Source organism: Vipera berus, assembly GCF_964194415.1.
Source record: "Vipera berus genome assembly, contig: HAP1_SCAFFOLD_164, whole genome shotgun sequence".
Taxonomy (NCBI): domain Eukaryota; kingdom Metazoa; phylum Chordata; class Lepidosauria; order Squamata; family Viperidae; genus Vipera; species Vipera berus.
Window position 1 is genome coordinate 1 of NW_027673554.1, and position 71,729 is coordinate 71,729.

The window sequence follows — 71,729 nt, forward strand, 5'->3', positions numbered from 1 at the left end:
GTGCGCTGTGTGTGTGTGTGCATATACACCTGTGAGTGCACCATAAGCATAGGAAACTCACCAACACCAAAAAAAAAAAAAACAACTCTTCGCCCATCACTCACTTAAAAGAACCAAGAATATTTGGTTCCTTTTAAGTGAGTGATGGTCACTGAAAGTCCCAGGAGTTGTTTTTTTGATTTGTTTTGTTTTGGCTTCTATAGAAATTTATCCAAAGGGAAAAAAAATGTAAAAGAATGAAACCAAAATTAAAAAAAAAATAGACAGACAAGATATTGTGAGCACGCAGCTCCACAGACCCGCTCTCATGCCCCTTATCTTCCCTTTGTGGGAGGGGAGATCCTCGTGTGGTTAATTTTCCCCCTTCCAAAGTTGATTTGTCGGTCACCTCTGCTCTTTAATTTCCACTGCTCCTTCAACCTCTTGGTTCTGGGATCTCCCGTGTGGAACGCACTGGGTTCGCTGACTTCTCCAAAGGCAATTTCAGTAAATTCTGAGCGCAACCTCGGTGTCTTGACGTTTATTTTCTACACACAACCCCAAACCCTACTCATCGTAAGGGAGGTTGGGAGTGACTCAGAGCTACGTGTGCTTTCTGGTGGGGTGGGTGGGTGGGGCATTTCAGGAGTGGGAACCCTACCCCCCACCACCACCACCATAGCCGGAGAGCATTACCCGCCCAACGTTCCTGACCCACAGGTTTCTTTGACCTCCCAACGCTGCTGAGCACATCCTCCAGAGCTTGATGGAACGGGGGTCCAGCACAAAGCTGTCTCAGGAGCTTCTGGAGGGAGGCCAGAGGTCCAGAAAACATGGAGGACAACCTGGAGGAGAGAGCTCTTCTTGAAAAGTAGACAGTTTCGCGATCTCTTCTCCCCAAAGCACGACTCTGCTCTTTTTTCTTGTAGTGCCCGACAGGCACCGTGGATCCATCCACCCAGAGGGTGAAATTTGGGTGATGGAGAGCGAGGGGCAGAAGGAGGAAAAGACCAGGCAGGATGAGTACCTTGTTCTCATATAAGGAGGTTGGCACAAAAAAAGGGAGCCCTCTCTCCCCTGTATTTTGGAACGAGTAGGTGGGTTTCTTTCTCCGGGACACTTGAAAGGAGAGCTGCAAACTTCCGCAGCCCCCAAGGGCAAAGGTCCCTGTGTGGGGCTGGGTGGGTCCTCCCAGTTTTGGGTCCCTCGTTCAGGGCATACGCATAGCGTACATCTCTAACTGGAGGCACCTCCGCTGATGAGCGAAGGCAAGGTCAACCAGGAGGGGGCCAAAAAGCAAGGGCAGGGCAGCAGTCACTCCTGCTCGTTGAGTTCGCGGGGGACTCCCCTCCGTGGAGTGCCTTCTTCAGGCGGCGGGGGCCCCCGGGGTGGCGGGGGAGCTCCCCGAAGAGTCTGGATGCGCCGGCACTCGTGGCAAATGCGGACGTGGGTACAAGGCCTGGGGGGCTCTTCCAGCAGGCGTTGAGGGCCTGGTTCTGTCACTAAAGTCCCCGAATAGAGTTTGCCGTTGCTGAGGCGCATCTCCCGGACGGATCGCAGTGAAAGACCCCCGCGGATGGGGTAGTGGCGCCGTCGCCGTCGGGAGCGAGTCGGCTTGCGGCAAGAAACCGCGTGACGTAGCTCCCTCAGCATCTCTTGACAAACCGAGATCTGCAGGAGGGAAAAGGAAAACAGTCAAGATAACAGAGGATAGCAGACTCGGAAGGGACCTTGGAGGTCATATAGTCCAAACCCCTGTTCCAGCAGGAGATCCTATATACCATTCAGTCAGATGGAATGTGCACGGGCTGGGAATTCTGGGCTACCATTCAAACTTCACAAGAGTGCTGAGAGAGTAGTAGTTACAATCATTCCGTGGAGTATTGGCTGTTGCAGCATCCCCACAGTGATTGTGATGTGGGCCCTCTGTGCCCAGTTCATGATTATGCTGCAGCAAACCACGGTCACGTGATCACAATTTCCTTACCAGCTTCCCATAAGCAAAGTCAATGGGGAAGCCGTCAGGAAATCGGAAGCCCTGGAGACAGTTGCTTAATGACCTGTAAAGTTCTTGTTTAATAAAAGCAATTTGTCGCTGAGCCGTATAGTTATGTAGTGTCACATAATGAGGGCAATTCGGGTCCCAATTGCCATTGTAAACTGAGCATCAGCTGTGCAACAAAATACAGGTGCTCCTCACTTAACACCCACTCATTCAGTGACTGTTCAAACTTAACAACAGTGCTGAACAAGTGATACTTACGTACAACTGGGTCCTCATACCTATATCGTTTGCAGCATCCCCATGGTCACATAATCATCATTTATGACCTTCTTGGTCAGCTTCCTACAAGCAAAGTCAATAGGGAAGCTGGCAGGTCACAAACGGAGACTATGTGACATCCTCACTTAACAATCGTTCAGGATTTGCTTAATGATGGCAACTGGAAGTGCCAGAACTTCCATCACTAACAATAAAAATTCCAGTCCCTATTATTGTTCTTAAGATTGCCTGTACTCAAACTAGTGCCATTCTGGAAGTATCAGTAATGTTGCACCCATGGCAGAGATTGTGATCCCATTGTCACAAATTGTTGGAACAATCCCCCCCAAAACGGGTTCAACAAAATCACAGGTCTATATTATGCAGGGCTGTCTGTCTGTCCCAAAGCTGCTTTTTCAATAGGCAACTGGACTTTCTTTTTTTTTTCTTTGAGGACGTTTCGCTTCTCATCCAAGAAGCTTCTTCAAGTTCTGACTGAACGACTCTCAGGAAGAGTCCTAACGACCAGATGACCACGAGGAATATAAATCCTTCCAGTCTCCACCACTCAGTCAGGACTGAAGAAGCTTCCTTTGAGGAGAAGCAAAACGTCCTCAAGTCGAGTTGCCTTCTGAAAAAAGCACTTTTGGGTTACTAAATCCAGCCTCTCGTTTCCAGCTGTTTCCTTCTTTGTCGTGGATACACATCATCTCCTTTGACGCTTCTGCTTGTGGCTTGGCAAGAACCTGTGGCTTAGCTCCTTCTCTGCTTAAGGCTGATTGTAAAGAAACGTGCAAGGCTTCCTTCATTTTCCTAGCCTCGGCTTTCCTCCCTTCTCTCCCCTCTCCCTGTGCCCGTCCCCCAGCCTCACTCACCTCTTCGTGCTCCGCTGAGCGCCGTGTGGCCCACACAAATTCCATGACAGCCACAAAGACGGCAATGATGAGTCCACAGATCAGCACCACAAATATTCCTCCAATGTTCTCCATGCCCAGCCCTGGAGTAAAGAATGAAGTGTGAAGGATACGAGCTGTTAGGAGACACGTGGCAATGGATGCTTATGTCCCCCCCGGTACAGAGGAGAAGTAGCCCTCGACTTACAGCCATTTGTTGAGTGACCATTCAAAGTTGCAATGGCACCGAGCAAAGGGACTTACGAGCAGTCCTCATTTCTTCTTTTTTTTTTAGTTTTTGTTGACTTGTTTATAATACAAAATACAAAAATATGCAAAAGAAAATAGGAGGAAATAAGGGAGGAAAAAGCGTGGGTCAAAGGGAAAAAAGAAAAAACAACAACGATGTCCTTTGGTGCAGTAGAATAATAACATCAAACCTCAACTTTTTACTTTTACATAATAATATAAACTAGCCATTTCTATAACAACAAACCTACTAATTTGGGTAAAACCCAAAATCAACATGTCGGGTTTTTTTTCCCACCTCAAGCACAAAGTCCAGAAGGGGTTTCCAAGTAGAAACAAAAGGAATTGTGTTTTTTTTTCTTTGATCAAAGCAGTCAATTTGGCTATGTCTAGTAAGTCCTAACACTCACAACTATGGCAGCTTCCTCACGGTCATGTGATTAAAATTTGGGTGCTTGGCAAGTGTTCTTGACAGTTCCTTGAGCAGTCCCTTGGGGAAATACCAACCCAGACAAACAATCGAACAGTAAATAACAGTAAGTAAGGAGACTTGGTGGAGCAGTGGGCTAATGCCTCCTTAAGTAACACCAGCTGCCTGCAATTAGTGCAGGTTCGCATCCCACCAGGCTCAAGGTTGACTCAGCCTTCCATCCTTCTGAGGTAGGTAAAATGAGGACCCAGATTGTTGGGGGCAATAAGCTGACTTTGTAATAATGCCACTTGGGGTGTGTGTGAAAGCCCTAATAAGCAGGCATATACATAGAATGAAGGCTATTGCTAAGCACATTGATTTGTGCTTCTTAGATTGTAAGCCGTCCTGAGTCTTTGGAGAAGGGCGGGATATAAATGGGATTAAAATAAAATAAATAAAATAAATAAATAAATAACAAGTCTACTCAAGGAACCGTCAAAACCACTCCCAGGTATTGGAGTGACAGGGCAAGACCTAGCATTGATGATGTTACCTAGTTGGGTAACGAAACGTCTGCAAGAAAACAACCAAGCTCAGAGAGCACCAAAGGCCCCACAGTTTTGGATCAGTTTGATGAATAGATCTTCCTCCAAAAGATGCTGTTGTTTACATTCTAGGAAACCAAGCCCTTTCCGTCACAGAACTACATTTACCAGGGTTCTCTGCAGAGAAGGAGCAACTACCGTATTAAACTTCACCTTAGGTTTTTGATATAAGAGATCTCTTGGCAGTTCACGTTTTTCCCCCGCCTGCAATCTACTGTATGGCCACAAGAGGGCACTTCCCCCAAAACCTAAATCTAAAATGGCCACTAACTTTTCAGGCACCAGTTCCATAGAGAGGTTTTTCCTGGGACTGGAGGGACCGTGATTTTGCATGTTCCCTGCGTCCCCCGGATGGGGCTTAGCTTGTTTGCGTGGGACCGGTTCCTGGCATGCTGCGGACCGGTGCTGGTCCATAGCCCAGGGGTTGGAGACCCCTGCCCTAGAAACCTACCATGTAAGTCCAAGCAGTCCTTGGATCAAGAAGGGCCAAATTATGGACAAGTGTTTTCACGAACCGCTGAAAACTGGCTGTATATTTTTTAAAAAAAGGTTCACCAGACTCTTGCAGGGCTTCAGCAATTTGTCAGCTCAAGGAAGAACACGGTCCGCCATTTTTTAGGGAATAAGGGGCCCAATTCATACGCTACAGACAAATTCAAGTTAAAGACACGTTTAGGAACAGGGCTTGTTCTTAATTTAGGGACTGCTCGTAACCCTCGGAGGGGTTCCGCTTAGCTTACAAGCCTAGGTCAGGTTGACTAAACGTGGCCACCCACTGAGGTTCTGAGATGAAGGCCATCCCTTTGAAAAGATGAATCATCTATCGATGGGTCGTTTTGGTACTTAAGAGACCCCCCCTCCCCCAGTTCCTAACATCCAACCCTTCCGATTTTCTACTGGTTGACCTTTGGCCCGATGGTCTTCCTCTTTGGGGCATCTGCTTCCTTCCCACCATTTGCGTTTCAGGATTTCCAATCGGTTGTTTTCCTGAAGCTGCAAAATGGCCAAGGTGATCTCATCCCGGAATGGAGAACCTACGGGAGGATAAGGAGGCAACCTTCAGACACCAATGCACTTTTTTCTATCTTCTCCTCGTCCTCCTTCTCTTTCTCCTCCTCTTCCTTCTGCTCCTCCCCCTCCCCTCTTCCTCCTCCTCTTCCTCCTCCCCTCTCTCCTTCTCTTCCCCCTCTTCCTACTCTTCCTTCCTTCTCCTCGTCCACTTCCCTCTTTCTCTTCATCCTCCTCTTCCCTTTCTCCTCGTCTTCTTCATCTTCTTCACTTTCTCCTCCTCTTCCTCCTCTTCTTCACTTCCTCCTCCTCCTTGTCTTCCTCCCCCTTCCCCTCCTCTTCTTCCTCCTCCTCCTCCTCCTCCTCCTCCTCCAAGCCAAGCCAGTTACTGTTGCTCACCCAGGGGCATCCCGATGCCATAGCCCTTGGTATCTAGTAGCCCCCCAATCTGGGTAAGGTTACAGTTGAGCCTCCGGTGATATTCGTTCATCGTGCTCTCCAAAAGAAAGGCATATTTCGAATTCAGCACCCGAGCAATCCCCTCTTCCGTGCTCTTTACGAAGACACTCGGTTGCTTCGAATGCATGTAATTCCACATGCGCTGGTAAGTTTGATATCGAGAATTCTGGTTGGGACGAGAGAGGAGCAAAGCATAAGGAGCTTTAATGTGACAGATGGACCGTTTCCAGGCACAGTGTAGTAGAAAGATTTGTGCCTTTGTCGTTTGTTGACTTAACTGCTATTGCAAACTTTTCCCAAGGAATTTATAAGAGAGGCATATATTTCTTCTCCTGTCTCTACTTTATCTCCCCAGCAAATAGGCATCTCTCAAAAGGATGGGCAAATTGGTCTTTTTGCTTTGGCGTATCATTAAAATTATGAAGCCTTTTGTTGTAGCAGAGCCAGGGAAGTAAGGCAGCTTTTAAGAAGCTCTTTTTTTTAAACCAAATTATACAAGCCAAGCTTTTCAAACACGGCAAGGCCAAGCCAGTCTCCTTGTTAAAAATAACTGTGGCCTTGCAGACTGCAGCAAGCTGGGCTTTTTTAGATAGGATATAAAAAAAAACAATTTTCAGAGATCTGTGCAAAGCAGATGTAGGTTTTCCTTTTCTGTCATCAAGGCCTGTCACCTTGTCTGATGATTGATTTCCCTTCGTTAATGTCTCTCGGAGTAGAGACAGCTGCTGTTACTATGGATACAGGTTGCGGAAGGAAGGAAGGAAGGAAGGAAGGAAGGAAGGAAGGAAGGAAGGAAGGAAGGAAGGAAGGAAGGAAGGAAGGAAGGAGATCAAGGGGTGGGGTGGGGAGGAGAGAGGAGAGGAGGGGAGGGAAGAGGAGAGGAGAGGAGAGGAGAGATCCTAGTAGACTGATCAATAGACAGACTCAATCATTATTTCAACTGGGAAAGTGTGAGATTCCTAGACCAAGCAAAATCACAAAACCACTAGGGAATTCCTGGAAATTTGTCATTCAGACAAATCAGCCATTAACAGACACATAGAGATACACCACATTTGCACACCATTCGAAAGAGACCATCAAAAAGGCAAAGAAAGAAACAACAAAAAAAGAATAGAACACCCTCTCTCTCGAGCAGCCTACACCCAGATAAGAAGGAATCAATATCAGACAAACAATCAAACAGAAAACAATGCCCTCATCAAAACACCACAGGGGTGTACAATGGTGGCCTTCAGAACTAACATGTGCAGGCAATGGAGAATTTCTTCGTCTGGGGAAACGACAAAAACTCCACCATGCTCAACCACCCGGTAGCCTCCCTCGCCTAAAATCGCAGGGGGTTTGGAGAAGAGGGCCCTCCCTCAGCAGCCCAGCTCTGCAAGGAAAAGAGAAAACGACGCTCACCTGAAAAAAGGTCATGGTGGAACCGGCATGGATGGTGCCGTACTCGATGTTGGTTTGGTCAGCCAAGTCATCCGCCGATTCTATAGGCACCTCCATGCGCTGCACGGTGAGAAAGGCAGCAAGGTTGGCCGTGTAGGAAGAGATGATGATCAGGGTGAAGGCCCACCTTCGCAACAGCAACAAGGAAGCCCAGTTTGATTTTTGTTTTTAGAGAGACAAGGAAAAATCTCCGCATTTCACATTCAACGTTTACTTAACGGGAGCAAGTCTTGGCAAGACAACTCTTTAGATGTGTCTCTTAAGACAGTGGTCCGGAAAGCTTTCCGGCTTTGGAGACTGGTGGCGGCGGTAAAGGGGGAGGAGAGGGGACAGTTCTGCACAAGTAGCGGGCGAAAGTGCTCACATGCACAGCTCCATTTGCGCCAATGGTGGGTGTGCATGCCTGCTGCTCGCACAAGCGGAACTGTGCACACTAGCGTGCTTGTCTATCACTCGTCCGGACCGGTTTTGAATGGGCCACGGCCCAGGGGTTGGGGACCCCTGTCCTAAGGCTTCCTGGGACAGTGAAAAAGGCACTTCTATACAGCTGCCTTTCTCAGCCTTAGCAACTTTAAGATATGTGGACTTCAACTCCCAGAATTCCCCAGCCAGCATGTGACCAAGTGATCCGCTTAATGGCTACATGGTTTGCTTAACAACCAGCGACTAGCTTTATGACCCTTGTCAAAACAGTAATTAAATCAAGCCAGGTCACGTGTGACCTGATTAATGACCACAATGACTCACAGTGGAAATTCTGGGGTCAGCTGTGGTCATTAAGTGAGGACCACCTGCATTAAAAAGAGCTAGAGATATAAAACAGTAATAAATTCACAGTGAAGCCGACACTTCTTTCAAGATTTCTTCATCAGTACAGATAATCCTTGACTTACAACAGTTCATTTATTGACCGTCTGAAGTTACAACGGCACTGAAAAAAGTCACTCATGACCATTTTTCACACTAACGACAAAATTCAGATGCTTGGCGACTGACTCTCATTTATGACGGTCGCAGTGTCCCGGGGTCATGTGATCCCCTTTTGCAAACTTCTGACAATCAAAGTCCAATGGGGGAAGGCAGTTTCATTTAACAATTGTGTCCCTAACTTAACTGCAACAACTCACTTAACAACGGTGGCAAGAAAGGTCGTAAAACGGGGCAAAACTCACTTAATGAATGTCTCGCTCAGCAACGGAAAGTTTGGATTCCATCGCGGTCGTAAGCCAAGGACTACCTGTAACCTGCTCTTAACTGGCAACTCAAAGTCGGACGCCGTTAAAACTGAATTATAAGTCAATAAATAAGTCACTAAGATTTTTGAAAGAAAGACGTGGCAAGCTGGCACGCCAATAAACAGAATTCATCATTTGAAAAAAAAAATTAGCGCCTATTGCATCAACATGTCAAAACCAATATGCCCTTAATGTACAATCCCACAGATGAAGTGTTGTTCTCAGCAATTAAAAATGCTCCCCACTGATTAATCACCTAAAGCTTTAGTGCCAATTAAGCTACCAATTAAGGGTTGCAAACCTCATTAGTATTCCTTTAAAAACGCTGAAATCTGTAGGTGCTGGCATCATGTGTTTAAGAGGAAAAAACAGCCACCCCCATCCCCTAGGCCAGGGGTGGGGAACCTTGGCTCTTTTATGACTTGTGGACTTCAACTCCCAGAATTCCTGAGCCAGCATGGCTCAACTTTGGAAACCTCTCCCTTTCCCCTCAGCATGGCTGGCTCAGGAATTCTGGGAGTTGAAGTCCACAAGTCACAGAGCAGCCTAGGCCTAGGCCAGGGGTGGGGAACCATGGCTCTTTTATGACTTGTGGACTTCAACTCCCCAAAAGGCTGGCTCAGGAATTCTGGGAGTTGAAGTCCACAAGTCATAAAAGAGCCAAGGTTCCCCATTCCTGCCCTACACATTAAATCGTTCAAGGAAGGTGGGAGATAAAACAATGGTGATTTTCCCAAACCTGTGGCCAATTTGATACAGCTAGTCCTCCACTTACACCGGTTTGTTTAGTGACCGTTCAAAATTACAACGGCACTGTGAAAAATGTGACTTAGAACCGTTGTTTCACACTTACGACCGTTGCAGTGCCCCCTATGGTCATGTGATCAAAATTTTGGACGCTTGGCAACTGATTCTTATTTATGACGCTCGCAGCGACCCTGGGGTCATGTGATCCCCTTTGGCGACCGTCTGACAAGCAAAGTCCGGGGGGGAGGGGGAAGCCAGCTCCGTTTAACAACCGCGCGACCAACTTAACAACTGCAGCGATTCGCTTAGCCACCGTGGCAAAAAAAAAAGTTGTGAAACAGAGCCAAACAAACGTCTCACTTAGCAACAGAAAAGTCGGGCTCAATTGTGGTCGTGAGTCAAGGACGACCTGTACCCCATCCTGTCTTTTTGGGCAGATTGTGTTGTGCGAGCGTGTCTTTCCTCTGCACAATTTCTCTCTTTCAGCCGGCTCGGATGTTAAGTCGCACAGCTGCTTACCAGACCCCGCTGACGCAACGGGTGGAAAGAGCTCGCGGCATGATTTCGGATCCTTGTTGCATGAAGCCCCCGACTGGGAACCAGAGGCTGTTGCCCAGTGTGTACTGGTTTTCCAGGATGTTGTGACGCTCCCGGAGACAAGGATGAGGGTTGTACCATTCGTAAGGGCTCAGCCTGCGGGAGGAAGAAACATGGCAGACTTTTTTTCCTTATTTATTTGTTAAATTTGTACACCACCCTCCCTCCTTCTGCAAAATGGCTCTTCTAGCCTTGTTACTTTCAGGGGTCAGGCCTGAAAGATCAGGTCCTCCCGAGAAGGACGACTGACACTGATTGACAGGGCAGTCCTCGTCTTACAACCGTTCGTTCAGTGACCGTTCGAAGTTACAACGGCACTGAAAAACGTGACTTATGACCCTTTGGCAACTGGAATGCATTTAGGATGGCTGCAGTGTCCCGGGATTCTTTTACGACCTTCTGATAAACAAAGTCAATGGGGAAGCCAGATTTGCTTAACAAGCTTGTCACTCACTTAACAACTGCAGCGATTCCCTTAATGTCCGGGGCAAGAAACGGTCTTGCTTAGCGATGGAAATTTGGCATTGAATTGTGGCTGTAAGTCAAGGACCACACCTCTGTTGCTAATGCCTGTGCACAGGAATATTCTCAACTAACAGTTAACCCCAGCTAGGAGCTAGAAAAGGATGCACGGAATTCCAGTGGGGTTGGACTTTGATGGCTATGTAGAGATTCTAGACTGATCCCTCTTTTAACTCCACCTCCAGGATCTACCTCTCCTTCGATAAGATGATAAGATAAGATGATAAGATGATAAGATGATAAGATGATAAGATAAGATAAGATAAGATAAGATAAGATAAGATAAGATAAGATAAGATAAGATAAGATAAGATAAGATAATCTTTATTGTCATTTTTTACTGTGGGCACAATGGCACACATCAAAAATGAAATTTAGTTGCCCGCTCTCAAAGTGAAACACATACATGACACACACCTAAAACATACTATACACAACATATGTATAGACCCACACCCCTATATATACATCATATAACAATAAAATATTAAATACTGTCCATCCTGAATATATAACACTCCACTCCACTGCTCTACACTAGCCTTTTGAAAAGGAGAGCTTTTCTGAGTAAATGACAGCGGTCTAGAAAACATTAAAGAGTTCTAAATTGTACATTTTTTAAAAATGAAATGGTAAAACACTAGGTGTAATGGGATGCGGGAAGGAGCATGGAAAGAGCCACAGACAGGGGAACGGTCAGGTGAGCACACAGAAGACTGGGGATGTGGCCAACCTCTCAGAACAGATCCTACTTCCCTTGGGCTGTAAAGTCAACAGGGGAGAAACGTGCTTGCAAACTTATAAGACCGATATTAGTCTTGCAAGGTAGCCCAGACAGAAAGCACACCCAGATGAACTACTTCTATTTTATTGTCGGGTTATCATAACAGAATCGTGCAGGTCTGTAAGTAACTTCCCCCCGCCCCCCGCTCACCTATACAGTTCCAGAGACTAGGTAGGGTCCCTTCTGAGACCTTTGCAACACCCCTTTTTCTTCTGTGGGGCAATAATAACAATCCCTCTAATAAAGACAAGGGACAAAAGGAGCTTGTATAAAATTTTAGATCCCTGGATGTGAGCTTAATTTTCCTTGCTTCAGAATTACCTCCAGGTAGAATGCAATGACTTGGTTAGAATTTTATTAAACTCTACTCCCACCTACTGACAACGGATCACAGAACAAAACAGCATTCCAAGAAGAAGTATCTAAGGCAGGGGTAGGCAACCTTCGCTCTTTCATGACTCGTGGACTTCAACTCCCAGAATTCCTGAGCCGGCATGGCTCAGCTTGGAAACCTCTCCCTTTCCCTTCAGCACGGCTGGCTCAGGAATTCTGGGAGTTGAAGTCCACGAGTCATAAAAGAGCGAAGGTTGCCTACTCCTGAATTCTAAGGCCATGTGTCTCAAGCTTGGAAACGTGAAGATGTGTCGACTTCAACTCCCAGAATTCCTCAGCCAACATAGCCACCTTGGGGAATTCCTAGGTTGGGAAACACTGATCTAAGGAAGCCACACTTGCTTGAGATGACACATAAGGCAGCATGGAAGACAGTCTAGGAATGAATCTCTCATAGGGAATACTTACCGAGCAGCTAGAAAGAGGACACAGCTGACTGCCAGATAGGCAAGAAGCATGAAAAGCCAAACAGCTGGGGAGAAGGGGTCAAGGAAGGAGAAATACCCCGGTTTGCGTCCCTATTAAAAAAGAAAGAAAGAAAGATTAGAAGTTCACGGAAGTATTTCTGAATTTTCTAATAACAAGTCTAGTTCCAAAGAGTGAATTGCATTAAATTAGTTTTTCCCAAACTTATCAACTTCTAGATGTGTGGATATCTCTTGCTCTCTGTGTCTGTGTATATATACCTCCAATCTTTCTTGACTCCTGTCAACTAAATAGACAAGTCCTGGCGCCGTTTTGAGATTTTTTGGGGGGAAATGATTTGCAATGGCCTTCTTCCGCTGGTCCAAAGTCACCCAGTTAAATTGGTGTCCAAGGCAGGACTAGAACTCCCGCTGCTTTGGTTTCTAGTCCAGCGTCCTTAGTCACTGCACCAAACTGGCTCTCTACGGGTGGACTTAAAGTTTCCGAATTCCAGGCTGACTGGGGAATTCTAGGAGCTGAGGTCCATACAATCGGAAGTTTCCGAGCGGAGGGACTTCCTGCCTTAAATATAGCCTTATGTTTAGGTAAAGGTTCCCGCGCACATGAGTGCTAGTCGTTTCCGACTCTAGGGGCCGGTGCTCATCTCCGTTTCAAAGCCAAAGAGCCAGCGCTTGTCCGAGGACGTCTCCGTGGTCATGTGGCCGGCATGACTAGACGCCAAAGGCGCACGGAACGCTGTTACCTTCCCACCGTAGTGGTCCCTATTTTTCTACTTGCATTTTGACGTGCTTTCGAACTGCTAGGTGGGCAGAAGCTGGGACGAGTAACAGACGCTCACTCTGCTACGCGGCACTCGGGATTCGACCCGCCAAACTGCCGACCTTCTGATCGACAAGCTCAGCGTCCTAACCCACTGAGCCACTGCGTCCCTAGCCTTATGTTTAATAAGGTGCAATTTTGTCACCACGTTTTGACTCAACGGAACCGACGTAAAGCACAGAGTAGGTAATCTCCCCAGATAATCCCCCACTCTTCTTCCCTCCACTTGAAGGCAGAGTTGTACCTACCAGGTGTACACGGTACAAGATGCTTATCCCCAGGGTCATGAAAGGCTTGGAGAAGTCAATGACCTTCTCTCGTTCTGCTGTGATGGTGAAGGCCGCCACTGCCAGATCGGCTTTCTGAAGGGCAAAGCACAGGAAACGTTAATTGTCTCACACACAAGAGACTGTCGCCTGCTGCAGCGTTTTCATTGGCTGGCTGGAACCCAAGCAAAGACTAAAGGCAGTCCTCGACTTACGACGGTTCATCTAGTGACCGTCCAAAGTTCCAACAGCCCTGAAAAAAACTGACTTACAGCTTAAGTTTTTCAGACTAACAACCATCACATCCTCCCCAGGGTCACGTGATCCAAATTCAGAGGCTTGGCAACTGACTCATAGTTATGACGGCTGCAGTGTCCCGAGGGGGTCACGTGATTTCCCCTTTTGTGACCTCCCTGACTAGCAAAATCAATGGGGAAGCCGGACTTACTTAACAACCTCGTTACTAACCTAACAATTGCAGTGATTCACTTAACAACGGCGGCAAGAAAGGTCGTGAAATGGAACTAAAACTCACTTAACCACTGCTTCGCTTAGCAACAGAAATGTTGAGTTCAACTATGGTCGTAAATCGAGGACTGCCTGTATCCTTCAAAGGGGACGGGGTCAATCGTGATTGACGATGTTTTTGCTGGAATCCACCATTCTGCTGTCAATGGGCATTTATGTCTGGCAAAAAAACACCCCCTAGTGTACAATGGGCGCTTAACAACTGAGGCATTCACTTTACGATGCCATGTCTGCTTAATGACCATTGCAAAAAAAAGGTCCTAAAATCAGACATGTGATGACCTGCTTAACAACCATGACTTAGAACTGGAATTGCAGTCGTAAGTCAAGAACTGCCCATATCAATTAATACAGGTAGCCCTCAAATTGTGACCACAGTTGAACCAAAAATTTCTGTCGCTAAGCAAGACACTGGGTTAAGCAGATTTTGCCCCTTTTTACGACCTTTCTTGCCACAGTTCTTAAGTGAAACACTGCCGTTGTTAAGTTCGTAACCTGGCTGTAAAGTGAATCTGGCTTCCCCACTGACTTTCCCTGTCAGAAGGCTGAGAAAGAGGATCATTGACCTCAGGACACTGCGACTGTCATAAATATGAATCAGTTGCCAAGCCTCTTGAATTTCGATCACGTGATTGTGGGGATGCTGCAACAATTGTAAGTGTGATAAACAGTCGTAAGTCGATTTTTACAGTCACCCAACGAATAGTTGTAAGTTGAGGCTTATCTGTAATTTGATTATTTTAACTGCATTGATCTGAACCATCAGATCTCGCCTGCAGAAATCTCAAAAAGCACTAGAAAAGTGACAGAGAGATGCAGAAAAAAATATATATCCCTTTGCTGCTTTCTTATAGTTATCCAAACGAGTCCAGATCTGGTTCGCCTACTACTGAGTAATAGTGAGTCATTTTATAGACAGCCTTTCTTTGCAGGCTAAGTGCACCCACAAACAAATGTTCAACCCATTCAGAAGCAGAGATGTCATTTTTCTTACTCTCTTTTCTCTTGGGATAAGAGAGAAAGCAAAAACAAGCCAGCATCAGCTCCACCAGAAGAAGCATCACGGAGAAAATATCCTAGCCATGCCTGTTAGCAAATAGCTTTCTAGTTGCAGGGAGCTGGTATCAGATCTGTCTCCTTATTTATCATTTTGCTGCTGCTGCACGAAGCTGACTTTCGTGAGGGATGGGGGGGGGGAGAAAGCACCATTAAGACCACAGTTTTCTGAAAAGACCAGAATTGAATAGCCATGCAGAACAGCCAGGTCCAGTTAGCTGCTGATGCACCAAACTGGGATGCATTGATCTGCAACCTTCAGCTTTGGGTTAGATTCTGGCTCCTAAAAGCAACTTGCTTTCCACATACAATTTTACAGTTAAGAACTGTCTGGTTAGTGGAAATTTTTGTAGGGAAAAAAAACACGAGGCGGGGTGGGGGTGGGTGGGTAGGCTTTTCCAAACAGCCTTACCCTATTGATGAGTTCTCCCACCATGCCAGTCCAAGATCCATTAGGTTCAGGAGCCCCATAAAGTCCGTCTTCCACCAGTTTGATCTGGAAACGGAACTTAAGGATGTCGGCAAGCTCGTGAAGCATGTCCACGCAGAAGCCTTCATACTGCGCGGCACCAGACAGCTCCTGGAAGTTTGCCCGGCGCATCACGTACGGGTTCTCCTGTAAGAGTGAAAGCCAGGATATAATACGAGGTAGTGGGCACTGGCTGGGGAATTCTGGGAGTTGAAGTCCACAAGTCTTAAAGATGCCAGGCTTGGAGGCCTTTGAGCTAGTAGATGACAGACAACTGTCCTCAAGATCTTACCTGTTTTTGACAGGAGAACCCCAAACCCAACTCAACTTCCAGCTCAAGTATCCAAATAAAAGCCCAGGATCATTTCATTTCTGAAAAGCTTACTGTTTGTTGAATACATAGTGTGGTTAAAGGTAAAGGTTCCCCTGCACATGCGTGCTAGTCTTTTCCATCTCTAGGGGCCGGTGCTCATCTCCGTTTCAAAGCCAAAGAGCCAGCACTTGTCCGAGGACGTCTCCGTGGTCATGTGGCCGGCATGACTAGACGCCAAAGGCGCACGGAACGCTGTTACCTTCCCACCGTAGCGGTCCCTATTTTTGTACTTGCATTTTTTACGTGCTTTCGAACTGCTAGGTTGGCAGAAGCTGGGACGCGTAACAGGCGCTCACTCTGTTAACGCGGCACTCGGGATTCGACCCACCAAACTGCCGGCCTTCTGATCGACAAGCTCAGCATCCTAACCCACTGAGCCACGGCAAGGTAAAACGTAACTCTAAAGTCCCGAGGCATCAGAAGCCAAAGTAATCTAATAAGAGTTGCAGCAAAGAGTGGAAAGGGTTGCTATTCTTTTTTCCCAGCCTTCCCCTCTTTCTCTTCCTCTATTTCTCTCTTTCCCTTCCCATTCATCAGCCTAATAGAGGAAGGAGCCATGTTTCCCCCCCACCCCCAATAAATCTATCCTGACCATTTACAGAGCACTTCTGAAATTTGTTCAAGAGCCCCTGATCTCTGCCTCTATTCTGTCCCCAATATTCTGATGAATGTTTTAGAGGAATCGGCCACACACACACACACATCATAACAACCCAACAATCTGCGCCTTTTGTTTCTCTGTACCCACTCCCTATGCAGAACGACCGACATCTCTTTTGTGCATGAAAATCACAGTCGCAATCACGGCTCTTCACTAATTTGCCTAATTCTTTTTTTTTCCCTCCTCAACTGAAGCATGCTTGTCATCAGTCCATTGTAGGGAAGCGCCTGCCAGACATTAATTACTGTTTGCCCATCACAACCACCACCCCATTTTTAACCTAAGATGAGCCGGAAGAGTTTGACCATTTTCAAGCAGCCGTTCTCAACTGTTTCTCTGGAAGTGAAGAACTACTCCAAGCTATTCGGAGGAAGTCTTCACTATGTAAAATGAAGTCTGCCACTATGTAAAGAAGACGTTGAGACTCTGGGAAGAGCGCAGAGAAGAGCAACGAAGACGACTAGGGGACTGGAGGCTAAAACATAGGAAGAACGGTTGCAGGAATTGGGTCTGTCTAGTTTAATGAAAAGAAGGACCAGGGGTGACAGGATAGCAGCATTCCAATATCTCAGGGGTTGCCATAAAGAAGCACCTGAAAGCAGGAGAGGAAGCAACGGATGGACACTAACCAAGGAGAGAACTAAAGGGAAAAGACAGTATTTTCGCTGTGGGAGCCTCACTTTCCCACATGAAGAGTTAAACAAGCTAAAACTCCCTTGTGTTCACATCTCCAGGGGCCCAGTTATCCTTCGCATCCTTGGTTGACTTTCACCAAGTCATCTACACCAGGGGTCCCCAACCCCCTAGTCTGTGGACCGGGACTAGGCTGCAGGATGCCAGCAACCAGGCCGCACAAACAAGCAAAGCCCCATCCGTGGGATGAAGGCAGCACGCAAAACCAGGCACCCTCCGGTCCACGGAAAAACCTCTCTCCAAGGAATCGGTCCCTGGTGCCCAAACGTTTGGGGGCCTCTGCTCTACACAGCTATTGAAACCCTGTTTTAAAAAAGATGGAGAAGTATCGCTAAGAGTAAGGCAAGGAAGGCACTTACCAAGATGGTGGTGACCACCAAGGTTTTGTTGACAAGGCTTTCGGAGGCGTTGATATCCAGCGTTGTGGCATTCATTGCAAGCGTCTTGTTCGAGTACCACACCCCAATCTGTTGAGATAGAAGCCAGGGTGAGAGGTTCTTGCTAGATTTATCCTGTATACAGAGAGAGTTCGACTTGTGACCACAATGAAACCCAGCATTGACTCTGACCCCATTTTACGACCTCTCTTGCCATAGCTGTGGCCAGAAAGTGAATCGCTGCCATTGTTAAGTGAGTAACACAGTTGTTAAGTGAATCTGCCTTCCCCATTGACTTGGCTTGCCAGAAAGTCGCAAAGGGGGGAATCACGTGACCCCGGGACGCTGCAAGAGTCATAAATCTGAGCCAGTTGCCAAGCATCCGAATTTTGATCACCTGACCCCGGGAATGCTGCAACGGTTGTGTGAAAAATGGGGATCGCTGTCAGATCCCCAAATCCTTATTATCTCCCTTTTTTGCTTTGGGGCCTGCCATTTAACTGGGGGGGAGGGGGGATATGTGCTTTCGCTTGGGGTGACTTTCGCTTTCTGCTTTTCTTCTTCCACCTCTATCCACCTGAGAAAGGAATGTGTCTCCCTTATCGGATACAGAGAAACGAAAGCTGGAGAAGACCTTCAGATGCACGCCAACTGTGCCAGTTATCTGCTCATTGTGCCACCTGTGGATTGGCTGGATTTCAAATGGACATTACGACTTTGGTGGGGGGAGGAATATTGCTTGCTTAACTATACGGTTTTCCCCAGATCTCGCCTTGCCTTCCTTACTGTCACCGACCCCTAATAAAAGCTTCCTTTTGAGACAACGCCTGTTTCAAGAGTTCTGCTTTCTTGGATGATTAGCTGAGGTGGGTCCTTCCTTACAATCGCTTTTTCCAGTGCCGTTGTGACTTTGAGCAGTTGCAAAACAAATGGTTGTTACGTCGAGGGCCTCCTGTAAATCACCTTCGCAAAAACTGAGCGTCCTAAACTCCGTCTCTAGTCATCTGGTCTGATGGGGTTGGGGTTTGGATTTGGTTTTAACATTGTTTTTAATCATTGTTTTATATTGGGCATAATTATTTAATTCTTTTTAACTTTTGTATGTATATTTTGATATTTATTGCCCTGTACACCGCCCCGAGTCCTTCGGGAGAAGGGCAGTATAAAAATTTAATAAATATAATATAATATAAATATAATATATCTTACCTCCCGGTGTCCGTGTCTCCCTTTTTCCAGAATTCTCAGGGTATAATTAGTTCTTTGACCCTTGCTGTTGAATTCCACGTGTCCCGTCAGCCCGTCATACTCTACCTAGCCAGGGATGGAGAGACAGAGGAATGGGGTGCAAATCAAAGAAGACAGAGAGAAGAACACGGGAGAATGAGAGTGAGGCAGGGCCCAAACTGGTTCACAAGTGATAATTAGCTTGGGAAGGAAGAACGCTGGATCTTTTCATCTCCCAAATAAGGAAAGGGACTATCCCATGTCCTAGGTCAGTGTTCGCCAAACATGGGCACTTTTAACTCCCACTTTTAACATGGGCACTTCAACTCCCAGAATTCCTCAGCCAGTCCACAAGTCTTAAAGTGCCCATGTTCGGGGACCACTGACCTAGGACAGGGGTAGGCAACCTCGGCTCTTTTATGACTCATGGACTTCAACTCCCAGAATTCCTGAGTCAGCTAGGACATGGGATAGTCTGGCTGGCTGAGGAATTCTGGGAGTTGAAGTCTACAAGTCTTAAAGTGGCCATGTCCTAGCCAGTGACCTAGGAAATTTGACCTAGGGAATTCACTGAGGAATGGATGGCTGAGGAATTCTGGGAGCTGAAGTCCACAAGTCTTAATGTGGTAGTAAAATAGCCTTAGAGGGTTGTTGTTTTTTTCCTTGCAAAATTTTGAAAAGGGAAGGGAGGATTCTGAAAGGTTCTCCCTTCCATTTTGGTCGCGTTTGGACAAAACAGTTAACACAATCGGCAGCTAGATTCACCCAAAATGCTAAATTCTGATAAGTTTTATCTCTGGTGACTGAATTGTGCTCATCCACTTCGTTGAATAAATTTTGCCATTCATTGTTGCAAGAGCAGAAAAGTCAGTGGCCACATTTCTCTCAGGGGACCTGCAAGCAATTGGCGTATTTGCTCCAGCTGAGAACATCTGACCTTTGTTTGGGCAAATCGAACAAGACAGACATCAACGCTTACACAATCATGTCACATATTTCCATGTTTTTGTTTTGCTTTTTCAAAAAGGGAGGAGGGAACTGTCGTTCTAGGAGCAGCAGGGTCTCACCATGCGCAGATAGTTCATCAGACTGGTTCCATGTTGCCAGATGTACGCAGATGTGCAAGCCAGGGGCTTAACCCCAATCTCCTGGCTACGGTTCAGTTCCCGCACGGCATTCACAACCACATGTACTGCGTCAAACATGAGGGCTGCTGATAGCTGGAGGGGAACAAAATAATTTGGCTGCTGCTAATTATGGCATTTGGCGGGGGAGGGGCACAGACGGGGCACCTCCTTGCTACCCTGTTCTTCCAAAGCTATTCTTGCTTTGGCTACCACACTAACACATCTGTGCAGCTGCAGAGGTGGGTTGAGTGAGTCAGATAGTAAGCGTGGATGTACTCCACCAGGATGAAGTCAACCCAATCTTGAACAATTTCTAGAAGTCAACAGTGGAGGAGTGTTTATCCTGAAGCTCAGCTGAACAGAAATAATTTTAATTAGAAGCAGTTAAGAATCTATGTCTTCCTGGTTGACTTCAGCTGTGTTCTTCAAACCAACATCCTTTATTCCTCAACCCAACATCATTGTTCCTCAACTCAATAATCTATCTTTTCTCAACCCAATCTCTTTTGTTTCTCAACCCAACATCCTTCCTTCAGATGTTCTCTTGAGGACAGCTGAAGTCCATCAAAAAGACATAGATTCCTAACAACATAGATTCCTAACTTCACCTGTCTCCAACCCAACATTCTTCAGATGTTAAAACGGCCAGACAATTTCCAATTCAGAATTTCAGCCTGGCTGGGGAATTCTGGGAGTTGAAGTCCACAAGTCTTAAAGTGGCCAAGTTTGAGGACCCCTGGTGTAGAGGAACCCAAAAAGGTTATTATGACTCTGTGGTTGCTATTCTGTAGCTCCCTTTGTAAGAAGAGATGCACCATCTTTTCAAATCCCGGAGTCCTTATTTAGCTATAAAATCCTTCCCACCCATGCATCCGTATTGTCCTCTCTCCTTCCCCCTGCTGGATTGTCACACTTACCGCCGGCCCTGGGTAAGGATTGAGTTCACAGTTCTCCCGCCATGACATGTTGAGGCTACGGACAAATTCCAGGTAGAAAGGGTGGCTGGTGTTGAACATGGAGAAGCCCAAGATGTTGGAGTGTTCATCCACAATTCCATCCAAGTGCAAGATTGGGAAGTCCTGGAAAGATTGTCAACATATTAGTGGACCCTTCCTCTTTAACATACATTCGGAAAGTCAACGGAGAGCAGCCTGGGAAAATGCTGCAGAAGAGACAGTCTTCCAAGGAATAGGAAGGAGAAACATGGAAGACAACCTAGCGATCAGGGCTAGGATGCCATTACATGTAATCCTCGACTCTTTGTTTAGAGACCACTCAAAAAAAGTGAACACTGAAAAATGTGGATTATGACTAGTCCTCACACTTACGACTGTTGCAGCACCTCCACCATTCCGTGATCAAAATTTGGGTGCTTGGCAACTGTCATGTATGCACAACAATTGCAGCATCCCAGGCTCACGGGATTGCCATTGGTGACCATCCCAGCTGGCTTCCGACAAGCAAAGTCAATGCGGAAAGCCAGATTTGCTTAACGCCCGCATGATTCACTTAACAACTATGGCAAAGAAGGTTGTAAAAATCGGCCTGCCTCACTTAACAACCGCCTTGTTTAAAGAACAGAAATTCCGATCCTAACATGGCTGTATGTTTATTTCACAATCCCTGATTCGTTGGGATCACTCCAGGAAGTATGGAAGGATCACAAAGGCAAAATGATTGTGAAACAATACAACCCATAAAGCATCTGGCATGCCTCCAGGATGAGAGGGAGATACAATGGCCTAAAATAAAGATAAATCAGTGTCCTCCTCACCTGAGAAACATGTCCGTCAGTGGCTAAGAAATCTGGTGAAGATGTAATCAGAACAAATGGAAGACTCTGATTTCACATTACCTCAATGGTATCCAGTCTTGATATCAAATTTAACTCATCTACAATTTATCACCTGGCAAGCGGAAGTGCCTCAGACCGACACATCCTGACCATATAGGCCAGGGGTCAGCAACCTGAAACAGTGAAAGAGCCACTCTGAACCGGTTCCCTCACAAAAGGAAAAACTGGGAGCCGCAAAAAATGTGTGCACATGTGCGTACATGTGTGCATGCGCAGAACAGGGTTTGACTGAAGAGTGGAGCCAAGGCGAGATATGCACCTACCCTGCATATTTGAATTGATTGGTTGAACTTTTTTAGTCCCACTTTTTTTTTTTTGGACTGCACATGGCAGAGGACTGGGAGCCGCAGGAGATGGCTGAAATATTTGAGCAACTTTGTAAAGTTGAACTGCTTTTTTTTTAATGGGACCTAAGGAAAAATGACATGCTTTCTCCAGACTTAAGGAGATATAAAACCCAAGATCCATTCCTTAAGTGTGGGAGTAATTAAAATAGCTATATTTAATTTAACTGCAATTGGATTTGAATATAAGCCTAAGTTAAATCAGGCATGATTTGTGTCACCGTCCCACACATTTCTTCAACCTGCCCACCCGCCTTTCTGGAGGGTGGATCCCCCATCAGAGTAATAATCACTGTTGAACTGCCACAATGGGTCATATTTGCTCCCTGTTAATTTAATCCAGGCAAGGATGATGTCATAATAAAGCATTTTGGGGGATTAAAGCCTGACATTTCGGTTGCATCATTCTTAGCTTTGGCCCTGTCTGCATCTCAAACAGAAGCAGAGGATCCAATCAGCTATAAAGACACTGCGAGGAAGGGATAGCCTGATTTATTAACCACTCATCAAAAAGTGTCAACTGTCTTTCTGAACATAAAATTAATCCATTGTTTCTCCACCTTGGCACCTTGGAAGATGCATGGACTTCAACTCCCAGAATTCCCCAGACAGCAGATTTCTGGGAGTTGAAATCCACACATCTTCAAGTTGTCACGGTTGAGAAACACTGCTAGACACATAGAGATAGATAGATAGATAGATAGATAGATAGATAGATAGATAGATAGATAGATAGATAGATAGATAGATAGATAGATAGATAGATACAACTGTATAAAGTTATAAATGTAATTGAATTCTATTAACAAACTATTGCTATCTTTCAATGCAGATTTAAAAAGCCAGTCCCTACTCATGAAATGTAACACGTATAAGATAAATCTAAAAGATTACATGGTCGTATTTTGGTTTTCAGGGTTTTTTTTAATCTATCTAGATATAGATAGATAGATAAGATATATAGAGAGATAGACATAGAGATACATAGATACAGACACAGATAGATATAGAGATATACAGATATAGATAGATAGATATAAATAGATATATAAATGGAATTTACATTTCTCTGCTTTGCTGATAAGATTGGAAATCAGGTTTTATTTATTTAAGCAGTACAGTATCCCTCCTACACTGCACCAGGCACCTGTGTTTTGACCACACGTCATAATTCAGGCTGGTTGTTTCAGTCTGCTTAACAGCCTTGGCTGCAAGCCGCCCGGAGCTTATACATTCTCCTCTGACACAAAGCCCTGAAGCAATGAGTCTTGGAAACCTTTTAGAGTTGTCACTTTGCAATGCTAAGTGGAGCTGCACAGCCCTTCAGATGCAATTCCCAAAGGTGCTTAGGAACACACAGGGCAGGACCAGAGCATCCGTCTGCAACTCCTTAAATCAGCTATGTCTTTTCCTGGGAAGGGTCTAGAAAAAGAGGCAGCTGCTTTAAGGAGTTGCTAGGAGGTACAACCTATATACTCTTGAAATTTAATACGGGCAATGCACTCTCTTAATATTCAGGAAGCAGTGAAAAATAAGCATCAATCAAAAAAAAGTTTTAAGAGACCCTATCGCACAGAAAGCAGTCTGATATTGAACTCTGAAGAGGCAAGATATCCTGCTGTAGCTACCTAGCTTTTTTTTTACATTAAGCCAGTGTTAGTGTAAACCTTGGTAGCTTTAAGTTGTGCAGACTTCAGCTCCCAGAACTCCCCAGCCAGCATGCAGAATTCTGGTAGTTGAGGTCCTGATACCTTAAAGTTGCCGTGATTGAGAAACTCTGCTCCAGATGGATTGGGCTAACAATTCCCAGCATTCTGGTTTGTTCATTGTACTGGCCAGGAATTGTGGGAGCTGTCACCTAAGTCAGTGTTTCTCAACCTTTAGCCTCTTAAAGTTGCAGGCTGGCTGGGGAATTCTGGGAGTTGAAGTCCACATGTCTTAAAGCTGCCAGGGCTGAGAAGCTCTGAGCTAAGCTTTGCTAAACGATGGCGATTCTTAGCCACAGAATGAAAAAGGGCTGCTGTGGAACCTGGCATCAGGGCTAGTCTTAGCCAAATGTCAGAATAGTTTACTTAACAATGAGACCAGACCAGCCAGGACTCTCCTGCGTAGAAACCACGAATCTGAACTCTTTTGAGGAGTCAAAAATGGGATCGACATAGGATTGTATACCCACAAACAGAGATTCTGTTCAGAAGCTCAGCGCAGTCAAGATACTAACCATGGTTGTCAGGATGTACTTGTAGAAGGCAGATGTCATCCCCAACTCTGAAGCCTGGGAAAAAAAGGCAATGCGCCAGAATTAACTACGAGAACATCTCGATTGCTTGACAACATGCTATGCTTGCTGAGGACACCAGAAAATGTGCTGAGAAATTTGATACGGACGATTGGTGGGTTCTAAAACCGGCCAGGTCACAACTTGCTGGACTGGTTTGGTCTGACTTACGCTCATTTCCAGCTGTTTTAAACGTAGCCAGGTGAGTAAGATTTTTACGCACTTCAGATGAATCTCAAATAGATATAAAAATGTTTATACTTTGGTCCTACTAAGGTTTAAACCAAGGGTGTCCAACTTGCTGCCCACAGGCTTCACGCAGTCCTGAAGAACTAATAATATAATAAAAATATTTAAAAATTTAGGAAGTTTGTTATCTATATACGTTAACTATATTATATATATTCTATATGCAGCCCAAGACAGTCCCTTTTCACTCAGTGCGACCCAGGCAAGGCTGTAGACTTCAACTCCCAGAAATCTTGAGCCAGCTTGGCTGGCTCAGGGATTCTGGGAATTGAAGACCATCGGTCGTAATAGGGCCATAATTGCCCACCCCTGGTCTAGTAGTTAAAGCACTAGGCTAGAAACCAGGTGACTGTGACTTCTAGTGCTGCCTTAAGCATGAAAAACAAAAAACCCAGATGGGTGATTTGGGGCCAGTCCCTCCATCTCTCTCAGCCCAACACACCTTGCAGGATTGTTGTGGGGAAAACAGGAGGAGAAAAAGAGAATTAGGCAAGTTTGACACCTTGAGTTAGTTATGAGGTAATGAATGCAGGATTGCAATCAACTAAATACAATATTCCAAGGGGGCTTCACAATCGCCCAATAGCTTGGGGAGGAACAAGGAGAGACCTTCACCCATTCCTAATCAAGGTATGCAATTAGCCTTTGGGTTCATTATGACATCCCAAATGTACACAAAGCATTGTCAGAAGAGCGTCCTCATAACACCAGGCATGTAATGCTGAGAGACTAAAGATCCATCGAACAGAACAGGGGCAGGCAACCTTGGCTCTTTTATGACTCGTGGACTTCAACCCCAAAACTTTATGTTCCTGGCCCAGTTGGGCCCAGCCATCCTCTCTCACCTTCTTCAGGATGAGGTAAGAGATGGAAGCATTGGCATCGATAATAACAGTGGAGATTTTGTCATCTCGGATCTCCTTGAGCAGCGGCGTGGGATCGTTGGTGTCATCCAACATCCGGATCGAAAGGGTTTCCTTGGAGATGAGGAACTGTCGCACTAATTCCTCCAGTCTCAACAGGCCTGGCGGGCAGAACAAGGAAACAGGAGGTTACGCCAACCTTGTCTACAAGCTAGACTTCAGCCTTGTGGTCTGGGGCTTCAAGGCTTGCCCGCTTGACCCTGGACACATTCAGTCAGAACATTAAAGCTTCTGCACCAAAATAAACCTTATTGAATATCTCTGAGTCTGCTCACTGAATCAAAAGCTCTTTGACTTCTGCTTTTCAGAAGACCAAGGAGATCAAAACACAATGATGGCTTGATTTCCACAAGAGGGCTTCCTGGTGGCCCGCCTGCCAAGCGTCAACATTGAGGCAACGTTGCTGTTTGAAGCCACTCACCCCAGACGAGAGACGACCAGACGTAATACTAAATTGATTTTTTCCATTTAACATGTCTGCTTTTTTTTTCTTCCCCCCCAAATCCAAATTACACTACAGGGAGGTGTTGATAATTATCAGCAGCCCAGCAGGCTGATCGGAGGGATGCAATTTTCACTACTGCAGTCCTGAATAAAATTGCTCCAATTTTATCTGAAGGACTGGTATTATCAACACCATTCTCTGACTCTCCTGCCTGCTATAATTTTAATAGACATAATCTCTGCTCACCTCTACATCAGCAGCCATTGCTATCTGCATATTCCTAACAGGTGGCTTGTTAATTTAGCTGCTTGGATTCTGAACACAGATTTAACTACCTGTGTCTCAGCCTTCTCTTCCTTCAGACTACAATTCCCATCAATCCCTGAGGCCAAACTGGCTGGGGGGTGCTAGCAACCACGGCTGACTATCTCCGAAAGCAGTCTTCCCTGTCTTATCTCAAGCCTAAACCCAAAAGGAAAAAGAGGATCTCCTAGAGTTAGTTTTCTGGGAACATACGAGCACTCCCCTACTTAAAATCACGCAGCACGAAAAGTCCCAAATCTGCACGCTTGTCTCAAATGCACTGTCTGCTTTCTTCCTCTGCCCTCCCTGCAATTTCTTCCTCTACTGCCAGTACTGACTATATCCAGTCGGCAGCAGAATCAGATTTTGTGCTAGCTTTGGGAAATAAGAGTACCCTTGTACTTGGATCAGGCGTTTTGTTTTCGGACCTGACGGGCTAGCCGAGATTATTCCGTCCACACCACGTTAAAGTAGGAGCTTCCTCTACCCACCGTGCAACACAGCCACTCACTGGAGTCCTCGGCAAGGGCATGATCTTCAGGCAGATGTAAATCCTGGGTCCCACAAACCAAAGGTACATGGAGAACACCTCCCACCCCATGCCAAGCATCCCAAAATCCTGTTCCTTGCCAAACAGCACAACTGTCTTCCTTACATTCAGCCTTGGCACAAATGAGGCTCGCCGAGGGGTAGTTGAAGGACTTCAGAATACAAGACACCGCCAGGCTGACATCCTCGTTGCTGGGGTAGAGGCTGACCGAAGCAAAGCGCAGGTATTGCAATTTTGGTGTTTCCTCGGGACCCACCTTAACATGGGGTATCTAGAGGAGAGAAGGACATTGTTGGCTTTCTTGACAATAAGACTGCTCTCCTTGGGCGACTACAAAACCAGGGTAGACAAGAAGGCTTCAGCGGGTCAAAATTCTACAGAACTAAACCTGCCATGCTCACGATATGCAGTCCTCAACTGACCATGATTCTCTTTAGCGACCAAAGCTGCAAGAGGACCAAAAAAAGGGACTTGCGACAGGTCATGTGATCCAAATTCGAGCCCTTGGCAACTAGCATATATATTTACAACGAATGCAGCTTTGCCCACGGTCATTTGATGGCCATTTTGTGACCTTCCAAGCTGGATTCCGACATGCAAAGTCGACGGGGAGAAGGCAGATTCGCTTAATAACCGCACGAGTCACTTAACAACTGCAGTGATTCGCTTAGCCCAGGGGTAGGCAACCTTGGCTCTTTTATGACTCGTGGACTTCAACTCCCAGAATTCCTGAGCCAGCCAAGCTGAGGGGAAAGGGAGAGGTTTCCAAGCTGAGCCATGCTGGCTCAGGAATTCTGGGAGTTGAAGTCCACGAGTCATAAAAGAGCCAAGGTTGCCTACCCCTGGCTTAGCCACTGTGGCAAAAAAGGTGGTAAAATTGAGCGTGAATCATTTTAACAACTATTTTGTTTAACAACAGACATTTGGTCCCAATTGTGGCCAAAAGTTGCAGATTACCTGTACTGTGTTTACAAAACTCTTCCTAGTCCTGCAGCGGTTTTTAAAGCTGTGAGCAAAATTACGCAATCATGAAGTCTAGAAACATCCGTGTCATTTTCAAAAGAAAGGGGGATGGGGAAATAGCATACTGGAGTTCTAAAAGCAGGAATTGGATGATTCAAGCCATTCCACTGCCTAAATCTTTGCCTCTGGAGAGAAGCCAAACCTCACCTTTTAAGCAAACGCAAGTCTGGCCCTTTTGAGACTCCATACAGAAAGTCCTCAACTTATAACTATTCGTTTAGTGACTGTCCAAAGTTACAATGAGTTATGACCGTTATGACCTTTTTTCACACTTGCGACCTTTGCAGCATCCCCATGGACATGGGACCATAATTCAGATCCTTGGCAACCGATTCGTATTTTTGATGGTCGCAGCGTCCCGGGGTCACATGATATCCCCCTTTGGACACCTTCTGACAAGCAAAGTCAATGAGGAAGCCAGATTCACTTAACATCCCTGTCACTAACTTACCAACTGCAGCAGATTCACTTAACAACCGTGGCAAGAAAGGTCGTAAAACGGGGCAAAACTCACTTAACAAGGGTCTCGATTAGCAAGAGAAATTGTGGGCTCAAAAATTGGGTCGTAACCGGAGGAGCGCCTGTTACGTACTTTTCTGAAACAAGGTGAGAATCCAGTCCCATCTCTCTCTTTTTTTTTGGTAGAAAAGGGAGGAGGGGTGCTGTCATCAGAAGGTGCCAAAAATGTCAGGAATGGGGATGAGTTTGGGGTTCGCTCACCTCTTTTTCTCCACATATGTGGCTGACGATGGACGCAGAGGCCGGGCTGGATGCTGGCCCCAGAACCGAGACCACACCTTTAGGCAAGATTTGACACACTGCATGAAACAGAGAGGGTGGGAAGAAGGTCAGGCAGGAAAAAAAAAACCCTTTTCTTTGCACAGTCCAAGCTTGCTGTACGGAGCAGAATTACAACCTTTGTAAGCTTCTATTGTAAGGCTTCTCTTTTTTTACTATCTGCCAATCATTCCATCAGCACAAAAGAGTGAGTTCGCAAGCTGGTCTAAAAGAACTTAGTGGGTGAAAAAGTCCTTATTCTAGTCTCACTTACCCTGGCAGACTCCAAAAAAAAAACCCCAAGAAAGACAGAGTTACTTCTAAGCAATTTCCTTTATTGTTCCTCACCTGCAGGCCAGAATCTTGCCCGACTAAAGGAAGCTACTCGCAGCATTGAAGATAGGCTGACTTTGCAGGAGCTGCTGCCTTGACTCGCTTCCTCTCAACCAAACTATCTAAATCAGGGGTGTACGAACCTGGCATCTTTAAGACTTGTGGACTTCAACTCCCAGAATTCCCCAGCCAGCTGGGAATTGAAGTCCACAAGTCTTAAAGATGCTGAGGTTGAAGACCCCCGTTTTAAAATACTGAAAGAAGTATCCAAAATGCTGGCTGGGGAATTCTGGGAATTGAAGTTTTCAAGCTTCGACACCCGTGTCTAAACTTCACTGTCTCTTGGTCCTCTGGAACAGTGGCCCTCAACCTGTTGAGCACCAGGGACCGGTTCCGTGGAAGACAATTTTTCCACAGACTCAGGGTGGGGAGCAGAGGGTAACCTAGATCCCACGCGTGTATAGTTTTATAATAGGGTTTGCTCGCACACCGCTCACTTGCAGCTTTGCAGCCAGGTTACCAACAGGCCATGGAACTGGTACACAGGCCGGGATTGGGGAAGCCTGCTCTTGAATAAAGCCCTCTCTTCTGGGACCACATGCTACCACACTAGCTCTGACCTTGCTCAAATGGCCTATACCAGGGGTCTTCAAACCTGGCCCTTTTATGACTTGTAGACTTCAACTCCCAGAATTCCTCAGCTTGGAAACCTCTCCCTTTCCCCTCAGCATGGCTGGCTGAGGAATTCTGGGAGTTGAAGTCCACGAGTCATAAAAGGGCCAAGTTTGAAGACCCCTGGCCTATACTGACCGTCCAAGGCTTGAAACCTTGACCTCAACTTTCAGAGGCTCTTTTAGGAAAACTCCCTCAGGGCCACACCTCCCCAGGATCCATAAGCTCTGCGGCAGGGGTGGGGAAACCTTGCTTTTGACACAGCTCCTTCTCAGGACAAAAAATTGCTTGTAGGCCTTGTCGTGCAAATGGAGAACCCAGAAGTTCATCCCACACAAACCCCAGGGATAAGGATGCCGTTCTTACAAGCAAGACTTTCCAACTGACTGACAGTCTCAACCCAACATGTAGTTGCATCCTGAGGTGGGTTTTGTAGAGTTAAGCCCATTTTGAGGGATGGATAGAGCCAGCTCAACATATTATACCAGATCGCTCCTTACAGTGGTCCTCCCTTAACTTCAAGAAGCTCCACCTTCTCGGCTTCCTGGTTTCAGGGGTTGAGAAGATTGTCCATGCCCTGCTGGAGGGCACCCAACGTACTGGTGTCAGTGGTCTCGTACTGGCTGTCCCGCTGCAATTCGAAGATCTCCACCTCCACCCGGGCCTTGGCGGGCACTTCAATGATGCTGTTGATGTGTTCACGGGCCAAAGCTAAGGCGAGTCGCTCCCCACGGCCACACACTGTCTGGTCATCCAAGATGGCAGCTGGTCGTGAAAGAGGAACCAATGATGGGAAGGAAGGAAGGAAGGAAGGAAGGAAGGAAGGAAGGAAGGAAGGAAGGAAGGAAGGAAGGAAGGAAGGAAGGAAGGAAGGAAGGAAGGAAGTTACTTTTGATCACTGTCAAAAAAACTTTCTTCTGAACTACTCCGAGTGTAGACATTGTCTTTCTCAACCATCTTCACAAGATGACTGTCAACCTCTCCCAATGTACAGAGGTGACATCTCCCAGAATTCCTGGCCTGCACAATGAACAAGCAGGAATGGTGGGAATTTTGCCCCAATCCATTGGAAGCAGTGTTCCTCAAACATGGCAACTTTAAGATGACTGGACTTCAACTCCCAGAATTCCCCAGCCGTTGAAATCCAGACATCTTAAAATTGCTAAAGTTGAAAAACACTGCTCTGGAGGACGTCAGAAGACGTACGCTCTGACCTTCCTCTTTCTTGTTTAATTCTCTTCTTCTAAATCCCGGCAGATTCCGGGATCCTTGTTCTTTGTCTCTACACCATGATCTAACCTCAGCCCTGGTCAAACACAGATGCCCTCTAGCTTGGAAAGCAAAGCAGCTTCAACCTCTGCAGTTGCTTCCAAGGACCAAATTGGTACAAAACTCTGCCTTTTTTCCTGGAGGCATCTGGCTGCAAAGATAACAAGGGCTTATTGAACCACAACTGACAGCCCTTCTCCAGCCACTGTCACGCCCAAGGTCAATCTCTAACGGAGACTCTGGCTTTCTGCCCCAAGCTTCAACTACCCTCAACGTTCTTTCAGTTCTCTTAGAACAACAGAATAACAGATGTCTATGGAGATTCTCAGTCTCCAGGTCACGGCTGTCCCCAAAGGGCCTTTTTCAGCAGGCAACTGAACTTTCTTGTTTTATAATAATAATAATAATAATAATAATAATAATAATAATAATAATAATAATAATAATAATAATAATAATAATAATAATAATAATAATAATAATAATAATAATAATAATAATAATAATACCGGTAATAATAATAATAATACCGGTAATAATAATAATAATAATAATAATAATAATAATAATAATAATAATAAGAAGAAGAAGAAGAAGAAGAAGAAGAAGAAGAAGAAGAAGAAGAAGAAGAAGAAGAAGAAGAAGAAGAAGAAGAAGAAGAAGAAGAAGAAGTAGTAGTTGGAAGGGACCTTGGAGGTCATCTAATCCAACCCCCTGCTCAGGCAGGAAACCCTATACCATTTCAGACAAATGGCTGTCCAGTCTCTTCTTCAAAACTTCCAGTATTGGAGCATTCACCACTTCTGGAGGCAGGTTGTTCCACTGGTTAATTGTTCTAACTGTCAGGAAGTTTCTCCTTAGTTCTAGGTTGCTTCTCTCCTTGACTAGTTTCCATCCATTTTCTTTAAAGAAAAGCTTCTGCAGCTCTGATTAGATGGTGGGGAAGGGAAAGATTTGTGTTCCTTGCAGACAGCTGGTCATTTGCATTCTTTTGGAGAGTTGTTCGGACCGCTTAGAGGTGTATGTGTGTCTGCTGGTTTGAAAGAGGGGTCAAAGAGTCCACCTATGTCAACACTGAACAGTCCTCTCTCAACAGAAGGGGTGGGATACGACATCATCTATCTCCCATCTACAACATGGTCCTTTCGGCAGTTCCATTTGCACCACTCAGGGGACCTTGAGGACACAGACGAACCTCCAAGTGGCCTCAACGACTCTCACAAAAGAATGCAAATGACCAGCTGTCTGCAAGGAATATAAATCCTTCCATTCCCCACCATCTGGTTGGAGCTGAAGAAGCTTCTTGGATGAAGTGAAACGTCTTCAAAGGAAAACAAGGAAGTCCAGTTGCCTCTTGAAAAAGCACCTTTGAGACAATAGAATTACAGAGTTGGAAGGGACCTTGGAGGTCTTCTAGTCCAACCCCCTGCTCAAGGAGAAGACCCTACCTAAACCATTTCAGACCTACAGTGATGGAGCACCCACAACTTCTGAAGGCAAGCCGTTCCACTGATTCGCCGTCCCGCAACAAAAGTCTTCTACTCACCCATGCGCAGAGAGGACAACAGCTCCAGGCTCTGGTGGGCAAAGCCGAGTATCAGCAGCAGCAGCAGCGCGGGCAAAGCCGGCATCTTCTACCCCTCCTCATGGAGAAAGTTCGGCCGTGGCCTCTGCGCTGCCACCTGCAGGTAGGACAGAAAGATGCCCCCTTTCCATGAGTCCCTGGAACAGATCTCAGCAGATGAGTCTCTAGCCAACGTCGCCCAGCTTTGGAAGCTAAGCAAGGTTAAGCTGATACTGCGACGAAGGTCCATCAGAAGGTCCCAAAACTCTAGGCTGGATTGCATCAAAAAAAAAACCCACCCCCACCCCCACTTCTCTACAGGTAGCATAGGAGATGAGCAGGCTGAGCTCGAGTGAGGGGGGGGTCAAATGCGTCATAAGTCTCGAGTCCCTTCATGCTCACAAAAGTCCAGCCCACCTTGAATTCTATTGACTCTTATCCACTTGCTTTGACCCTTAGTGGTTCAGGTTCCTGTAGACAACTTAAGCTTGCAAAAAAACTAGATAACTTCCTGACAGTGAGGACAATCACCCAGTGGAACAGCTTGCCACCAGAAATCATGGGTGCTCCATCACTGGAAATTTTTAAGAAGAGACTGGACAATCACCTTTCTGAGATGGTATAGGTTCTCCTGCTTGAGCAGGGGGCTGGACTAGAAGACCTCCAAGGTCCCTTCCAGCTCTGCTCTATTCTATTCTATTCTATTCTATTCTATTCTATTCTATTCTATTCTATTCTATTCTATTCTTTGGAACTGCTCAAATGACTCCTGATTTCTCATGCTCATGTAGTCCTCAAGATACAACCATTCATTTAGCAACTGTTCGAAGTTACAAAAAAGCGATTTATAGCTGATCCTCACACTTATGACTGTTGCTACATTCCCCACAGTCACAGGATCAAAATTTAGGGGCCTGGCAACCAGTGTGTCTTCACAACGATTATAGCCTCATGTGATCGCCAATGCTTTTCTGGCAGAGACACAATACACAACTTAATTTACACCACAATGTTCTGTTAGTCGGGTCACTGATCTCTCAGCATTGCTTGCCTAGTGTTGCCAGAATGGTTTATATTCTCTTTTCTGGAAACGCTGATGTGCCATGGATCCAGACGCTTCTTTGTGTACCGATAAGTCCTCGCCTTATGGTCATTCATTCAAGGACTGTTAAAAGTTACAATGGCACTGAAAAAGTGATTTATGAACAGTCCTTGCACTTATGACCGCTGCAGCGTCCCCAGGGTCAGGTGAGCAAAACTTGGGCGCTTGGCCACCACCAGTGGCCTGAAGTCAACAGGAGAAGCTGAATTTGCTTAACAACTTAAAAACTGCAGTGATTCGCTTAACAACACATGGCAAGAAAGGTCGTAAAATGGGCCACGACTTACTTAGCAAACCTTTTGCGTAGCAAATGAAAATTCTGGTCCCTATGGAGATGGTAAATTGAAGAATACCTGTATTTGGGGAGTCATCATAAACTTTAGATCAGGGGTCTTCAAACTTGGCCCTAGTATGACTTGTGAACTTCAACTCCCAGAATTGCTCAGCCAGGCATGCGTGCCTGGCTGAGGAATTCTGGGAGTTGAAGTCCACAAGTCATACAAGGGCCAAGCTTGAAGACCCCAGCTTTAGATGATTTGTATACCTTGATTAGGGATGGAGGAAGGTCTCTCTCTAGGGCAATTGTGACTAACTCCTTGGCAAAATGTCTTTGACGTTTTCTTGGAAATAAGGCTCACGGCCGGGGAACGGGGCCATCCCAGCCCTCCACTCTTTGCAGAGTTGGCTACAGAAGAATTGTGGGTGGTGTTTCCCCTCCCACCAGCATTTCCCCCCCCCAAATAACCCTCTTTCAAAGTGTTAAGAGAACAAATAGATCAGGGAGGATCATATATAGATAAAAGTGGAAGAAAAGAAAGCCTTTGGCGTTCAGATTTTTAAGAAAGGATGCTTTATTTGAAGTTGAACGGGGACTAAGTCATCCGCCCATAGTGATAAACCTGATCTAGAGGTGACCTATAGTAAATATTTCGCTTGATCCTTCCTGCAGGGTCTTCTGCCAAGTGCTGCCCCCCCCCACCCACCCACTGATTTCTGCCAATATCACAAAGCATCCCCTGCCTGCCATTATTCTCTCGGCTACCTATTTGACCCTCCCTGCCCTTCACTTCAGCGCATTGCTCCTTTAGCTGCAAATCCTTATTGGTCTCCAGCAAAAATAAATAGATCAGTCAAAGTGGTCCCACAGCCAAGGGTCAACTTTCCCAAGAATGGCGCCTCCTAGTGGCCACTCACTCCAGCATTTCCCCCCCCCCCCCCCGTCAGCCTTACGCACCTTTCCAACGGCTGATGCTGCAAAGGACCAGCAAACAGCCCTCCTCCCCCCCGTGGCACATGACACCCGTCCTTCTTTGCGCTGAGTCAGCAACACTCCTTTGTCCTAGCACTGTGTGTTCACCTTGAGCATTAATTTTTGTTTTCCATCCATCACCGGCAAACAGAAGGGAAGCGGGGGGGGGGGGGAGTTTTCCAGATGAGGCAGGGAAAAAGGACCAAAAGCTAAAAAAAAATTAAATAAAATAAAACAGGTCCCGCACTCTGAAACCTCACCTGGGAGGAGAAAAAAAAATCCCGGAGAGAAGTAGTTAGCTCAGCCACGAAAAGGACGAAAACCTCAGCTAAACCACGTAGGGCCTTCATGATGCACGCTTCGAGGCGTTGTTTTTCTGAATACAGGTGGTCCTTGACTTACAACCATTCAGTGACCATTCGGAGTCACAACGGCACTGAAAGTGACTTATTACCGTTTTTCACACGACCGTTGCAGCAATCCCCACGATCACACGATCAAAATTCAGCCGCTTGGCAATTGACTCATATTTATGATGGTTTATGCCAAGGGGGGGTCTTCAAACGTGACCCTTTTATGACTTGTGGACGTCAACTCCCAGAATTCCTCAGCCAGACAATCCCATGTCCTAGGTCAGTGGCTGAGGAATTCTGGGAGTTGAAGTCCACAAGTCACAAAAGGACCAGGTTTGAAGAGCCCTGGTTTATGTGATGTCCTGGGGTCACACAATCCTCTTTGGCGGCCTTCTGACAAAGCAAAGTCAACGGGGAAGCCAGGTTCGCTTAACTTAATTTAAACCCTGCAGTGATTCGCTTAACAACGGTGACAAGAAAGGTCGTAAAATGGGGCAGAAATCAGTTAACCGCTGTCTTGCTTAGTAACAGACATGGTCGTAGGTAGAGGACTGCCTACCTCAACTCTAGTCGAGGCTGAATTGGGATCGCGTGACCGTGGGGACACCGCAGTGGTCGTAAGTGTGAAAAACGGTCGTAAGTCACGTTTTTCAGTGCCGGTGTAATTTCGAGTGGTCACTAAACAAACATTTGTAAGTCGAGGACCGCCTAGACTGGAGGCCGAGCACAGGGAGAAGAGACCTCAGCCTGAAGGCCTCACCACTGGGTTTCCTGAGGGGGCGGTCAGGCCATTTGCTAATGTGGGAGGGGGGGATAAAAGCCAGTTTCTCTTCTTCTCCTCTGAAGTGCCATGACTGGGCCCAGCGATCCAGAGAAATAGACACTGTTTCCAAGGTGGCTTTTCCACCACCGTTACACCAGGCGGGGGGGGGGCAGGGGGGGGGAAAGCAGCACACCGCAAGTTCTCTCTCCTCTGTGCAACGCTGAAGGTTCAGGGGCAACGGCATGAAGCAGATCGGCAAACAAAGAGGATGTGCCTGACATTTGCACAGCCCTCCTTGGCTAAAGGTGAAGCGAGGATTTCTGGATTGGCCTTTTTCCAAGGCAGGCAGGCAGGCTGCAGAGGAGAAGGGAGATTAGAATTGGAAGCGGAGAGGAGAGGAGGAAGGGGTGCTCCTGCATGTTTTTAAGAAGAGATCGGACTACCATTTGTCTGAAATGGTGTAGGGTTTTCCTGCCTAAGTGGGGGGTTGGACTAGAAGACCTCCAAGGTCCCTTCCAACTCCGCGATTCTATTCCATTCCATTCCATTCTTCTACTTCATTCCATTATTTACTACAGTTCAGGGATCTGCGGAATAGTCTGTATATTCTGATTATCAAGCGCTAGCTCCAATTTAAGGATTGTGTCTCCCAGCAGGCATTTATGCTGTTCGGTAGATGCGTCCTCTGGAAACATGCCTCCAAAATTAATTAGAGATTCATTTCCACAATAGCCTCCGAACTGAATTCCAGAACCAACTTCCAGGACTTTTCACACAGAGTCTTTTTAAAAATAATAATAATAATAATAAATGATTTCTTACATTTGCATGCTGGGTGAAAATGAGTGCCTGGCGAAGCCCGTAGCAGAGCTGGCATCGGGAGTTGGCATTGCTGGGCATTTGCCAAGATGTGTTGCTCAGCAGGAACCCACTATTAAATCTCTCTTCTCCCCCCCACCCCCGTGGCACCCCTCAGCCCCACGGCTCTTCTGCTTTTTGATTTTGAGGGGAAAGCTAATTTGGTCTAGTGATGAAGTTAGAAACCGGGAGACTGTGAGTTCTAGTCTGGACTTAAGCATGAAAGGCGGCTAGGTGACTTTGGGCCAATCACGAGGAGACGGTGAGTTCTAGACCCACCTTAGTCAATCAAGACGGCTGGGTGATTTGGGGCCAGGCCCTCTTTTTCAACCCAACCCACCTCACAGGGTTATTCTTGTAGGGAAAATATGAGGAGGAAGAAGATATTCATTTCCTTGAATTATTTATAAAAATAATAAAGGTGGGACTTTAAAAAAAAATCTAAAAAAATCTAAGTGCATCCAACGGTCTCACCTAACAGCATTTGTAGATCTATCCTAATAGCATTTGCTGAATAGCTTACTGTGATATATCTAAAGCTACCTTGGTGAATTATCCTCCCAAATTCCGCCTACAACACTTCCTTCTATCCCTAAAGTGCTCTCTTCAGGTTGATGGTAGCTGAGCTCTGATAACTGTCCATATGACAGGTCAGCAAAATCAAAATGGCAGCTGTTATTGCTTGACTGTAGCCTTAGACCTTGAAATTCGTAGCCTTTAATTGTGGAATTTCAACCACTCAATGATGGCCATCCTCTTGACCAGGGGTAGGCAACCTTGGCTCTTTTATGACTCGTGAACTTCAACTCCCAGAATTCCTGGCTCGGGCTGGCTCAGGAATTCTGGGAGTTGAAGTCCACGAGTCATAAAAGAGCCAAGGTTGCCTACTCCTGCTCTTGACTGACACAAGTAGACACATCCTGTGGTTGCCCTTGCCCTAAACATCTGAAAACTAAGCCTTCAGAGAAGGCCTGGGATATTACTGGTTGATGACCATGTGCAGAGTGACTTTCTATCACTTCGTAGATGCCCCAAAATCTCAGAAGAGAAGACATGGGTGCCCCAACGAGGCAGAGTGCACTGCCAGTCTTAGTGTTATCCAGACCCAAAGCTTTAGACCAAGGGGTGCCCAACTATGGCAACTTTAAAGACATCTGGACTTCAACTCCTGGAATTCTGAGAGCTGAAGTCCACAAGTCTTAAAGTTGCCAAGGTTGGACACCCCTGCTTTAGACTGAGGCAATAAGGAGGAATTGCTGTCGGCAACTTCTCCAGCCTGGCTCAACTAATGAGGAAAACAGCATCTTGGCACCACGTGACTGCCGTTGCCGGGCAACAAGAAGCTGCTAACAAGGATGCCACGGTTGCTAGGCAAAGCCATCTGCAGTGCCACAGCCCTTCCCAACTCAGTTGCCTCTTCTCTCCTCCAAGGGGGGGAGCGTTCCTCCAAAGAATGGCAAGTGGGCCCCACCACAAAGTTAGAGCAGGAGAGAAAGGGCAGCTCTTCCCTTACTCGTCTCCCCCCCCCTGCTGCCTTGTCCCTCAAGGGGCCCTGATGGGAACTGACGTGGGAAAGAACTTTAGGTGAGATTCTGGACAGCCACTTGTCTGAAATGGTATAGGCTCTCTTGCTTGGGCAGAGGGTTGGACCAGATGACCTCCAAGGTCCCTTCCAATTCTGTTATTCTTCTCTCTCATCGGCCATCTTTTGCATTTCCACATCTCGTGCAGTCCTGCGAGTCCCTTGGACTGCAAGGCGATCAAACCGGTCAGTCCTAGAGGAGATCAACCCTGACTGCTCTTTAGAAGGCCAGATCCTGAAGCTAAAACTCAAATACTTTGGCCACCTAATGAGAAGGAAGGACTCACTGGAGAAGAGCCTAATGCTGGGAAAGATTGAGGCCAAGAGAAGAAGGGGACGACAGAGAATGAGGTGGCTGGATGGAGTCACTGAAGCAGTAGGCGTGAGCTTAAATGGACTCCAGAAGATGGGAGAAGACAGGAAGGCCTGGAGGAACGTTGTCCATAGGGTCGCGATGGGTCGGACACGACTTCGCAACTAACAACAACAACAACATCTCGTGCAAATAAACCTTGAATATGGCCGCCTTTCTCCTCCCTGCCTTCCTATCCGACGACCCATGGACCACCCCCATCTTTGTCTGAGGCTGCTGGAAAGGAAACCAATTATCCTGCTGGAGAAAGCTTGTCCCGTTCGGAGAAATTTCAGAGTTGTGCTGTTGGGTACACAACGCATGAATTTTAGCCCTTCGGCCTTCAAATCTGGCCCAAATTCTATAAGTAGTTCTGGAGTCCCCCAGCTTGTTGGGAGTCAGAAGACCCCTGGGTCCCCATTTGCACACCCGAGGGACACCAGGCTTCCTTCTGTGTTTGCAATGTGACCCATGCAGGTCCTAACTCCTGGGATCCTTGGTCTGAAAAGAAAAGCAATACTCCCTGTTTTCTAGCAACTAACTTACAGCTCACCATCTATAAAGATAAAGGTCAGTTTGGTGTGCTGGTTAAGGTCCTGGCCTAGAAACTGGGAGAGACTGTGAGTTCTAGTCTCAACTTATGCATGAAAGCTAGCTGGGTGAGTTTGAACCTATCCCACCTTAGGCATGAAAGCCTGTTAGGTGATTTGGGGCCAATCACCAAGAGGCTGTGAATTCTAGTCCCGCCTCGCATAGGAAAGCCTATTGGGTGATTTGGTGCCAATCACCAAGAAACCATGAGTTCTAGTCCCGCCTTAGGCATAAAAGGCAGCTGGAGGACTTTGCGCCAATCACCAGGTGACTGTGAGTTGTAGTCCCACCTCAGATATGAAAGCTGATTGGTTGACTCTGGGCCAGTCACTCTCCTTCGCCCCAACCCACCTCACAGGGTTGTTGTTGGGGAAAAGGAGACGAAAGGAATGTCAGGTATGTTCGCCACCTTGAATTACTTATAAAGCAATAAAGTCAGGATAAAATTCAAACAAACAAACAAATATAAACAAGGAAGGAAAGGGCAAAGATTTTGTGCAGGGAAAACAAACCAGCCTCTCCTTTTATCCTACAGTGTTTGTTGAGCTCTCACCCTTGGTCCCCACGGTTTTTCTTATTTTTCAGATTTATTTTAAGTGATCAACTTGTCCTCCCAGGAGCTTTTGAGATTGCACTAGGACTCTGCAAGTTTTCCTCTCCTTCTAAAGGTTCCTGAGCCTTCTGCATACACTGCCTCAGGCCAGCTTTTGCCTACAGCTTGGAAATTTGGGGCTCCGTTTTCAGGTGCTGCTTAACAGAATATTTAAATGCCAAGTTCTCCCTCATTGACTTGCATGAGTGTCATTCATATTCACAGCACATTTGGGGGGAAAAAAAGAGAATTTGCATCAAAGTTCAAACAGCAAGAGACCCAGTCGAATGCTCTCCCCACACCCACATCATTCACACAGCTCCTGACAGGTTAACAACCTTGAATCCTTTCTTAAGTGCATGTAAACAAGGCTACCACAAAAAAAAGAAGAATAAAAGGATTTATGGAGCAAATCTAAATACTCTAACCTTCTAATTTCCAAATAATTCTATCTGTATTTTGTTCTCAAAAAGAACCTGAGAAATATACCCTTTCAACAGCTCTCTGGATCAAGCTATCACCATTTAAAAAAAAATGAAAAAAATATTAAACCAACGACACAACCAGATGGTTTCATGCAGTCGTGATAAGTTTAAGCGGTGTCTTATATGCCATGCTGGTTAAGGTCACGCGACACACTAAACCAGGGGTAGGCAACCTTAGCTCTTTTATGACTCGTGGACTTCAACTCCCAGAATTCCTGAGCCAGCCATGCTGAGGGGAAAGGGAGAGGTTTCAATGCTGAGCAATGCCGGCTCAGGAATTCTGGGAGTTGAAGTCCACGAGTCATAAAAGGGCCAAGGTTGCCTACCCCTGCCCTAGGCCTTGGCTGCTTTATGACTCGTGGACTTCAACTCCCAGAATTCCTGAGCCAGCCATGCTGAGGGGAAAGGGAGAGGTTTCCAAGCTGAGCCATTCTGGCTCAAGAATTCTGGGAGTTGAAGTCCACGAGCCATAAGAGCAAAGGTTGCCTGCACTAAATCAAAACAAAACTAAATTCTAGTCAAGTGTTTTCAGCAGTTAAGGCACAATGCTAGAAGCCAGGAAACTGTGAGTTCTAGTCCCCTTAGGCATGAAAGCCTCAGGTCATAAGTTGAGAACTATCTGTTATGTCCTACGAAGGTGTCAAGGTTTATCTCCTTATCTATTTATTTATTTATGAGATTTGTGTGCCTCCCACCTCGTTTCTAGGCGAGGCTACAGGTAGTTCTCGACTTACATCCACCACGGAGCCCACAATTTCTCTCACTAATTGAGACCGTTGAGTTTTACCCCATTTTGGCATCTTTCTTGCCACAGATGTTAAGTGAATCACTGCAGTTGTTAAGTTAGCAACACGGTTGTTAACACGGTTGGCTTTCCCCTGTTGACTTCACTTGTCGCAAAAGGGGATCCCATGATCCTGGGACACCGTCATAAATACGAGCCAGTTGTGGGGCATCTGAATTCCGATCACGTGACCAGCTGCAGCGGCAACAGTCGTAAGTGTGAAAAAGTCATTTTCCCCCCCAATTTGGTCACTAAATGAGTGGCTGTAAGTCGGGGACTATCTCTATGTGAAAAATGAGCTGCCTGTATCCAGTTCAAAGGATCCCACCAGGCTTTTATTAGGTGGCTAAAAGGAAGAGCAGATGCGGAGGGGAAATTGCCATTTTTTCCCCCAGCGGGCCTGCTACCTTTAGCAAAAATAAAATAAATAAACCAACAGGTGTTCTTTATGCCAGCAGGACACTGGCAGCGATGAGTAAAATGTTAAGATTTAACTCTTTGCCTATCTACAGGTATTAAAATATGGAAGCGTCCTGCTGCGGGGAAAAGGGAAACAACTCCATGGGGCGTCAAAGAGGCATTGTTGCAGCTGTATATTTGTGTACTCTACCCGCCTCATGTTTTGAACACAATGCGGTGTGACACACAAGCAGTCTTCAACTTACAGAAGGTTGTTTACTGGCTGAAGTTACAACGGATCCTCAAAAAAAGGACTCGCGACCTGATTTATTTCCAAATGGCGGTCCCCGCCCTCGGCTGTCACATGACTGCATTTGGGCATCTTGGCCTGTATTTACAACCGTTTGCAGCATCCTACAGTCACGTGACCACAGTTTGCAATGTTTTTGCCGAAAACCAGCATTTATTTCTGGTTTCTAGCAAAAAAATAAAAATAAAAACACCTGCCCTATAGTGAACCATGAGTTTGCTTAATAAAAGGATCGTAAAATTAGATGTGGTCATGGGGTGATCCACTTAACGACTGAAACTGTGGACTCAGTTAATGGTCGTAAGTTGAAGGCTACCTGGAGAAATAAGGTTGGGGTGTACAGTTTTAAGATTTTAATTAGAAACTAGAATACAGGTAGTCCTCAATTTATAGCAGTTCATTTAGTGACCTTTTGAAGTTACATCACTGGAAAAAGTAACTTTGGACTGTTATTCACGCTTACGACCGTTGCAGCATCTCCTGGGTCCCACAATGAAAATTTGGATGCTTGGCAACTGACTCATGTTTATGACAGTTGCAGCATCCCGGGGTCACGTGATTTCCCCCTTTGCGACCTTCTGACAAGCAAAGTCAATGGGGAAGGCAGATTCACTTAACAACCGGGTGACTAATTTAGCAATCGCAGCAATTCACTTAACAGCCACGGCAGGAAAGGTCGTAAAATGAGACAAAATTCATTTAACAACCGTCTCGGTTAACAACCGTTTTGTGCTCAATTGTCATCATAAAGTCGAGGACTACCTGTATTGTCCCACATTTTGCCTGCACGTTGAAAATATGAGATGCCCCCCCCCCGTCTAATGTTTGTCACATGGCCGATCACATTTTCATCCGTTATCTCCAACTTTCTGATGGAACTTTTCCACGGCCCTCTAAAACAGTGCATAAAACACTGGATAATTCAATGTCCTCGCGCAACCTTGTCAATCCACTGCTGCTCCCCCTTTAAGTATTCCACGTTCGTGAAATAGAAGGACTCCACGAGGCTATATATGGAACAAAACTTAGCCATCTCCCCTTTTCGGCTCCAATTTACACATTCAGCAAACAGTGAAGATTTAAACTGCAGCCTTGAAAGCGGCTGAACATTTATTTATTTCTTGTATTCATTTATTTCTGTCCTGCCTTTGTCATTTTTACAAATAACTCAAGGCGGTGAACATGCTCATATTTTTTTTCCCTGCTCTGTATCGATTCCACAGAGGCTTAGCGTGCCGTTCTGTTTTCTAATTGTCTCTTGCCCAAGAAATATTTGATATGCTGAAAGTACCGTTAATATGGCTAAGCATACATGGTCCTCCTCCTCTTTTCCCACAACAGCAACCCTGTGAGGTGGGTTGGACTGGGAGCAAGTGGCTGGCCCGAAGTCATCCAGCCAGCTTCCCTGCCTACGGCAGGACTAAAATTCCCAGTCTCCTGGATACTGGCCAAAGTCACCCAGCCAGCCTTTGTGCCTAACATGGGACTAGAACTCCCAGTCTACTAGTGATTGGTCCAAAGTTACCGAGCTGGTTTTCATTCCTGAGGCAGAACTAGAACTTCCAGTCTCCTGGAGACTGGCCAAAGTCACCCAGCCAGCCTTTGTGCCTAACATGGGACTAGAAATTCCAGTCTCCTGGTGATTGGTCCAAAGTCACCAAGCTGGTTTTCATTCCCGAGGCAGGACTAGAATTCAGTCTCCTAGTTTCTAGGCCAGAATTTTAATCAATTAACATTCACCCAACTTTTTTAAAAAATGAATTCTGCCCACTTTAAAAAAAAAAAGCAAGTGTGTCACATCAAAGGATTCCATTCAGTGTCCATAGGGGTCTTCTTTCCACACTCAACGGAGGCATAATCAAATTTGCAAACCTCCCTCCTTCCACCCCCTTGCAAACTTGGGAGAATGAAACGATGCAATTCGCACTCTAGGCTTTATTACCGGAAAAGAAATATAACCCAGCCTACATATATGACGCACAAATATGCCCAAAGCACATAGATTTAATTCAAGGCTTGCTTGCAGCTAATCAGAGATTTTCCATTCAGGACGGCTATGACACCAAGCAACAGCCCTCCGTTTCGGCAGGCAGTGAAACCAAGCAAAAAAAATTAAAACTAAAGAAAGCAAGGAGCTGCTATTTAACATGAGTAGGTGGGAACAAATTAACATTCTTTGACATGTTTGTTTTCTATTTATAATACACTCTTTGTGGCGTGCCTCCTTGCCTCCGCCAAAACCTTCTAGGTCTTTGTATTTGTTTGACAGTTTGACCGTATTAACGGTTCTTTCGGCATATCAAATGCTTCCCGGGCAAGAGACAATTAGAAAATAGAATGGCACACTAAGCCTCTGTGGAATCGATACAGAGCAGGGGGGAAAAATGGGAATGAAAAGATAATAAAGCATAACGGACTAGCTCCCTCTGCATCCTATCCTTTTAATAATGCCCTGGAGCCTGGAACGGTCCCTATCTGTCTGGCAGGTGTCCCCCAAGGAGACCTTTTTCCAAAAGCCAAAAACCAAAATAGCTGATTTCAGCAAGAGACCCTCAGAAGCAGGGCAAAAGTTGCCTTAAATCTGTTTCTTCTTGTACAAGGAGCTGATGGAACAGTTCCAACCTCTAAAGCTGGGTCAGTGGCGTAGCGTGGGGGGTGCAGGGGGGGCCGGCCGCACCGGGCGCAACATCTGGGGGGGCGCGCTCGCACTGAGCTGCTCAGGGAGCCCCAAGGGCTGCACAGAGTCGGCTTGGCTCCGCTCTCGAGCTGCTCTTTCTTGCAAAGCGAAACGAGTCCGGCAGGTGAGATGGGTGGCCACATAAACTGAATAAAATAAATAGAAGCGCCCAACTCTCCGCCCAGGCTCAGGCCAACCGCAAGCGCCCCGCAGGCGCCCCGGCAGGCTTGGCCGAGTGAAGACGGACCCGCCGGCCGGCTGGCCTAGCTTCGTGCGCATGCGTGGCTTTATTTAGCGGGGCTCACGTGCGAGCTTGAATGCAGCGGCTCTTGCAGGTCGGAGCCCCGCCCAGCCGCCCTCGAGAGGGACCCGGAAGCATCCCGCATGCGCGCGACTCTTCTTGGAAAGTCTACGCCGCTGCGGGGCGCGTCTTTTCGGCGGTGCCATGACGTCACCGGGTTAGGGGGCGCAAATTGCCCCGGGTGCTGACAACCCACGCTACGCCACTGAGCTGGGTGCACAGTGAGGAAACAACGGAGGACGCCAAGAGCAGCTCAAGAGGGGGCACTTCACGTAGGCCTTAACCAAGGCAGCAGATTCTGCTCTGGCCACAAAGAACAGCGAGACAGACTTTCTTGGATTGACACTGGCAGGGTTGGACCAACATGCTTAAAAAAAAGGTGTATTTTTTTTAATTGAAGAAATGTTTTAACAAGATAAAAACAATGCAAGTGTGATGATGATGATGATGTTGGAAAGGACCTTGGAGGTCATCCAGTCCAATCCCTGCTCAGGCAGGAAACCCCATACCATTTCAGACAAATGGCTGTCCAGTCTTTTCTAAAAAAACTTCCAGTGTTGCAGCATTCACAACTTCTGGAGACAGGTTGTTCCACTGGTTAATTGTTCTAACTGCCAGGAAATTTCTCCTTGGTTACAGGTTGCTTCTCTCTTTGGTTAGTTTCCATCCGTTGCTTCTTGTCCTGCCTTCGGGCGCTTTGGAGAAGAGCCTGACTGCCTCTTCTTTGGGGCAGCCCCTGAGATATTGGAAGACTGCTATCATGTCACCTCTCATCCTACTCTTCATTAAACTAGACATACCCAATTCCAGCAACCATTCCTTATATGTTTTAGCCTCCAGTCCCCTGATCATCTTTGTTGCTCTTCTCTGCACTCTTTCTAGAGTCTCAACCTCTTTTTTACATCATGGTGACCAAAACTGGATGCAGTTTTTGTCATTCACAGCATCCATCTGAGCCAGTTTTGAACACCAAAAGTGTTAGGAGGAAACAAAATAGAAAAGAATTGTGGATATGGACAGGAAAAAACAGGGGGAGGGGGAGGAGGAGGAGATCACTTAACGACTTCAGGAATCACTTAACAACTGAAGATTCACTTAATAACCATGGCCAAAGAGGTTGTAACATTTAACAACTGTTTTGCTTGGCAGTTGAAGTTATGGCTCCAACTGGAGTATACATTGAGGATTACCTTTATTGCAGAACTTCAGCCGTGTCTGGATTTGGCAACCGCAGAAGGAAAATACCTATCATTTAACCTGGTGCCCAGCCATTTCAACTCCTGGACCAGCTGCTTGAGGATGAACAAACTAACAATGATTTGTACCTCAGATTTGCCACCCCATGGAGCAGCCATTGCCTGTCCTATTGATTAGGAGCCTGGATTATTTCTCCTGTCTGTATGTTAGGATGGAACTTGTAATGCAGCCTTTTCTCCGTAGGAATCCCCGATTAGCTGCAGGCAAAGCCTTACTAAGAGTTTAATGGGATCAAAGAACTCCTGCCTGCAAAGCCTACAATGCCAGCGCAGGAAGGGTAGCTGAGATAATCAGCTTACCAAAATGCTGGTTATGCCATCTGCCGTAGCCTTTTCCAGATCCAGCCCGTATCTTTCTCGAGCAGCGCAGACATGTCAGACTAAACAAGTAGTAACCGGTTAACGTCTGCTGAATGGGATCTGCGTCAACCCGGAGTTCATCAAGAAGGTAAGTTTACCTTAGGATGGCTTTTGCCAAGGCTGATCTCCCAAAGGTGTTTTTTCAAGAGGCAACTGGGCATTCTTCGTTGTTGTTTTTTCCCCGACAAAGTTTCGCTTCTCCTCCAAGAAGCTTTTTCAGTTCTCCAGTTCAGAACTGAAGAAGCCTCCTGAGCGAGAAGCGAAACTTTTGTCAAGGAAAAAACAACGACGAAGAATGCCCAGTTGCCTCTTGAAAAACCATGACCTAAATCGGGGGTCCTCAACCTTGGCAACTTTAAGACTTGTGGACTTTAACTCCCAGGATTACTCAGCCAGCTTTGCTGGCTGAGGAATCCTGGGAGTTGAAGTCCACAAGTCTTAAAGTTGCCAAGGTTGAGGACCCCTGACCTAAATGACCAAGAATCTCCATAGGCATTGCTGATCTCCTTCACTCCTATTTTATGAGGTGGTCTCCCAAAAGAGGTTTAAACATGGTACTGCTGCCTTCCGTGGGGTGCCTAAAGGAGCACGCCATCGTAAGTTGGGCTGATGCCACGTGGGCACTTCCTCTGGACTTTGTCAGTTTAATTTTTAAACAGAGTTTAATTACAGCACTGACGTTACCCAGCTTGGCGAATGAAACGTGTCTGCAAGAAAACCACCAAGCTCAGAGAGCACCAAGGACCACTCATGTCAACCCCTCCGCTACAAATATTCTCCTTTATAGGGGTTTAATTATCATTGCCTCCTTAAAAACATGGATACTTTTATAAAAATGTAATTCCAAAATTTTAACTCTAACCTTTTAATTTTTGTATATTACAGGTCGTCTTATAAGAGTTCATTTAGTGACTGTTCAAAGTTACAACAGCACTGAAAAAAGTGAGTTAGGACCGTTTTTCACACTCACAACCGTTGCTGCATTCCCGCGGTCATGTGATCAGAATTCAGATGCTTGGCAACTGGCATGCACTTATGACCGTTGCAGTGTCCTGCAGGTCATGTGATCCTCTTTTGCGATCTTCTGGCAAGCAGTCAGTGGGGCAAGCCAGCTTCATTTATAATAACTGCGTTATTAACTAAACAACTGAAGTGATTCACTTAACAACGGTGGCAGGGAAGGTTGCAAAATGGGACAAACCCACTTAAACATTTCACTTAACAGAAATTTTGGGTTTAATTATGGTCGTAAGTCGAGGACTGCCTGTCTTTTGTTCCATGTTTTACTGCACGTCACCCTTTGAGGTGGGTGGGCAATCCAGATAAGGTGAAATTGAAATGAATAATTAAATACAAATTCTCGCTGAAGAGCTGAGGATCTAGCAAGTCGGGTTACCCAAGAAGTCTGCTCTTTTTAATAGCCCACGTTCTCCCGACACCCCTGAAACCAAAAAGATATCAAGGTGAAGGATCAATTTGTAGCTCAACCGTCCTACGGGCATAAACCTATTTTTGAACAGTGCCATAGGGGAAAATTCCAGACAATCTAGTTAACAGGAACAAAACAGTGATAAAGCAGAACAAACATTTACTCAGTGCTACACAAGACTAATACATTCTGATTGATGGCTGAGGGAGAATAAAAATATCGGGGAAAACATTTGGTACAGCTCATTATCCCTGAAGCCTTTCTTTCCTTAGTCCTTCCAACTACAGATGGACTTGCACGGACTGTGCAGATCACCCCTGCCCACCATGAACTCAATTCTGTCTTTAGATCATCCTGAGAGATGGAACACACCCAGCTCAGCTGACGAACTTCAAAAAATGGCGGTTGGAACTGAGTTTCCTCCCATTTTTAACACAACACTGAAAATGGAGACCTGTAGCCTTCCAGAAATTACTCTCCTACAATTCCAAGTATCCCTCTTAGTGGTTAAGGAACCAGGCTAGAAGGTGAAAGATTGCGAGTTCTAGTCCTGCCTTTGTCATGAAAGCCAAGCTGAGTGACTTTGGGCCAATCACCAGGAGATCGTGAGTTCTAGTGCCGCCTTAGCCATGAAAACCACCTGTCACTGTCATGACAGTGAATTCTAGTCCCGCCTTAGCCATGAAAGCCAGCTGGGTGGGCCAATCACCAGGAGATGGTGAGTTCTAGTCCTGCCCGTCTCACTTAGCAACAGAAATCTGGGGCTTCATTGTAGTCGTAAATCGAGGACTACCTGTACTTTACTTGGCCAAGTGTGATTAGACACACAAGAAATTTGTCTCCTGTGCAAAAGCTGTCAATGTACATACAAAGCAACAGAGTAATAATAATTATATGATACCAATAAGAGGGGGCAGTAGAGAAGATGAGAAGAATAAAAACAATACTACAACCATAAAACATGAATAGATATATTTAGACCCAGAACAATACTGGGAGGATTTGGTGTTCAGCAGAGTGAACACCTAACTTTGCCTCATTTTAATATTTTTAATTATTTTTGCCTTTTTTATACATCTGTAAGCCACTTTCCACGGGAGATTGGCAACACTAAAAATTCAATAAATACAATGTTAAAAGAAAATGCACCTTTTACCCCAAGTGCCTTGCTTCGACCTCCGAATGGACCTAAGTGCACTTCAGAGTAGAGAGCCCGCCACACAAAAATTGAATGTCCTAATTATTTCACTAAGTGCTTACTTAAACACGCATCGCCACTTCCTTGCAGTCACTGCTGCTTCTTTTTCATCCACTCTTCTTGGCCTTCCACCACGGATTTTCTTCGAAATCACAGCCCACGTTGCCCTTAGCTCTCCCGTAGGAGCTACTCCTTGCACAAAAGGAGAGTTTCGCATCGCACTGCAAACTACTCCAGCCTCAGATGGCTGAAGAAGGCAGCCGTCTCTGGAGACCTGGTTCTACTGTCCTCAGAGGACAGGAATTTCTTGTCTTCTTGGCTAAGGCCTGAAGTTTGTTTCTGGGAAAAGGGTGGGTTTCAGCCCCCCCCCCTCCCGGATACAAAGACATCCAACAATCCCTTTGTGGATCCAGCCCCGTGCAGGAACCAAAATCAAAATGGCAGAACGGCTACTTAAGGCTGCAAAGGTTCTTTAAGCAGCTATGTCTCCCTCTCCAAATGGTGTGAACTTGGCTTTAAAATGAGCCTCTGAGCTAAATGACACTTTTTTAGAAGTGTCGATGAGTGGCCCTGTATTCTCCTGTCAGCCTGGCACACGGATCCCTCTCTTGCCTTCTACTTTTCAAGCCGTGTCACCGCACAGACATTAAACAACAACAACACCAGGCAGCCCAAAGGAATACAGCCATCTCCCCTTTCCCACTCCGGTTTCACTCTCTCGGAGAGCCTCCAGGACAACTCCGACACCAAGGCCGCGCTCAATCTGCCCGAACTGTCACACCAATTTGGTTGCTGACTTGGATCTCTCCATGTCTTCTCTGTGGAGCCGGGTGTCCTCCCCGGCGGGATAGAGAGAGAGAGACAAATCCAAGCTAGCAAGAACACAACTATAACCTTTCCTCTTCCTCTAACAGCTGGTGGCCCTAACAGCTGCTCAACTGGAGGTCCCAGGGTGCTGGGTTCAAAGGCAAAGGTGCACCATTTGGCCTAGTGGTGAAGGCAGCAGAATAGAAAACAGGCCACTGGGAGTTCTAGTCTCGCCTTGGGCATGAAGGCTGACTGAGGGGCTTGGGCCAATCACCAGGAAATGGACAGTTCCAGTACCACCTTAGGCATGAAAGCCGGCTAGGTGACTTTGGGCCAATCACCAGGAGATGGTGAGTTCTAGTCCTGCCTTAGTCGTGAAAGCCAGCTGGGAGACTTTGAGCCAATCACCAGCAGACACTAAGTACTAGTCCCACCTTAATCGTGAAAGCCAGCTGGGTGACTTTGGGCCAATCACCAGGAGAGTGTGAGTTCTAGTCCCGCCTTAGCCATGAAAACCAGCTGGGTGACTTTGGGCAAATCACCAGCAGACACTAAGTACTAGTCCCGCCTTAATCGTGAAAGCCAACTGGGTGACTTTGGGCAAATCACCAGCAGACACTGAGTTCTAGTCCAGCCTTAGTCGTGAAAGCCGGCTGGGTAACTTTGGGCCAATCACCAGCAGACAGTGAGTTCTAATCCCACCTTATTTGTGAAAGCTGGCTGGGGGATTTTGGTCCAGTCCTTCTCTCTTACCCCAGCCCACCTCACAGGGTTGTTGTTGTGGGAAAACAGGAGGAGGAAGGTATAGTGGATATGTTCGCCACCTTATTTGCAAAAATAATAAATATATAGATTCCTGATGAGAAGGGAGCTGGCCAGCCACAAACTATAGCAAGGCAGCCTTCCAATTAAACCAGGAAGAAGGGATGGTGTGGGATGGTGTGAGAAATACTAAATGCCGGGAAAACCCCGATGGCAGCTGATCTGAAGGAAACGTGGCTCTTCGTTTCCACCCACTATGGACCCTTTAAATTACCCATCATTTTCGTTGGTCCAGTCACGGCCCTTAATTGGCTGTTTTACACCAGCTAAAAAAAGCCCGACTCTGGTAAGCGAAAGGGAAATTTGTTCCACAAAGAAAACAGGCGCGCAGAAACCCGGAAAAAACAACAACAATACAACCATCTCCTAGACAAGAAAGATGATCACAAAGCAAACGTAACAGATATTGCAATGGATGGTGGGGTCTTCCCCATGGAGGATCGGAAGAGAAAGAGACGGGCAACGAGGAGGAAGGCGCTGGTTCACAGCAAGAAAGTCACCCACCGGATCTGGCTAAGAGCCAGAGAGAGATGGAATTAGGATGATAAGAACAGAGTGGTATCTGGAGAAGGTAACAGGAAAATGAGCTAGCATGGCAACTGCAAGAAAAGGTCCAGGGAAGGCAGGAAAAGATAGCTTATCTAGTGGTGCTGCAAATATTCACCAGTCAACGGAGGTGTACGTTTGGAGGATGCCCTACAGGATGAAAACCAGGTGTAGAACAGGACATGGCTCCTGCTGTGTTTTTTAGCCATGCTGCAGAAAGGACATCCATCCCGTTGTCCTATTGAGAAAACAGGGGATGGGAAAGCAGCATCAGCAACAGCAGCAGCAGCAAGCAGCTAAGATTCTCTCTTCCAGAAATTTAATTTTTAATACAAAACCACAGCCCGAAAAATAGATCGCTTCAGGCAGACTTGTGGAGTTTTTAAAGACCAGAGATTCACTTTTGCAGGCATACTAAGATTGGGTGACATGGCTCAGGGGCAGGGAAGATATTCGCTGGTGGGAAATGGCAGGATCTCCAGTGGAAAAGAGATCTGGTAGCTGGATTGGATTGGGGTGGGGTGAGGGGGGGGGTTTATCCCGAGAGGCTTGGTCTTCTATTTCCTAAGTCAGCTAGGGGAGAGATCCTGCTGAATTCAACAGGCAGGTAATGTGTTCAAAAGATCCCAGGAATTTGTACGCAGAAAATTCCAAGAGGGAGACGTAGCGGACATTATTCTTTGGTGAGAGATTGAAGAGAGCAACAGGTTGCACTCCAAATATTTGGAGAGAGAGTGGAAGGATGTGTCTATCTGCCTATATGCGTTTGTCTCTGTCTGTCTGTCCTCTCTGGGGCAGGAAGAGGACTTGTAAAACAACAATTCCAGGTTTTGTTTCGTTGTTGTTGTTGTTTTGTTCAATCAGAAATGTGGGAAGCAAGAGGAAAGGAGAAGAAAGAGTTTTAGGCTTAAGAGAAAAAGAAGGAAGCAAAGAATAGGACAGGGCTGTCCAACCTTGGAAATGTTATGACCTGTGGACTTCAACTCCCAGAATGCCCCAGCCAGCATGGGTTCTGGGGATTGAAATCCACAAGTCTTAAAGATACCCAGGTTGGACACCCCTGAAACAGGGCAAAGGAACTGAGAACAGGAAACATATCCAAACTTTACTTCTAGCCCTACTGATCTAAAAATGCTATTACTGCACTACTGTTAGTAAAGCAATGGCAGGGTGGACTAAGGAACTCTGGGAGCTGAAGTCCACACATCTTGAAGTTGCTCATCAGGAGAAACGCTACCTTATAATGTAGCCGTGAAGACCATCACAAATAACAGAATTTTCACCTAAGGAATATTGTTGGAAAGGACATAAGAAAGAGTCCTACTAAACCTGACTGAAGGGCCCCCAAATCCCCACTTTTTAAATTCAAAAAATGCGTCAACACTATGATTTTTGAAAAGTCTTACAAGCAGAATGTCCCACCTGGAGGGTCCCCAATATATAGCTAGTATTAACTTTCCAAAAAAAAAAGGTGTTTATCTGGCTCCCATCCACAAAGGGACACAAAGATTGAGGGCTGGTAAAACTAAGCATAGTCTATCTGGAAGGATCCAATGATTGCCTCCCTTCTTTTTATTAAACAAGCTAAGCTGGTGCCCATCTCTCCATCGTGAACACGTGGGCTTTTGTGGGAAGGGGCAAGTGACACTCTGTGACAGCACAACTTTACTGATCACGACACGAATTCCGTAATTTCCATCATTTGCGTGATGGTATCATAATATATGTGGTTAATACTGGTTCATGATTAATGTGTTTATGGAAGTAAACTGCCTGGCTTATATAGGCAATGTATGATTGATCCTTCCCTTTGATTAATTAACTTGAAACCCTCTCACTTAGATTGACTGGATTATCCCATTTGCTAATATTCTGCAAAAGGGAGAAAATCTTTTCCGTATCTACTTCTTTCATGCTTCCTGATAATTGCACATATCTTTATCATGTCTCCTCTTCCTTAAATAAGTGACATAGAACAACAACCTTTCTAAGAAAAAAAATATATATATTGCTTCAACCCCTGAACAGCTCCCTGGTGGATTTGTTAATAGAGACTTTCTTCTCCAGTTGGTTTAAACACGATTTACCAAGTACAACCATTTACCAAGTACACCAGAACAGTCTGGATTCAGAACAATACAAGCCATACATTGTGGTTTAGAAACACACAAATTGGACACCTGCAATACACCAACCTCAAAGGAACTGCTGAAAGCCTCATTCCCAGAAAGATTCCCAAGAGGTACAAAAATAGATAAGGGAAGTGGGAATACACAGGCAGCAATCAAGTGTGTGGAGAGCTATTGTCCTTTGCCAGGAAAAAAAAAACTTCCTGTGCTTTGGAACAAAAGTTTTGGAACTTGTGAATTAGTTCTTTTTATATATATATATATATATATATATATATATATATATATATATATATATATATATATATATATATATATATATATATATATATATATATATATATATATATATATATATATATATATATATATATATATATATATATATATATATATATATATATATATATATATATATATATATATATGGAAAGCTTTAGAAGGAAAGAGATATAGATATAGATATATATCAAGGACCAGATAAGGGAGGGGTGATCAAATGAAGCAGTAAAACAACACCCTCCCCACCCCCACCGCCAAAAAATGCTGCTAAGCAATTTGTGCTGATATGCTGAAAAACAGTAAGCAGAGCTGTGGTAGTAAAAAATAATTTTTTGAGGGGGGGGGAGAGATATCTGAATGTGGGCTGCTCCAGCAAGGGGTCCATTCAGCACTAAACCTGAGGCCTAAACGCCTAAATCTGCCTCGCCTCACAACAGCCCTTTTCAAGCATCCCCTCTGAATGTTCACAGGACTGCAACGGGTCTTGATATCGCGGTCCACCTCAGTCGGACTCTGCAACCTTTCCCACGACCGAGGCAGGCCAGTCAGAGGATGGAGGAGGCCCAGTTGGGCTGGTGGGAGGGCACGGAGGCCCCAGAAAAGGCCCTTGCAAGAGTTTAGGCCAGAGGTAGGCAACCTTGGCTCTTTTATGACCCGTGGACTTCAACTCCCAGAATTCCTGAGCCAGCACAGCTGGCTCAGGAATTCTGGGAGCTGAAGTCCACGAGTCATAAAAGAGCCAAGGTTGCCTACCCCTGGCTTAGGCCAACAGGGGGGGGAGAGAAGGAAATGGCTCCTTGGCCTTGATGCTGGAGTCCGAAGGCCAGGTGATGCAAGTGGGGGGGAGGGGGGACCGAAAGTCCAAGGATGGAGGGTGCCACGGAGCAGGTCTCTTCCAAAGCCAGGGTGAGCCTGTCCCTCAAGGATAACCATTCATAGCTGCTTCCCACCCACCCCCACCCTCCCGGGGCAGCTGGGCTGGCAAGTTCAGGCGGGGATGGGGAAACTGAGGCACGGGTGGCGCAAGAGGGTTGAGCAGACCCAAAGGCATCAGCCAGGCTACCATTCCTCGCTGCATTTTTTTTCCTCCCTTCCTTGCAGGAAATCATTTTGCCCACCGCCCACCCCTCCCTCCCTCCCTCCCTCCCCACCTGCTGGCGGTTGCATCCTCATCCAGAAAAGGAGGAAGCTGCTTCTTAAATCTGCAGGTCCAACCACCCCCCCCCCAGGAGGAAGTCAACCCTCACTTCCTTTCCATCCCCCTTTCTCCCCCCCCCAACCCTAACGAGCAAAACCTCCCTCCTGTTTTTATGGGCACCTGTGCAGTCTTCTTTAACGTCAACCGGATTCCATAAAACCGGAGACGCTTCCACCGCGCCCCCCCCCACCCCCACCCCGCCAAGATAAAGCAAAGTATTTCAGACTTACGGAATCCGTGAACTGCGCCCCCCACCAGCCTCCTTCTCCTTGCGACTCTTCTCTTTGATGAGGTGGGGGGGGGATTTTGTCGGCGTCGGAAGGGACGGGGAAGGGGAAGGAAGCCCCCCCCCTTTTTTTCCTTCGCAGTTCGATTTGGAGGGGAAGGGGAAAGCCAACCGCTCCTCTTGCCTCCCGTCTTCTCGGGGGACCCCCACCACCCCCACCACGGTTTGGAGTTTTTTGGGGGGCTTTTTGGTTTTTTTTTTACGCTTTCTCTGGAAAAGAAAGCCCCCCCCCCTCCACTAACTCAGTCGCGCGCGCCCGCGCTCACACGCACACGAGACCCCCGCGCGCGTACTCGCCCTCCCTCCCTCCCGCATCCGTGCAAATATCCTCTTCTCAATGGAGAATCCAGGAAGAACTCCCGACTGGCTTCTCCATCTGGAAAGCTCCCCGACGGCCGCAAGGCTTGGGAAAAGGGGGTGGGGGGTGGGGGGGGGTGGAAGGAGGTCGACGGGCGAGGGAGGCTCGGTGCCGTGCCGGCGGCCTTCGGGTCTTCCTCTCCCCGCCCGGCCACTTAGGGCCAAAGTGTGGGGCGCAGCGAGTTCGAGGAGGGGGGGCGGGGGGGGCGGGCAGGCTAATCAGATGACTCCGGAGTCAAAGCGCCACAAGCCCCCTCCAGTCCAGAGGGGGGGGGAGAACTGTCCGTAAAAAAGGAAACTCCCCATGTCCGACGCTCCAGGATGCTGCATCGCCCCCTTTTGCTGGGGGGAGGGCCCGGCAGGATGCCCCCCCCGCCGCCTCTCGCCTTCCCTCAATTCAACGCGGTCGCCTTTCCCCCCCCCCCCTTTTCTCCTCCTGCTGGCGAGAGCAAATGTTGATCTTCTGCAAATTGGGTGGGGAGAGACGCAGCGCCCCCCCCCCGGCCCTGCTCGCTCTCTCTCTCTCTCCCTCCCTCCCTCCTTCCTCGCTTCCTTCCTTCCTTCCTTCTCTCTTTTTTTCCTCCGCTCCGCCGGCGCGTCTTCCCGGGCTCCTTAGAGGCTCCGGCGTGGGCAGCTGTTCAATCGGCGGCTCCCACCGTCGGGCTCAGCCGGGAGCGGGTGGCGGGAAGGAGGGGAGGCGATCTGGGCTCCGGTCGCCCCTCCCCTGCCTGGTCCTACCCCCCCATCTCCGGGCCGGGCGGGGGAGGACGGAGGCTGCGAGGAGGGGGGTGCCAAAACCGCAGCAGCCCGAGCGCTCCTCGCTTCCCGCCGCCCCGCAACCATCCCCGGCCAGCTGCGTCCCCGGGGAGAGAAGGCGGGGGAGGGGGTCGGGGGAGGGTCTCTGCCGGGCGCGGAGGAAGAAGAAGGCCGGCTTGCAAGAGGCGTTGGCCGGCGGCAGCCTTGCTTTTTTGCATCCGGCTCCCGCGGCGGGGCGGGGGCGAAGGGGGGAGCGCGGCGGCGGCGGCGGCCGGAGGGGAGGGAGGGGAGGCGGGCGAGCAGAGGAGCGCATTGGCATTCGCTGCGGTGCTTCGCCGGCGCGCACAGAATCCTGATGAGGAGGCGCCGCCGGCCCATCTGCAATCCGGAGTCACTCCGGCGCGACTCCCGAGAGCGGCTGGCTTGGTTTGGGCCCAGGAAGCCACCTGTTGCTAGCCTTCCCCGCCCCGCCGGGAAGGAAAGTTTGGCCCATTTCAAGGGAAGAGCTGGGGGTGGGAAGTGGGGGGGGGGGTTGGAAGTGGCTGGAAGCGGAGCGTGCCTCTGAGCATGTGCAAAGCTTCCCAGCATGGCTTTGGAGGTAGAAGCGCTTTGGCGGCCCAGGTGGGAAATCTGCAAGATAATGGGGTAAGAGAAAGGAATTAGGGTTTTGCCCCCTACCCGAAGGCTGGGGTGGGAAGGCGGTGGCCCCTCTAAAGGCTGCTGAACTACAGCTCCCGGCAGCCGCAGGCGGTATGACCGATGGTGAAGGATGCTGGGAAGTCTTCCTTGCCTGATGGTGGAAATTGGTGTTCCGTTTATTCTCAGTCCCACCAGCTTTAAGATGTGTGGACTTCAACTCCCAGAATTCTGGAAGTTGAAGTCCACATATTTTAAAGTTGCTGTGGTTGTAAAATACTACTGTAAATGCACCTACATTTTTACTTGCATCTCTCATCGTCATCCCATCCGCCTCCTCTACTATAAGATGTTTGAGAACGGAGACATCTGTGGCCAAACAAAATACCTTCGTGCATTTTCTGCCATGGTTTCTATCTATACCATACTCACCTACTCCATAGAGCCAAGGCAGACTTACACCAGAGAACGGTATTTGCAAGAAAACCTACAGAATCGATAAACGCCATCCAGCCCCCTAAATAAAATCCTGTTTTGCAGACTGGTGAAAAGAGGGCATAGCGAAAGCCTATCTTACTTCAGGGGATGTGAAGGGCCCTAACCGAAAAGATCAGAATCCTGGTTCTTCATAAGCAGTGTTATGATGATCCTGGTAGTGTGCAGTTTAAGAAGTGGAGAGACAATCCCTTCTCTTGGGCCAATGCTTGCTGAATACATGGGAGAAACAAAAACCCGAACCGGAAATGGTCAGATTCAGTATGAAGCTTTTTAGCTGCTAAAGGTAAAGGTAAAGGTTCCCCTGCACATGCTTGCTAGTAATTTCCAACTCTAGGGGCCGGTGCTCATCTCCCGTTTCAAAGCCGAAGAGCCAGCGTTTGTCCGAGGATGTCTCGGTGGTCACGTGGCCGGCATGACTGGACGCCAAAGGCGCACGGAACGCTGTTACCTTCCCACCGTAGTGGTCCCTATTTTTCTACTTGCATTTTTACGTGCTTTCGAACTGCTAGGTTGGCAGAAGCTGGGATGAGTAACAGGCGCTCACTCTGTTACGCGGCACTCGGGATTCGACCCGCCAAACTGCCGACCATCTGATCAACAAGCTCAACGTCCTGACCCACTGAGCCACCGCGTCCCTTTTTTTTAGCTGCTAGGTTACACCAATTATGCTAACTCGGTGGTCCAAATGTTGAAAGAGGTCCAATCCAAGCCGGGAATAAACAAAATGGAGGCCGCTTAAGAAAGAAGGTTCTGTTGATTTGAGTTGCCAGAAACTTCAGTGACACAGCATGTTTCTAGGGTGGCTGACAAAATGGAGCTGGGAGTCGTGTGTTTTTATACCTTCTTTGGGCCTTGTGTTTTGAGGCGCTTCCTGTTCCTGTGGCAGGAACTTTGACCTCAGCTTGAGTGTGCCCTTTTGGTATTCTAATGGTGGTGGGTTAATCCTATTATGTCCTAAAGGTCATGACCTTCTCCTCTGGGGCTGGGGCTGAAGGCATTTTGCTTATGAATAATTGGACCCGGCCTTTCTGAATAGGATGATCAGTTCTGCATTTCTACAGAGCTGGCCTGCCCACTTTCGGCCTGGGGGAAACTTGAGCAGAAAAGCTTTTAAAGATTTTTTTCCCCTCCATTCTTCCTTTGGGGAAATATAATATTCTGCCTTTTTAATATTGCCCCCCCTCCAAATATTTCCTTCTCTAGGAGGGTGGGTGGGTGCTGACTTCCAATACAAATGAAGTATGCAATTGAATGTCTCCCGGGAGAGGAGTGGCAAATAGCCTGCTCCATCACCTTTATGCTCCAAGGCCTCTAAATGTACTATTAGGGAGGGGGAAAAACACCATTCAATTTGGTGACTTTGGGCCCTGCTCACAGCAGGCCCCTACTTAAGCTTTCTGTGTGTCTGCTTTATAAATTACTACTTGACTAATCATAATGAGAGTGATCCAGATTACCTCTGAACGACCAATCACATCACACACAGTCTAACTACATATTATGGGAGTTACCGGTTTAAACGGCAAGAGAAAGGGAATTAAGTAGAGGCAGCCAAAGACGAAATCTACCCAACTTTGTGGGTTTTATCATCTGGGTTTATATCTAGCGCCGCTTTTACAGTTGCAATCCACCCCGAGGATGTTGAGCTGGGCAAGCTATAAAATCTGTAAAATAATCTGGGACCGTTTGTTTATCATCCTTTCTGACCTTAGATCAGCCACTGGTGGACATGACCTCATCTTTCCTGGCTGGGACAAGAAGATAAGTCTATGCCAGGGGTCTCCAAACTTGGCAACTTGGAAGACTTCAATTCCCAGAATTCCCTAGACCAGAGGTCCCTGACCTTTTGGGCACCAGGGACTGGTTCAGTGGAGAGAGGTTTTTCCATGAACCGGAAGGGGTGTGGTTTTGTGTGTTGCCTGCCTCTCGCGGATGGGGCTTTGCTTGTTTGTGCGGACTGGTTGCTGGCATGCCATGGCCCAGTGCTGGTCCATGGACCGGGGGTTGGCAACCCCTGCCTTGCTAGACAGCATGCTGGGAATTCTGGGAGTTGAAGTCCACAAGTCTTCAAGTTGTCAGATTTGGACCCCTGGTCTACACCATCCTGAAGGATCATCCTGAAATCTCTTCTTGGCTAGCTACCATCCTATATCTAATGTCCTCTTTCTGAAGACTATTTTGGGGGGAAATGTGGTAAGGTGATAAATAAAACGAGAGAAGCAGACTATCTGGACTTATTGTGATCAGGTTTCTGAACCAGTTCCAAGCTCTCTTAACTCTACTAGCCTCCTGGATGTTCTTTGATGGGACTTAGAAGGAATGTAGCCGTCTCTATTACTGGATCCTCTCTAGTGGCCTTTGATCTTTTCCATATAATAACAACAATAGTAATAAAGTTGGAAGGGACCTTGGAGGTCATCTAGTCCAACCCTCTCCTCAGGCAGGAAACCCCATACCATTACAGACAAATGGCTGTCCAGTCTCTTCTTAAAAACTTCGTGTTGAAGCATTCACAGCTTCTGGAGGCAGGTTGTTCCACTGATTAATTGTTCTAACTGCCAGGAAATTTCTCCTTAGTTCTAGGTTGCTTCTCTCCTTGGTTAGTTTCTATCTGTGGCTTCTTGTCCTGCCTTTGGGCTCTTTGGAGAATAGCTTGACTGCCTCTTCTTTGGGGCAGCCCCTGAGATATTGGAAGACTGCTATCATGTCACCCATAGTCCTCTCCATTAAACTAGACATCCCCACTTCCAGCAACCGTTCTTTATATGTTTTAACCTCCAGCCCCCTGATCATCTTTGTTGCTCTTCTCTGCACTCTTTCTAGAGTCCCAACCTCTTTTTTTACATCGTGGTGACCAAAACTGGATGCAGTTTCTGTCATTCACAGCATCCTTCTGAGCCAGTTTTGAACACTGAGAGGAAATGGTGCTGAATTACTTTGTTTCTGCTGCTTCTTGTGCCTGCCTGCCAACCAAATCAGTGATTACCAGAAGAAAAAAGTCGGTCCCTCAGGCATTGTTTTATGGAATGCTCCAAAGCTCGGGTTTTTTTTTTTCCTCCTTAAGGTCTGGGTGAGACAACCGGGAGAGGTCATGCAGCAGTTCAGTGAAATTCAAGTTGCTATCCATCAAACTGTCTGGGCTGGAGAGATGCTGCCCACACAGCCTCAGAAAATCTTCAATGCCTGCTGAAAGTCCACCCATAAGAAATAAAATACAGAATAAGAGAGTTGGAAGGCATTTTGGAGGTCTTCTAGTCCAACCCTCTGCTCAGGCAGGAAACCCTACCATTTCAGACAAAAGCCATTCCACTGGTTAATTGTTCTCACTGTCAGGAGGTTCCTCCTTAATTCCAGGTTGCTTCTCTCCCTGATATGTTTCCATCCATTACTTCTTGTTCTGCATTGGAGAATAGCTTGACTCTCTCTTCTTTATGGCACCCCCTTAGATATTGGAAGACTGCTATCATGTCACTCCTAGTCTTTTCTTTAGACTTAGACCACAGGTCTGCAACCCGTGGCTCTGGAGCCGCATGCGGCTCTTTCAGCTGTCTCCTGCGGCTCTCAGTCCTCTGCCATGTGCAGTCCAAAAAAAAAAGTGGGATTAAAAAAGTTCAACCAATCAATTCAAATATGCAGGGTAAGTGCATATCTCACCTTGTCTCCACTCTTCAGTCAAACCCTGTTCTGCACATGCGCACATGTACGCGCATGCGCAGACATTTTTTGCGGCTCCCAGTTTTTCCTTTTGTGAGGGAACTGGTTCTGAGTGGCTCTTTCACTGTTTCAGGTTGCTGACCCCTGACTTAGACATACCCAATTCCTGCAACTGTTCCTTATATGTTTTAGACTCCAGTCCCCTAATCATCTTTGTCGCTCTTTTCTGCTCTAGAATCTCAACATCGTTTTCACGTTGTGGCAACCAAAGCTGGATGCAGTATTCCAAGTGTGGTCTTATCAAGGCGTTATAAACTCCACGTGATTCTATTGATTCGATTCACGTGATCTGAATTCTATAAAAGGTAAAGGTAAAGTTTCCCCCGCACATGCGTGCTAGTCGTTTCCGACTCTAGGGGCCGGTGCTCATCTCCGTTTCAAAGCCGAAGAGCCAGCGCTTGTCCGAGGACATCTCCGTGGTCATGTGGCCGGCATGACTAGATGCCAAAGGCGCACGGAACACTGTTAACTTCCCACCGTAGTGGTCCCTATTTTTCTACTTGCATTTTTACGTGCTTTCGAACTGCTAGGTTGGCAGAAGCTGGGACGAGTAACAGGCGCTCACTCTGTTATGCGGCACTCGGGATTCGACCCGCCAAACTGCCGACCTTCTGATCGACAAGCTCAGCGTCCTAACCCACTGAGCCACCGCATCCCTATATCTGAATTCTATAGAAATGTCCAAAACAGACACCCTGTTTCCCCCTTCTTTGTAACTACTTGTCTTCAAAGGCACAATTGCCTTCGCCCCGCCCTGCCTCACACGGCCCTCAAAGGCTGCTGAAAACAGCTTTCCAGGAGGCCTTTGAGAGTTGTCTGCTTTACAGTGGTCGGTGCCAAGCATAAGTGTTATTATTTCTATTGCATAAAGTTATGCCTTGGTTTTATGGTAGGTCGCTATTGCTCTGGCGCCTAGACTCCTCGAGATGAAGGGTAAATAAGCAAATCGGGGGACCCCCCAGAGCGGTCCATGTCGAGATGACAGAATGTTTAATCATAAGTGCACTATTCAAAAAATGACTAATAGAACAAATAGCATGGCTCAAAGTAATTTGAAAATCCTCCTCTTTCCTTCTTCAAGGCTTTTGTGTGCCACAAGGGGAGCAGGTAAGGAAACAGGTTAAGTTCAAATGTTAGCAAAACATGGCTTAGGAGATTTAATTAGCCAGGTTTCCGAAAAGGTAGGTGACAAAGGAATTGATAGAAGAGAGTGCTTATAGCTTAGGGCTGGGCTGCTTGGTGCTCACTGGCCTTGGTTGTTTTCTTGCAGACGTTTCTTTACCAAGCTAAATTACATCATCCGTGCTGATGATGTTACCGAGTTTGGCATTGAAACGTCTACAGAAAAAAACCACCAAGCCCAGAGAGCACCAAGCAGCCCACAACAGATGAATTGACACAATAACAGTGTTTCTTTAAAAAAAACCCGCCTAGGTCAGGGGTAGGCAACCTTGGCTCTTTTATGACTCGTGGACTTCCAACTCCCAGAATTCCTGAGCCAGCCATGCTGAGGGAAAAGGGAGAGGTTTCCAAGCTGAGCCATGCTGGCTCAGGAATTCTGGGAGTTGGAGTCCACAAGTCATGAGGGGGCCATAGTTCCCCCATGCTGGCTCAGGAATTCTGGGAGTTGGAGTCCACAAGTCATGAGGGGGCCATAGTTCCCCCATGCTGGCTCAGGAATTCTGGGAGTTGGAGTCCACAAGTCATGAGGGGGCCATAGTTCCCCCATGCTGGCTCAGGAATTCTGGGAGTTGAAGTCCACGAGTCATAAAAGGGCCAAGGTTGCCTACCCCTGGCCTAGGCGAACCATTTGGTATATTTAAAATGTTTAGCTGAGACACCCGGAGCTAAGCTGAGCTTCCAGGAATGGCATTTTTATTTCAGCAGCAAACGGATAGATTTAGAGACGAGAGACATTTCAGACAAGCAAGTGACAAAAAAAGTACATTATAGTGTAGTTTAGTCTGACCCTAGAGAAAAAGCAGTTTTATTGTTGGCAGATGGGCAGATGATTACAGAGGAGTAAAAAAACTAGCAGTTTGCTGTACATTTGTGAGGGAATTATAAGGCTGGTAGGATACAAGATTTAATACATGCAATGTTTTAATTGCACTTTTGTAAGTTCTTAAGTATATGCCCATTGTCAGAATGATGTACATTGAACTGAGAGCTTAAGAGAAATGGACTGTATATAACTAGTGCTTTTCAAACTGGGCAATTTTTATGATGGTGGACTTATCTCCCAGAATTCCTTAGCCAGCATGGGTGGGCTTCAAACTGTCAAAATTCCTTAAGCAGCCTGCTGGCTGGGGAATTCTGGGAGTTGATGTTCATGCATCTTAAAGCTGCTGAGGTTGAGAAACACTGATCTAAATTAATAAATATGCAAACATTTAATTCCTGTGAGGGGTTTTAAATATCACAGACCAACATCTTGCTTAGTTGTATCTGATGAGTCTTAAAACAGGATGAAACCAGTCATATGGTGCCAGCTTGCTGATGTTCAATGTAAATATATGTGTGGCCATCCGTATTTGGCCCCAAACGAGGCTCTTTAACAATGGTTAAGTGGAAGAGAGAAAAACTCTTGAGGTTACAGCATGTGAGCATTTTTCATTTAACAAACTTGGTGGATCTTCCCCCGAGTTTCAAATCTAATTAAATTCCACGGTCTGTATAGCCCTTTTGACCAGCTGTGTGGTCCAGCAGGGGGTGAGTTTTACTTTTTTATCTTTAAATCATACCTTTTAATAGAGTGCAAAATGGCATCCTTCCAGGGAAGAGGCAAGAACTGTGCCCGTCCTGATTAAAATCGGTACCTATTTACCATCAAGGGGTTTACACCTGGCACAGTTAACCTGTGCCATTTCATTAGCACCATTAGCACAGAAGCAGACGGTTGGGGAAGATTTTTTTAAAAAAATCATCAGCCTTAGTCCGTGTGGTGCCTTCAGATATACAGGCAACGTCCATTACTGTACAGGTAATCCTCACCTTACGACAATTGGGGCCGACATTTCTGGGACTGAGCAAGGTGGCTTGCCTGATTTTACCACCTTTTTTTTGGCACGGTTAAATGAATCATTGCGGTTGTCAAGTGAGTGACATGGCCATTAAGTGGAACCAACTTCCCCCCATTGCTTGCCTGACTGAGAAGGTCACAAATGAATTACATGATCCCAGAAGGCTACAAGTGTTGTTGAATACCTGCCAGCTGCCACATGCCTGGATTGCAATTACAGATGGTCTTTTTCTTTAGTGGCCGTTGCAAAATGGGGCAAAATTCGCTTAACAAATGTCTCGCTTAGCAACAGAAATTTTGGGCTCAATTGTGGTCGTAAAGCAAGGACTGCCTGTGCATGACTTGCAGGGATGCTGGGATGGTTGCATGAGGACTGGTGGGAAGTCTCTTTTTCCAGGCCTGTAGTAACTTCAAGCTGTGAATGATGGCTGTAAATCGGAAACTACTTGTACCCAGATTCAACACGAATCAGATTGAGGAAACCAGGCTATGTCTTCAGTGCTGAGGTTATGCAGTTTTGTTATGCCAGGTGCACACAATTTTGGGAGTTCTAGTTCAGTAAGGATGTAGCTAGACTTCACTCCCTACTCTTCTGTAGAGCAGGCGTCTTCAAACTTGGCAACTTGGAAGACTTGTGGACTTCAGCTCCCAGAATTCTCCAGCCAGCATGGGGAATTCTGAGGGAATTCTGGGAGTTGAAGTCCACCAGTCTTAAAGTGGCCAAGTTTGGAGATGCCTGTAGAGCAAGGGTCCTCAAATGTGGCCACTTTAAGACTGGTGGACTTCCAACTCCCAGAATGGCTGGCTGGGGAATTCTGGGAGTTGAAGTCCACAAGTCTTAAAGTGGCCAAGTTTGAGGACCTCTGCTGTAGAGTAACCACATCTTTGACAGGCAATGTGAGGCCAGATGGCAAGGCAGGCCTTTTGAGATTGCTGTAACTCAGTGGCACTTTTCTGCTCTTGTGAGGCAGGAAGTAGAAGAAAACTGAAGTTCAAATCCTCAAAGAGTTAGTAGAGACTTCCCTAAACTTGCTCGTTGGGCGTGGCCCTACCAATTTTGCATCCTCAATTTGCCTTTTGCAGCACCCTCTCTCTCCAAAGCCATCCAGCATGGCTACCATCCAGGCTTATCTTGCCCTGAATGAACAGAAGGGATGACAGGAAAATCAGCTTGCCTGCAAAAGAAAAAGAAAAAAAAACAGATCACGTCATATTAGAATTCTGCCTTTCATTGATCTGGGTAATTAAAGCCGGTTGCGGAAAGGTTGAAATCCATGTTGTACAACATCGCTGACATGTGCAAGCAGACGCCACCTGGGGATACTGCATTAAAGACCAGAGATATCACTTCACTCTAATGTCTTTCAACAGCCATTAATGCTGAATTATAGAGATAGAAACCCAAAGTCGTAGCGCCCTGAATAGTCATGTTTTATCCCCACCTCCTTCTTCCGATTTGCTTTTGTGATGGAAAAATGATGAAATGAGGCTGCAAGACCTGCCCCCACGCCCTTTTTCCTACCTCTCCTTTCTGTCATCCTTCCCCCCCCCCCCGCTTTCCTTTTGCAAACTTTTTTTCTCTGCCTTTCCAGCTTCCCCTATTTGCATATTTGGAACAGTTGCATAGTTGAGATGTTTGCATATTTCCTCAAATATGCAATATTTGGAAAAAGTGCATGTTTTACAGGTTTTTCCCCCAAATACTGCATATTTGGAAAGAGTGCAGAGAAGAGCTACTAAGATGATTAAAAGGCCCGGAGACAAAAACCTGTAGAACTGTTGCAGGATTTGGGTATAGCCAATCTAGAGAAAAGAGGAAATAGGGAAGACATGATAGCGGTATTCCAGTATTTGAGGGGCTGCCACAAAGAAGAGTGGGGTCAACCTATTCTCCAAAGCACCTGAGGGCAGGACAAGAAACAATGGATGACAACTAATCAAGGAGAGAAGCAACCTGGATTTTCCTAACAGAACAATTAACCAAGGCAACAGCTTGCCTCCAGATGTTGTGGGTGCAACATTGGAGGTTTTTAAGAAGAGACCGGACATTCGCCTGTCTGAAATGGTATAGGGTCTCTTACTTGAGCAGGGGGTTGGACTAGAAGACCTCCGAGGTCCCTTTCAGCTCTATTCTGAATCGAAACTGAAATTCCCATCGCTAAGCAAGGCAGCGGTTGCATTGCACCCAATTTTACAAACGTTTTTTGGCCGTGTTTGTTGTTAAGCAAATCGCTGCAGTTGGGAATTGTGTGGTTACTGATTACAGATAATCCTCGACTTACAGCCATCCATTTAGCGACCGTCGAAAGTTACGATGACACTGAAAAAAGTGAGGTGTGACTATGTGAAAAGCAGTCCTAAGTGCTATTGTTCACTGGGGAATTCTGGGAGTTGAAGTCCACACATGTTTAAGTTGCCCAGGTTGAAAAACACTGGATTAGATTCTGTCCGGAGTCCTTCCAGTGCTAGATTCTCTAAGCATATTGCCTCATTTTGAGGAATAAAGAGTACTTCAGCTGGATGTTTATAAATCACAGGTGGACCAGACATCTAAGAACTCCTTCCGTCTCATGTTCTCAATTATGTGATCAAAAGGAAAACATCGTGTACTGTCTGTGTGAGAGTGTAATTAATATACACACAGTCAAAAAAAAAGAAATCTAATGCATTAAAGAAAACTCTACGAAGAAAAAAGCAAAATACAAAGTCCTCAGAACAAAAAAAACCTTTTAAAAACATTTTTTAAAGAAAAAAACGAAATAAACAAAAGGGAAATCTAATTATAAGCAGGGGGAAAAAAACTATTTAAAAGTCAACTTAATCAGTATTAAAAGGAAGCGCTGTATCTTCAATTTTCAACGTAATTTTTATTATTATTATTAATAATAATAATAATAATAATAATAATAATAATAATAATAATAATAATAATAATAAAATTTTTATACCACCCTTCTCCCGAAGGACTCAGGGCGGTGTACAGGGCAATAAATATCAGAATATAAATACAAAAGTTAAAAAAGTTAAAAAAGAAGTTAAAAAGAATTAAATAATCATGCCCAATATAATGCAATAATTAAAACTATGTTAAAATTAGATCCAACCCTAAACCCATCAAACCAGGCTTTTAGCTTTTAGACGACACGTTGAGCCCAGACCAAATGGGATCACATTGTCCAGTTTTGTATCACATTTAGCGCAAAACCCATTTGAAGCCTCTTGAGAGCTGACAAAATTTTGCGAAGCCAACTTTTCAAATATGGAACACCTGCATTCTGCCAGGAGACTGTAAGTCCCCTTTTTCATAACACTTCAGTCTTGACATATTATCTAAAGCTTTTCATAGCCTGAAGGACTTAAAGTGTCTCTGAAACAGTGTTATTTTTAATTCACTTCTTTTAACCCTTGACCGGCAAAGTTGAACAGGTGTGTTAAGAGCTGCTATCTTCCTTGAAGTGAAAGGGGAAAAAAATTGCCTACGGGCACTGAACATATTCATGGAAAACTTTGCTTCTGTGTCCATTTCTGAAGCCTGTCTAACACTGATGTTGTTACCTAGTTGGGTAATGAAATGTCTGCAAGAAAACAATCTTAGAGCGCACCAAGGACCACCACCACAGCATGTCTATTACTTTTATAAACTCAACACCCTCCTTTGGGTGATGCCCTAAAATCTGTCTTAATATTGGGATATACAGTATTGCTGTATTATTTATTTAATAGCCAGCCACACGGTAATTCTGGGCAGCATTACAAATAAACAATATAAAGACCTCAGAAACCCCCACCCACCTCCTTCCATGGCAGCCACAAACACAATCGCACAAGCCACTTGATCTGTGCTAGGGCCCACTGAGAAAGCAATGTTTCGAGGGTTCATTATTATTATATTTATATTACTATTATGCACTCGGTTGTTGTGTATAATAAACTACTACAGCATCCTTTCAGAGGTGTAAGGATGGTCTCGGCGTGCAGGCACACCTGCCTTCAGGTGTGTCTACATGAAACGTGTGTGCACGTTTGGGAACATCCCTTTAAAAAAAAAAAGCTTCTACATGTTGGAGAACATAGTCCTTCCTTCCAAGCTCAGTAACATCTGTTCCAAGGCATCCCTTCCAAAAATGTTAATGTGTTCCACTGAACTGGAAGATACACAGACAAGTGGAAATGTACAGAAGCGTAAGCTTCTGTACGGCAGGAATGAGAAAAACTACCAGAACAGAATCCTTCCAGAGGCTGTGACAAAATCAAAAGTATATCATAAAAAAAACAACACAAGAGCAATTGCTCTGCCACCCTGAGAGAAGGGAATACTTGTTATATGCGAATCTAAAGGCAAATGTTATTTGATCCGATCCGTATTTACCAGACTGCCCCTGTCTGGTGCCCTCAGCACCACGGCCAGCTCCTTAGCTGGCCAAGCTGAAGAGGAACTGGTAAGATCTCCCAGCTTAGGGCATCCCATGACAAGAAGCTTTCTCTATTCTTGTCATGCAAGATTCAACGGTCCTCCTCCTCCTCCCACCTACGTTCACTCCTCTTGTGTGTGGAAACAGATAGGAAGGGGCAAAAAAAAAGCAAAAGCAAAATGTTCCAATATCTCAGGGGCTGCCACCAAAATGAGGGGCTGAGCCTTGGTGGAGCAGTGGGCTAATGCCTCCCTTCTTCAGTAACACCAGCTGCCTGCAATTAGTGCAGGTTCGAGTCCCACCAGGCTCAAGGTTGACTCAGCCTTCCATCCTTCCGAGGTAGGTAAAATGAGGAACCAGATTGTTGGGGGCAATAAGCTGACTTTGTAAAAATGCCGCTGGGGGGGGGCGAAATCCCTAATAAGCAGGCATATACATAGAATGAAGGCTATTGCTAAGCACATTGATTTGTGCTTTAGATTGTAAGCCGCCCTGAGTCTTCGGAGAAGGGCGGGATATAAATGGGATTAAAAAAAAGGACATGAAGCAGTGGATGGAAACTAATCAAGAGAGAAGCAACCTAGAACGAAGGAGAAATTTCCTGACAGTTAGAACAATTGTAATCAATGGAAGGATTTACTTCCAAGAGTTTTGAATGCTCCAACATTGGACATTTTTAAGAAGAGACGGGACAACCATTTGTCTTGAATGGTAGGGTTAGGGCTAAACTGGAAGGCTAGATTAGAAAAGGGAAAATCTGAGAAGGGGAGAAACAACTCAGAGCTGGGGTTTAATTGACAGAAACCCAAACTGCTTTGCCACCTAGAGCAATTCTCCTGAACACATTGGGTTGTAAAGGAAACGGTTTCTAGCTGTATTGCCATTTTGGACTTTTACTTAGCCTCTCAGGATCCATTTCACTGGCTCATCTTAAGACAGGGCTAGGCAATTTTAATTTGGACTTTGTCTCTGTGACCCATTTCAATCAGGGCCCCAATCTTAAATTCTTTTTTTTAGGAATGGCCATGGTGTTAAAATTTCCAATGGGACAACAAAAAGCCCGATCGGTAATTATAGTTAAAATGAAGTGCACACATTCAAAACTGCTGCCGTTGGGAAAAGACACCTGGGAATGCCCATCCTGCTTTTGATCTCCTCTGGGGCACTCCGCTGACTAATATTGGAAGCAGATTGCTGGGCTAAATCATTTCTTAATATAAAATTCAACAAGAGAATTCTGGTCTGCAGCCCCACCTGGTGGGCATTATGGCAAACTGCCCTTCTCCCCAAATGAATAATGCAGGGCCTTCAAGGTGCATTCACAACGGCAAAATTTTTGCCAGTCTTAAAAACGAAAAAAAAAACCCTTCACAATGACATACACTTTACACTTGCACCAGCTCTTTACTTTCTGTCAAAGTCAAGACTTTCTGGTGAGCAAATTAACATTTGAGACGATTATAACAGGAAAAGGGGGGGGGGGAATATTGTTTAAATTCAAAATTTTGACATATTTTAGTGTTACCTTAAACTCTAAAAAGGTAATGTTGAATCTGTTATTTCCTTCCCAAAATTAATGTCAGTGTTTGTTTGTTTGTTAACTCTAAAAAAGAAAGATATTTAAGGCTGAATGAAATTTCTGCAGCGGGAAATCTTTCATTTGATTCATCTCAACCAAGGATGTTTAAATAAATGTTATAACAGGGACTATCTTTCAGGGTGGAAGAATATGCTTTATAAAATGCTATGTATTTAAAATAATTAAGTACTTTCCAGTTAATCAGGCACACTTTCCTATTTAATGAAGCATTTCTCATCAAATCAGATAAACATATTTGTCTGAGAAAATCAGGGTGATCCGTTAACGCAGATGATCACCAAAGGTTGGTAGATTCTTTTTATATTCAACCTTATTCGTTCTTCATTACGTTTCACTCAGACTAGTATCTTCTCAATCCCAAACAAGAAAAGAAGTTACACAGTGCTCAACTGAAAAAAAGAAATCACAGTTACTTTAATTTCTATTTTATTTTAATATGAAATAACAAAATGCTCCCACCGCCATGGGGATGAGCCCAGTTAGCAAGAAACAAAATAATTACACTAATTCGTATCATGGATCATGAAAGATATCTGAGAGAAGGGAACCAACAGCAAACGGGGAGAGAGCCCGATAATGAACAGAGCAGACTCGGTCAAGAGGTACTTACGACCCAGCTCGATCCCAAGCAGGAAGGGGATCAACAACAATAGCCCCCCCAACACACAAAAAAATAGAATTAGAGGGATTCAACTGTGGAGAAGCTTGCTGTGGGCATTGCTAGGGCCAAGGGCTGCCCAAATCGGAAGAGAAATTGTTCCATTCTGCTGAGAGGGGGGAACAAACGGCCCAATACCAACCAGAAGGGACGGGAAGCATCAGCGCACAGAATGGCGTGGGGCGCCCGGCCAACAGCACGGCTATCTGAGTGGGAAGCGAGTGGGACAAAGCGACACCCAGCTCATTTACAGAACGGGTAGAAAAAATGAAAGGATGCAATCACATTCCAGGAACGCAGAGAGCAGCAGAAGTACGGAGGAAAGGCGGAGGTATTCGTTTCCACAAACACCAGATCCTGCGAAGGGGGAGCCAAAGAGAAGCAGCTGCCAGTCCACCTCAGGAGACCAAGCTGCCCCTCCTCACTCCCCCCCAGCCTGGCTCAAACGCCCCCGATCTGGACGTTTTCCATCTGGATATTCTCAAAGTGAACGCCTCCATCCGTTGGGTAGATTTCAATGGTCTCCACCACAGGGATGGTTTCCATAATGGTCACCGTGTTGCCGTAGACGGGTTCGCTCGAGACCACCGAGGCTGAGGATGTTCCTGTTGCTGTGGCGGCAGCAGCCGCAGCGGCGGCGGCGGCAACAGCCTCGGCCATGACTTCCTGCTCATGCTGCAGGCGCTGCTGCTGATGCATTTTACGATGCTTCCAGAGATTGGAGAAGGAGCGGTAGGCCTTTCCGCAGGCGTCGCAGTGGTAGGGGCGTTCTCCCGTGTGGATGCGCTTGTGTTCGGCCAGCCGCACAGCAATCGTAAAGGCCTTCCCGCACTCCTCACATTTAAAGGGCTTCTCCCCAGTGTGCAAGCGTCGATGATCCTTGAGGTGGGTTGACTGCCGGAAGGCCTTCCCGCAATCCGGGCAAGGGTAGGGACGCTCACCGGTATGGATGCGGCGGTGGACCTGGAGGGACGTCTCTGTGCTGAACAATTTCTTGCAGTCGCTACACTCAAAGGCTTTCGGGCAGGCAGGGCGGCGAGGACGAGGTGGGGGCGGCTCCAGCACCGGTGGCTCCACCTCGACCCCTTCGGGGATCTGGATGTCCCCGTGCAGCCGTTCGTGGGCTCTCAGTTGCACCGTCGAGCCAACCTTCTTGCCGCACACGG

General features: G+C 46.4%; 2 protein-coding genes across 2 annotated transcripts in view; both read right to left on the bottom strand.

The window, feature by feature from the left end:
* Positions 1-1,293: 1,293 nt before the first annotated feature.
* Positions 1,294-32,266, bottom strand: LOC308679316 (glutamate receptor ionotropic, kainate 5; the record flags this gene model as incomplete). The annotated part of the gene is made up of 19 exons (XM_081346925.1): positions 1,294-1,650; positions 3,118-3,239; positions 5,307-5,435; positions 5,809-6,034; positions 7,276-7,441; positions 9,816-9,989; positions 12,001-12,110; positions 13,086-13,199; positions 15,100-15,303; positions 17,243-17,350; positions 18,470-18,574; positions 19,555-19,707; positions 20,532-20,693; positions 24,035-24,088; positions 25,186-25,364; positions 26,667-26,832; positions 28,305-28,402; positions 29,967-30,131; positions 32,182-32,266. 19 exons carry the CDS (start codon positions 32,264-32,266, stop codon positions 1,294-1,296), a joined length of 2,877 nt encoding a protein of 958 aa, XP_081203051.1.
* Positions 32,267-70,209: 37,943 nt separating this feature from the next.
* The window catches only part of LOC308679315 (zinc finger protein 574-like), a 2,748-nt gene continuing 1,228 nt past the window's right edge, over positions 70,210-71,729 (bottom strand). The window contains exon 1 of the mRNA XM_081346924.1: positions 70,210-71,729. This exon is cut by the window's right edge and continues 1,228 nt beyond it. Within this exon, the coding sequence (XP_081203050.1) occupies positions 71,005-71,729 (725 nt within the window). The 3' untranslated portion in view covers positions 70,210-71,004.